General features: G+C 32.0%; 3 protein-coding genes and 1 pseudogene across 3 annotated transcripts; 3 read left to right on the top strand and 1 right to left on the bottom strand.

Moving 5' to 3' along the window:
• Positions 1-31,666: 31,666 nt before the first annotated feature.
• On the bottom strand, positions 31,667-32,278 carry LOC100854609 (putative invertase inhibitor; annotated as a pseudogene).
• A 4,265-nt stretch (positions 32,279-36,543) lies between these two features.
• LOC104882698 (uncharacterized) lies at positions 36,544-37,486 on the top strand. The gene has a single exon (XM_010666902.3). The coding sequence runs from the start codon at positions 36,754-36,756 to the stop codon at positions 37,309-37,311; it is 558 nt and encodes a 185-aa protein (XP_010665204.1). The 5' UTR covers positions 36,544-36,753; the 3' UTR covers positions 37,312-37,486.
• Positions 37,487-40,855: 3,369 nt separating this feature from the next.
• LOC104882702 (uncharacterized) lies at positions 40,856-43,745 on the top strand. The gene is made up of 8 exons (XM_010666917.2): positions 40,856-40,936; positions 41,112-41,310; positions 41,870-41,943; positions 42,299-42,382; positions 42,676-43,025; positions 43,143-43,213; positions 43,286-43,412; positions 43,721-43,745. Exons 1-8 carry the CDS (start codon positions 40,856-40,858, stop codon positions 43,743-43,745), a joined length of 1,011 nt encoding a protein of 336 aa, XP_010665219.2.
• Positions 43,746-54,192: 10,447 nt separating this feature from the next.
• On the top strand, positions 54,193-55,272 carry LOC100266309 (uncharacterized). Its single transcript, XM_002263015.5, has one exon. The coding sequence runs from the start codon at positions 54,440-54,442 to the stop codon at positions 55,037-55,039; it is 600 nt and encodes a 199-aa protein (XP_002263051.1). The 5' UTR covers positions 54,193-54,439; the 3' UTR covers positions 55,040-55,272.
• Positions 55,273-72,089: the final 16,817 nt, after the last annotated feature.

The raw sequence follows: 72,089 nt of genomic DNA, 5'->3' as shown, positions 1-72,089 counted from the left end.
TTTATCTCTTATCATTTTAAAATAATAATATTCATTTTAAAAATATTATTACATTATAATTTTTTAAAGTAGTACTATTGATTTTAATAAAAAAAATATAATTTTATTTAATATTTATTTTAAAAAGTCGATGATTTGGAAGATCTGTTTCTAATACTCATGAATGTAAAATCGTGTCTTTTTCTCAAAAATAAGTAAATAAATATTATTAATGTATTATGAATAGTGTCATTTTAAAAATATAATTCTTGATTATTTAATAAAAATATTGTTATATATCATAACTTTTTAAAATTTATTATTTATTTTTAATTTGAAGAAATAAAATTTTAATATTTATTTTTAAAAAATACCCAATGATATGCTATGGCCTTATAATAAAGTTTATTTTTATTTTCAATTCAAATTATTATTTTTTTAAAAAAATCTAAAACTAAAATCATTGCCACGCCACCCAAGTGAGGTGGAGAAACATAGATGCATGATGGAAGTAATAACTTGGTGGTAACAGGATGCAAGTATTGAAATATTATACTAATTTTAAAAAATTATTCACTCATAAAACAATTAATATGTGAATAAAATAAAAAAATTGAATCCATTTTCATTTAGATTTTTATTTTAATATGTATAGAAATTCAATCTAATAAAATTAATTCTCAATAGTTATTTTTTTATATAAAAAGTCAAGTGATCCCCTTATCTCTTAATTTATTGGACAAACACAAACGCATTTTGATTAAGCAAGTTTGAGGAGATAGGTGGATTTGGGCCGTCTTAAATTTATATTTGAGCCCAGAATATGACTCCAAGCTCAGTCCAGCCCAAATAGAACACATCTTATTGGGTCTGAATTGGGGCCTATTGAGTTGACCTGGGCCAACCCAATTCAATTCAATGGGGGGCAATTTGGTACCATCATCACTAGTATACAATTGCTGGTTTTATTTTAGTATTCACTCCGTTTTTTTGTTTTCTCAATCCCAATTCACTAGCCAACTTTTCATAGTCGTAATTGACATTAAACTAGGTTTAATTTATAATTAAATATAATTAGTCTTAAACTAATTCCAATCTCTAGTTAAATTGGGTAATTTTTACATGAAAATTTATATTGTAATTTATATTATCGGGTATTATAGTAAATGCTCTTAAATAACTAAATTCATGTCAAGATTTAATTATGTCATACCATTAATAAGACACATACCAAAAAAGGGATAAAAACTCGCCAACATATACATATTTTGTCAAAAACAAATTTCTTAGATGGATTTCTCCTTTTCTAGGTAAATTGTTCCATAATCTATATGGATTTATTTTGTTTGCTTTTGTTGCTTTGTAACTAGATTTGATAGAAAAACAAATTTTTAAAGACTTTGGGTATCTCTAGTTGTTGGATTTTTTATGAGACTTTAGTCGATCCTCTAAAATATTTTACTATGGATCAAATATTAGAAACATCATTATTGTTATTCTTATTTTGGGTTTAAGATCATTTCTTCATGACACAACTAAGGAACCTTCTCCTATAAGAGAGAAAAGAAAATGAAAAAAAAAAACAAATTCTAAAGAAGACCACTAGTGTTTTTGGGTATATTCATTAATGCCCTACAAATAATTGTACATAGTAAGAAAAAAGCATGATAAAAAAAACTATAAGATATACATATTTTTCTTATGTTAGTGCAAATGCAAGACAATAATAATATTGTATTAATATTTTTTTTGTCTTAATAGGCCAAATATGGATAGACAATATTTATTTAAAAACAAATATTTAGATACAACCATAAACAATCACATAAGATTCATTGTTTGGATAGTGGGGAATCCTTTGAATAACTATGAATAGAAAAGGAAGAATACATAAACTTGCATAAAACCGTTTTTAAAAACAATTTTCTACTATTAATCAATATATATTCATGATAGAGACAAGCTAAAAAAAAAAAAGTCAAGTAATAGTTTTCAAGGATAACCCAAATGTATATAAATGGTAATAACTTTCAAGGATATCCCAATCGAGGGGAAATTGAGAAGACCTTGTAATAAGTCAATGTGACTTATGAGACACGACTTTGTGCATGTCTAAGTTAGTAAGTGGTTATTATGCTTTATGGTAAAGATAAAAACTTTAGGATTGCAATACTATGGAGACCAAGTCAAATTAAATATTTCTTCATTTTAAGTCATAAACAAACTTGTACTTGGAACAACATATATGTAGACAAAAACCAAAAACAAAGGTCAAGTATAATAGCTTCCAAGAATAACCCAATTGAGGAGAAATTGAGAAGACTTCGTAATAAGCTAATGTGACTTATGAGACACGATTTTGTGCATATCCAAGTTAGTGAGTGACAATTATGTTTTGTAGAAAAGATGAAAGCTCTAGAATTGTTATGTCATGGAGACCAAGTCAAATTATATATATATATATATATATATATATATATATTAACATGAAGGAAAGGGACAAAAGGATGGATTGATTAAAAGTCTTTGATTGGTTTATGTTGTCAATATGCATGGTACTAAATCAAAATATATATGGCATTTTAAATTATAAACACAATACTAAAAATGAACTAAATTTTATTTTTGTAATTCTTTAAAAAAAGTTGATGAAATAAGACTTTTTATTTATTTTTATTTTTTAAAAATAAAAACTTTTATATAAAAAGAACAAGCTTTTATAAATTAAGCTTATATCATTGAAAATTATTTTTAATATAATTCTTTAATTTGTTTAATCAATTATTAAAAATCATTACATTTTTGTGTAAACTTGAACCTAAATTTACTAGTTATATAATTTGCAATTTCTTAAATCTCAAGAACTTCTTGAACTAGAAATAGATTTTCTCAATGACAATTTGTTCTTGTACGAACACAAGAAGAAACTGGGGATTTTTTTTTTTTAAATATATGATTGAAAATAATTATTTAAAAAATAAGTAAGGTATTTTTTATTAATTATTATTTTTATATATTCAACTTGTATTTTCAAAAGATGAATTCACTTTTTATACTCTAAATTTGTTTTTGTTTTTTTTTAAAATGAGTTTGCTTTCAAGATGATTGTCATTTTTACATTGAATTAAGCAGAATATTTTTTAAACAATTATACTACTAATGCAAAGAGCCCACGAAAATGGCTAGTACCCATTGTGACAATTATGAGGCATAAAGTTGATATGTCACCAAATCACATTACTCACCATAAAATTGAGACCAATGATCGATTAAGCTTAAAATAAAGTGTGTAAAAAAACAAATAATATATGTCTAAACCTAGGAATGATAATTTGAACACAATATTGTCATTTCCTTAGTCCTGCAGATTAGTTAGAAAAAGGAGGAAGATTCTATGAAAGAAACCCTAATTAATTTGTTCAACTTCCAAACCTGACCATGGAAGAAAATATCGGTAATCACGGATATATCGGTACTTCGATTTTACGGATATATCGGATATATCGGAGATATATCGGCGGATATTTTGGAAGAAAAAATCGATAGGCTTAAAATTGTTAAAAACTCATGGAAATGTAAAGAAAACTTCATAATAATATAATTAGAAGTATAATAGACATTTTAAAGTTGTTTTGTAGAAAAAATTGATATACATATGATATAATTTGCGATATTAAATGTAATTATATCATGTCGATCTATAAGAAATGTTAATTTTGTAATTGTTCTCATTATAAAGTCACATAAAATACTTCATTTCATTAAATAGCAATAATTCGTACACATTACATTACAATGTCCCTTTAATACCAAAATGAGGATCGATGTGGTTCAATGGGATTGATAGATGAAGGAACGACGTCTTGCTGTTGGAGACAATATTGGTACCAACTCAATGAGCCTCGATAATATTGGTTAAAAATTCTAACATGCCATGCATATATCTCTTGAGTCCTGCCCACTGCCTCTACATGGATAGGATACTCAAAGTTCACCCATGTGTTAATGCCCAATCCTCATTCCATCTGATATGGAACTTGGTAAGACATTTGTCTAGAAGGTGAATAACGCGACATACCATACTCTTCATCTGTTGAACTTGAAGGTTGACCATAACTCATCACATGAGGAGGGTAGACATTAGTCTCATTCGAGGAGTCACTAAATTGAGTTCCTATACTCATAGATTCAAAACTCCCTGAAAGTAACTCCTCATTATATGGTTCCATCATTCGTTCTCTTCCTCTATATGGCTTCCCAATAGCTCCTATGCCTGGACCAGCTCTTCTAGAGCCATGGTCTTCATCCTGTGTGCAGTGTGTGAAAGTATTTTCACAAGTGAATTGGCTAACTGGATATTGACTATGTTGACGTTCATTAATATCTCCTCCCGCATTATCACCTCCATCATCAGTTCCACCTCTTGAACCATCGTAACCAGAAGCAGAAGTACCTGCAGCACTAGGTCTACTACTATGGCCAGCACTTGTGGAGTCAATCTCTTGGTGGGAATCATCAGTATCTTTGCTAAAACTTTCAGAGTGAACTTCTTCAGACAACACACGTTCAACATTAACTCCAAATTCTCGAGCATGAGCAGCAATTCATGGATCGGGATATCCAACTTCGTCATCCAAGTGTATAGGTCTCACCCATTGGAACAACTGATTATCTTCTTCTTCACCCACCTCGGCTGAAATGTCAAGAAGATCAAGATAATCTTTTTCAGCAACTCGATCATTTTCTGCCTCCATATCGCGTAACTTTAGCCTCATATTATAGTAACAAAAAACTAATTACTCCAATCGAGAGTAAGCCAAACGATTTCGTTGCTTTGTGTGGATGAGAGCAAACGTGCTCCAATTTCTCTCACAGGCAGTAGATGACGCGGTTTGTGAAAGAACTTTGATGGCTAACTTTCTCAATGTAGGTGTTTGATTCCCATACATAAACCACCATTCAGCTGCAACCAATTTGATAATCATATAAATACTTATGTGGTGAATTTACAATAATGATAATCAATTTTTTCCTACAAAGACTCACCGGGCACCATGGTTGACCTTGCTGCAATTGTCGCTCGATCACCGAATCCTCTTTTTGCATCTCGAAAAAGCACAAGCTATGTATTCAACATTTAATTTGTTAATATCATATTTGTTAGTAAACGTTCAAATAAATTGATGAATGAAATTATTGTTTTATAGACAAATAACAATTTTTTATTTACCTCATTTCCAAATTGACCAAGTGATTCAGTAGTTGGATCTAATTTTGCAAAAACATCATGGACCGCTTGAAGTAGTTCCGGATCACTACCAACTCCACGCCTATATTGAAATCTTGGATTCAAGAAGTATGCTACAATAAAATTAAGTAGAGTTAGTATTTTTTTAAACAAAATTAAATACAGAGTAAAAACTTATAAAGATATATAGTACTTAAGTACCTGCTGCATGAAGTGGATGTTTTAGTGTTTTCTCCCAACGATCTTGTATTATTTTGAACATCCAATCTCCAGCTCCTTGACGCGTAAGGTTCGTTTTCATCACGTGCATAAGCTCATACACAAATGGCATTGTGGGAACAACTTCAGAATCCATAAGTCGAAGCACCACGTATAATGGCTCATATAATGAAACTATATTTGTCATTCTGTCCCAATACGCATGGTCAAACAATAATTGCTCCAACTCTCGTCCATGTTTTGTTCGACTCAGCTTGTGTTGTGCCCAATCATCACTCATAAACAATTTTTTCAAATCGACCCTTTTTTTAAGAAGACTATCAAGAGCAATATAATTGGTAGCAAACCTTGTAGCTCCTGGTCGAACAATGTCTCCACCACAATACAGTCTCATTTGTGCTAGTAACCAACCATGATTGTAAATGAAGTTAGTTATCTTGCGAGCATTGTTTATCACCTCGATAACACTGGGTCTTTTACCAATGTCTTCAAAGATTAAGTCGATGCAGTGCGCCGCACACGGAGTCCAGTATAAGTTATACTTCTTCATCAATTGTTTCCCTGCTTTCATGAACGCCGACCCATTATCTGTGACAATTTGGACCACGTTTTCTTTACCGACTTCTTTGATAACAGTCTTCAATAGGTCGTATATATACTTGTGGTCTTTGATATAGTTCGATGCACCAACTGACTTAAGGAAGACCATGCTCCCTTTAGAATAAACCATGAAATTAATAATACTTAATTTCGTGGGCCCTGTCCATCCATCTGACATTATTGTGCACCCATATGTCTTCCATTTTTCTCTTTGTTGGTTCACATAAGCTTCCATGTCTCTGTACTCCATTTCCAAGTACTTGTTCTTTATGTCAAATGGAGATGGAGGTTCGATTCCCATTCCTGCACTTCATATAAAAAAAAATGTAAAACATGTCACAAAAGACTATACTTACTAAAAGTGTAACACAATATAACATTTAAAAAATTAGTAATTACCAGCTTGTTGTGCACCAATAATCATATTCTTGAAGTGATGAGACTTTGCTTTTACGGGTGCGACGCTCTCATAAATGAAGAATTTGCTAATTAAGCGTCCCATCGTTTCTTTAATTGCACCACCCTTGAATGTATCTTTGATATTTTTTTGTTTTGCTGCAGAAGACTTGTAAAGTGAAGGGGCAATAGGGGTGATTGTTGCGAATGTCGCATACTATGTGATTTTCGCATCATCGACGGTAATCCAGTAGACTGTGAAGACTCCCCCGTTTTGCGTTTGCTTCCTACAATATTGTCATATTGTTCACGTTCCCATTCTGATGCTTTCGAGGCACGAACTGCAGATCGATATGCATCTCGCTCATCTGGGTGCATATCTGTCGGATACATAGACACATCTTCATTCTCAACATCTTCATCATCATCATCTTCTTCTACCAAATGTGTATGATGAGTCCCCATTGTGCCACGTAATTGAGCACGAATTTCTTCAATATCTGCATTTTTCTTTGCTTTTGCTTTTGTTTTGTCATGCACTAGGAATCGTATCTCTTCTTTCACTTCGGGCGGCACTCTCGGACACTTTTTGGTGTTGTTATGCGGGTCTTTTTGCATTAAATGAAACTTGAATCGCGTGATGCCTCCACTTTTCATCACCAACCCACAGAAATTACAAATTGTTCCATTTCGGTTACCCTCAATCGGTAAACAATACTTCCAAGCCGGATCTCGCCCTGGCAGGGCAGAACCACCTTCACTAGCCATGCTAAATCTATTGCAATAAAAATACACTTGAATGTGATTTCAATGTAAACAAAAATCAAGTCAATATTTAAATTTAAATATATGAGAAATGTACAAAATAATGATAAAGAATGAGCATAGTTGATATTCCATATATTTAATTAAACTAATTAAATAATTTAGCTAAGTTAATTTTTTGAATCTAAATCTAATTCTATGAAAAATTTACTAAATTAAAAATTAATCATAATTGGATATGAAACTAAATCATGATAATCATAAAAATTGAACATATTTAATATTCCATATATAGTAGTTCATGTTAATTAAACTAATTAAATAATTTAGCTAAGTTAATTTTTTGAATTTAAATCTAATTTTATGAAAAATTTACTAAATTAAAAATTAATCATAATTGGATATGAAACTAAATCATGATAATCTTAAAAATGGAACATATTTAATATTCCATATATAGTAGTTCATATTAATTAAACTAATTAAATAATTTAGCTAAGTTAATTTTTTAAATCTAGATCTAATTCTATGATAAATTTACTAAATTAAAAACTAATCATAATTGCATATGAAAAAAAATCCCAATAATCATAAAAATGAACATATTTCATATTCAAAATATACTAGTTCATGTTAATTAAATTAATTAAATAATTTAGCATGTTAATTAAATTAATTAAATGTGAAACTAAATCACAAATAATCATCTAAAATAAACATATCAATTTATAATTAAATAATCAAATTAACCTAAGTCAATTCAATAAAAATATACAAATTAATTACTATTGAATATAAAAATAACATTAAATCATCCATATTAATTATAATTGCAAACAAAATTAATTACAATTTAAAATAAACATACCTTCAAATTGGAGTAATGAGAGAGCAAATGAAGAATGAAAGCAACAATGGGTGAAATTGATGGAAAAATGGCAATTTATAGAAGAAATTTGGGCCAAAATAGCTGTTGGAACACCAATTTACTGTTGAAATTCAAATCTGGCCGTTGGATCATAAACTGGGACAAATCTGGCCGTTGGATCACATTATTAACGTTGGAATCGCATCTGGGCCATTGGATCAACGCGGGGGAAATCTAAGCCGTCAGATCGCGCTGGAGAGAGGAGCGAAAAATCGGCAAAAAATCGGCGATTTATTGGCGATTTCCCGCGGCCACAGGCGATTTTATGAAAAAATCGCCGATTTATTGAGATTCGGCGATATATCGCCGATTTATCGCCGATTAATTGGCGATTTTTGGCGAAATTTCCTCCTTCGATTTTTCTCCTCCATATGCCGTGTCGCCGCCGTCCGATACAAGATATATCGGCGATATTTCGCTGATATTTCGCGATTTTTTCCTCCATGAACCTGACACCCACTTCATAGCTCTGTGCACCTTAATTTAAGTCACACCAATAATTCATCTACTAGACCAAAAGTAACTGCCCTTTTTTTTTTTCCCTTATTCTTCTCTCAATATTTTCTAAGTATAAAACAAATTAAAAAAAAATGCTAATTATCTGCTTTCTTTGTTGACTGGACTGGGCTGGCAGGTAGGCTCTCTTACATGGAGTTGCCCTAGTCTTCAAGTCTGGTTATTGTTATGCCCAAAAAGTCCCACAGAACCCCTATATAAATTGCCTCCTTATTGGAACGAAGAAGACAACCCAAGATCCCCAAGGAATCAGTAGAGAGAAGAAGATTTGGGGTTTGGGAAATGGAGGCTTTTTCAGTTGTTAAGGTGCTCATATAGCTTTGGTGGGTGTTCTTGGACTAGGTGGACATGTTCCTTCATCAATTAGTAATCTAAAGTCTTTAGACTATGTTTGGTTCTTGGAAAATTTGAAAGAAAATGAGGGGGAGAGAAAATAGAGAGGAAAAGTGGAAGGAAAAAAAAATGAAGGAAAATAAAAAATAGATTCAAAATTAATAAATTATTTTTATATGTTTTTTCAAACTCATTTTACTTAGTTTCCTCTATTATATAAAGATTAAATAATTTTAAAATATATAAATTTTTAAATAATTTTAATTATATTTAATTTTCTTTAAAAAAGAATTTTTGCCTACTTGCAAACTCCTTGATAGTATAGTTAGTCCATTGACACTTAACAGTCAAAGTCAAGATACATGTCTTATCAAATCATTTATTTTAAACTACATTTTACCCGATCAACTTAAAAAATAATTAATATTACTTTAATTTATAAATGATCTAATTGGCTGAGTTTTAAGAAATAGATTACGATAGCCATAAAAATTATAATTGAACTCCAATATTATAATAAACATCCTAATACAACACATGGTCATGAACAATTTGTTTGTTTTTTCTTTTTAAATTGAGTTGGAAGTTTTAACTTTCTCTATTTCAACCAAAAGACAAACTATTAGGATTAAATATGTCTAGTCATCATATATGAAAAATGTTTATATAATTTGATTTTGTTTGTTTGGTGGGATTGACATGTGAGATATCAAATTTAAAATCTGATTTATGAAAAAAAAATTATTTTTATTTAAACCAAAAGGCTAATGTATCATTTTGGTCTTTCTATAATGAGGAATTTTAACACGAAAAGTCTTCGTTGGTCCCCTATTTGAGTTGGAAATTTCCAAGAAGTTTTTCGTAGAGAAGAAGAGTAAGATGAAGTTACAGTGAATCATTTTCATATCAATTGAAAAACTCTTTTGATTTCTTTGGGAAGAATGATGTCTAAACTCCTCCTTTGTTTAGTTTTCTTCATCTCATGCTCTCGACCTCTTCCCTCGTCTTTCTCTAATTCCACCAAACCGTGCTCTCATCACCAAACCCTTGCTCTGCTCTAGCTTAAGCAATCATTTCCTATCAACAATTACAATTCTTCGAATTGTTATAGCTATGGTGTCACGTCTTATCCCAAAACAGAGTCTTGGAAGAAGGGCAATGATTGCTGCTCATGGGATGGGGTCACATGTGATAAGGTGATAGGCTATGTAATTGGGTTAGACCTCAATTGCAGCTAGCTCTTTGGCATCATCCATTCCAATAGTATCCTCTTCTTCTTTCCTCACATGCAAAGGATCAATCTTGCTTCCAATGACTTTAATGGGTCCTCTTTTTTAGCTAGGTTTGGCCGCTTCTCAACCTTGATGCATCTTGGTTTCACTTGGTCTGTCTGGGAATTATCGAGCACAATTTGCCCCGCATGGCTTCAATTCTCTGGTTCAAAATTTAACCAAGTTACAGAAGCTTCACCCCTTAGGAATATTCATCCCTTCTGTTTTTCTTGTTTCCTTGCCAAATCAGTCTTCTTTAATATCATTAAATCTCTCTTCGTGTGGATTACATGGGAGATTTCCTGGCCATGACATTCATCTTCCAAAACTCGAGGTTCTCAACTTATGGGGAAATTATGACCTCTTTGGAAACTTCCCATGATTCATTGAGAACAATTCCCTTACGGAGTTAGATTTATCATCCACAAATTTCAGTGGAGTGCTTCTAGCTTCAATTTCCAATCTAAAATCTTTAAAGACTTTGGATCTCAAATTTTCCGAATTCTCAGGTCCATTCCTACTTGGCTAGAGAACCTTACACATATCACTTTCTTGCACCTCGATGGGAGTCATTTTAGTGGTAAAATTCCAAATGTTTTTAACAACCTTAGAAATTTTATTTCATTATGGCTTAAGCAACAATTTATGTGGGAAACTTCCACCATCAATTGGAAATCTAACAAACCTACGGGAATTAAATTTCTCTAATAACTTTAACTTATTCAATGGGACAATACCATCTTGGTTGTATACTCTACCATGGTTAATGCAATTAGATCTCAGTCATAACAAACTCACTGATCATATTGGTGAATTCCAATTTGATTCATTAGAGGTGATTGATTTGAGCATGAATGAGTTACATGGGTCAATTCCAAGTTCAATATTTAAGCTTGTAAACCTTAGATATCTTTATCTTTCTTCAAATAACTTAAGTGGCGTTTTGGAGAGAAGCAACTTTGGAAAACTTAGAAACCTCACTAGGGTTGATCTCTCAAACAACATGCTCTCATTGACAATGTCTGACAATTCCAAGTCCATGTTACCCTACATTGAGAGTCTAGACCTTTCAAGCAATAAGATTAGTGGAATATGGACATGGAATATGAGAAAGGATACATTGCACTACTTGAATCTCTCTTATAACTCAATTAGTGGGCTTAAGATGTTTCCATGGGAAAATTTATATATTCTAGATCTTCATTCCAACTTGCTACAAGGACCACTTCCAACTCCTTCAAATTCTACATTTTTCTTTTCAGTCTCCCATAACAAATTAAGTGGAGAAATCTCATCATTAATTTGCAAAGAGAGTTCCATGGGAATTCTTTATTTGTCTAATAACAACTTGAGTGACATGCTTCCTCATTGTTTGGGGGATTTTAGCAAAGATCTCTTTGTTTTGAATTTATGAAAGAATTGATTTCATGGCACCATTCCTCGAACGTTTTTAAAGGGCAATGCTATAAGGAATCTTAACTTCAACTATAATCGATTAGATGACCTAGTACCTCGATCTTTGATCATTTGTAACTTGAAGTTCTAAACCTTAGGAATAATAAGATAAATGATACATTTCCCCATTGGTTGGAAACTCTTCCAGAGTTGTAAGTTCTTGTTTTATGCTCTAATAGTTTCCATGGTCAAATAGGGTTTTCCAAAATCAAATCCCCATTCATGAGTCTAAGAATCATTGATCTTGTTCACAATGATTTCAAGGGTGACTTGCCTAAAATGTATTTGAGAAGTTTGAAAGCAACAATGAATGTAGATGAAGGTAACATGACAAGAAAATATATGGGGAGAAGTTATTATCAAGATTTTATGATGGTGACAATAAAAGGATTGGAGATTGAATTTGTGAAAATATCAACTACTTTCACAACAATTGATTTTTCACGCAATAAATTCCAATGAGAGATTCCAAAGTCTATTGTAAATCTTAATTCACTGCGAGAGTTCAATTTGTCTCATGACAACCTTACAGGACATATCCCATCATCTTTTAGGAATTTGAAGTTGCTTAAATCATTGGACCTTTCTTCAAACAAGCTCCTTGTAAGAATTCCTCAAGAATTAACAAGTTTGACATTTCTTGAAGTTTTGAATCTTTTCAAAAACCGTCTCACTAGATTTATACCTCGAGGCAATCAATTTGAGACATTTGGAAATGATTCATGTGGCTGGAACTTAAGGCTATGTGGATTTCCATTATCGAAGAAATGCTCAATTGAAGAAACACTAGTGCCTATAAAAGAAGTGGATGCAGAGTTTGAAAGTGGATTTGATTGAAAAATCATTTGGGTGTCTTGTTTTCTTAATTGGGAAACTTGAATGGTTGGTAGCGATGGTCGAAGAGAACATTCATAAGAAGATCAAAAGGTGTAAAAGAAGCACTTGTATGAGAGGAACAAGAAGAAAATAGCATGCTCCAATCACATTGTATTCTATGTTACATATTACAAATGATTTATACATTTGTCAGTAGATAATCTAATTTAAAGTATAATATTATTTGTAAAATTAAAGTAATGTTTTTTTTTCTTTTTTTTTCTTTTTTCTTTTAGAGGTAATGCAATAGTTATTGGATTCAATATTTTTCTAATCAAGAGAATAACTTAAAATTTAAAGAACAATTTCTATATCATAGGAATTAACCAAACACTAATGAATAAAATATTAAAGACTTAGTAGGAATTTGGATATACCTCAATTTTTTTTTTCTTTTAAAAAAACAAATTTTTTATATAAATTCTTATACAACAAGTAGGGACTAACATTATATGTTTTCAACACTATTATTTAATTTAAAAAAAAATTGAAGGACACAAATTTCTTAAAATTTTAAAAAATCTCTTAGAAAAATATTAGATAAATTTTCTCTCTTGCTAGTTTATAAAAAAAAATAAAAAAAATAAATAAAAAACAGAAAAAAAATTCTTTCCAAACACCTCTTTTTCCAATAATTCCTACTTTATTATTACATAAGGACAGAACAATAATTTGTTTATATTAAATATGTATAAATATATTATTTTCAACTAGGATTTTATTTGTTTTCTATATTATCTCTTACCATTTTATAATATTAATATTCATTTTAGAAATATTAATATACATTATAATTTTTTAAAGCAATACTATTGATTTTAATTTAAAAAAATCTAAATTCTAATATTCATTTTTAAAAGTCTATGATTCGGGAAATTTTGTTTCTAATATTCATGAATTTATACTTGTGTCATTTTTTCTCAAAATAAATAAATAAATGTTATTAATTTATTATTAATAGTGTGATTTTTAAAATATAATGCTTGATTATTTAATAAAAATATTGTTATGCATCATAATTTTTTAAAATTTATTATTTATTTTTAGTTCGAAGAAATAAGATTTTAATATTTATTTTGAAAAAATACCCAATGATGTGCTATGGCTTTACAATAAAATTTCTTTCTATTTTTATTTTTATTTTTATTTTCTATTTAAATAATTATTCAAAAAATCTGGAGCTAAAATCATTGTCGGCCTAGGCCACCCAAGTGAGTGGGGCAACACACAAACGCATTTGGATTGAACAAGTCTGAGGAGATAGGTGGATCTGGGCCATCTCAAATTTAGATTTGGGCGTAGAACATGACTCAAAGCTCAGTCCAGCCCATACTGCACACATCTTGGATCTAAATTTGGGCCTATTGAGTTTACCTGGGCCAACCCATGCTCCTCTTGTCAAGAACCAAGGGGCTTTTATTAGTTGATTAAGTGAAGGTATTCATGCAAACCACATAAAAAAATTTTGTGTTAAAACTTAACCATAAACTTGAAATGTGTTCATGATTATTGTAATTATGTTATGGATTTCATCCAAATTATATTATTTAATATCTAACTTCTTTGTTGGATTTCGTTGGGGGTATGTTTAGTTTTAGAAAAGTATTAACAAATGGAAAAAAAGACAAAGAAAATGATTTGCTTATACTTGATTTATGATGAAAATATAAAAAAAATAAAATAAAATAAAATATTATTAAATCAATTTAAAACTTATATATTTTTAAATTATTTAATTTTTATGCAGATAAAAAAATAAATAAAATGAGATCGAAGAAATATATTGTGGACCTCGCATTTTGCTTGATGCGTTTCTACTCGATGGCGAACTCACTATTAATTTTTATTTATGAAAAAAATTTATTTGGAGTCACGACTTATTTTTGTTTTATTTTTTAAAGGGAAAAACAAAATAAAAAATAAAACTCTAAGTATGATTCTTTATTTGAAAAAAATGGTATGTGAAAACAAATATAGGTTCGAGGGTCAGGTTACTTATTAGGAAAGTACGATAAAGATCGTAACACTCCTGAAAATGGATCTCTACTAAATAAGATGAAGCAAGCATGTCAATTAACTAGAAGATCAATGGATACCAAAATGATCATAAATTAAAAGCAAGTCATGATAACGAATAAATAAACAAAGTGAGAGTGAGAACATACCTTGGCAGCAAGTAATAAAGCGTTATCATGAAATAGAGTTAGTGTACAATAATGAAAACAAAATATATTGCATGTGTCACTAAACAAAGCAACAAACCATTAATGGCAAAGATTGCACTTCATTCAAATTATTATTTTTTTTAAAAGAAAACATCACAGATGTTGGGCCCCTACCAAAACCCAATTTATTTTTGTATAAATTAATTCCATAAATTCCTTTATTTGGAATTATAAAATTTAATTCATGCTTATTTTAAAACATTTAAAAAATCAAGGAAAAATGTGAAAGATTCCTTGCCAAAGAGAAAATGGTCGTAAGTCTCATTGAAAATGGGATTTTTGTAGTCCTAAAAATCTAAGGAATGATGAAAAGTTATGAAAGCAAAATTATTTGAGAACTGGATTTTCGAAAATTATCTAAAAAACTGAAATTTGAAAATCAAATTTTGAAAGCCAAATACAAAGAATTAAGAAGATGACACTTGGCCTTTGGGTGGTGCACTGGAGGGTGACCATGCATGGCCATGCAGAAGTGCTGCTCGAGGTGCAACTGGGATTGCTCTGCTGGTGGTGAGTGGTGTTGTTGGATGATGCTTTGAGATTAGCTTTTTGGAGAGTTGGGGGAACCACTTAAGGAAGACAGAATTGAAATCTGGCAAGAAAGCTTCTTCGAGTCATTTTTCTGATGTTATTTAGCTTGCTTTCTCATCCGTGAGTTGATTATGCTTCTAATCTAAAACCCATGCACTGCCTTTGCTCACACCATCTTCCGAAAACTAGATTTCCGAAAACCATTTGCACCTAGTTCAACTGATTATGCATGACATCTGTTTAACTTAGTGCCTTCAGAAAGCAGCTAGCTTAGCATGTTACACAACTACTTCTTGGGGAGGTGCTCAATTAGTTACAACAACAAGGATGGTTTCCCAAATATTTTGGGGAGTCATGAAGGGATTTCCCATCAATTAACTCGCCATCTTCCATCAAAGTCATCACACATTCAGTAGCATGGTCATTAAAGATACTTATGGTGAACATTAGTGTCAAGTTGCTTGTCGTCTTTGGTGAATGCAACAAACTTGCCATTGGAAGACTGTTGAAACTAGGCTAGAGCATGAACCTTACTAATTAGACTCACCAAATTGCGCACCTTGGCATGTCAGCGTGGACTCATTCTGGGGTTGCTATGATTATCTTGAAGTTTATTTCTAGTAATTGGCCGCAAGGCTATGCAAAAATTGGGTGGCTGAAGGGAATGCAAATATGGATGTTCAGTGCATGGAGTCTCGAATAAAATTCCTTGATGCTCATAACCAATTCTAATCCATGTAGAAGATTCCACAATTTGCTCTCATTTAGCGTTTTTCTTCCCGGAGTTCCATGGAATTCTCATTGTCATGTCCATGCTCATCATTTTCCTCATTCTCATGATCAGGATCCCCCGCTTCAATGGATCATTCAAAGCTGTTATATTCAAATAGTGCAATATCAAAAACGGCCAAAGTGTCTCATTTAGATGGCAACATCCCAACTCCATCTTCAGGTATCTCTTATAATACAAAGGTTTCCTTCCTAGAAAAACGCTTAATGATCCAGATTTTCCTGCCTCTTTCCCATACAAGTAACAGTTCTCTGCACATTCTTGACATATAAATATTTCTTGCCATTGACGGAAATCTCCATGCAGTTGTAGGCTTGGAAAATGGGGTGTCCAAAGGGGCCATGCATGCGTTGAAGTGGTCATGCATGCGGTTTGCATGCACATGGGAAAGAAGTTTATTGGGGAGCGAATGGTGGAATGAGTGGAGGAGGTAGTGAGAAAAGTGGGTTTGGTGGTGGAATGAATGGAGAATGTAGAGAGAGAAGTGGGTTTAGTGGGTATGAAAGACAGGTATTAAGGGTTTGTGTGGGATCAGCTGCTAGTAATGGGTATGATAAATGGGGATATGAATGGTGTAGGATGGGAAAGTGGTGAATATGAAGAAGAGAATAAGTTGAAGGTGGTGGGCAAATAAGAAGTGAACGGTGACTCGAATTTAGAGAGAGCTTGGAGGCAAACTGGAAAATTGGAAGGGAATTGGCCACGTGCTCATGCATAATGACCACATGCGCATGGAATTCATGGCTAGACAGAGATTTGAGACTTTGATGAAGGATCAACTTCACTATTTTTGTTTTAGGCTCATTACCTACAGAATAGGCAGGTCTACCATCATAAAGGTTTTGGGTAAAGGCTTGTCTCAAATTCTCCGCATGGCCTACTTCAACTGTAACGTGAGTCATATGCAATCTTCTTGGAGCAGGTCACTCTGTTCACGACTATCGAGTTGGAATGCTATATGAGGGTGAGTCTTTAAGGCATGATACATCCTTAAGCAAAAATTCTCTTCTCATCGGACGCTCTATGGATTTCATCATTGTATTGAAGTCTGCGTGTGATGCATGCATAGCAAGCCATTTATGCTCCATCAACTTGAAGACGATGCGATGAAGGAGGTCAAATACAAACCTGCTTGTTGAAAGAAACTTCAAGAAAATTGTTGCTACCATTGCTCGTGATTTGATTACTTCTAGACCAAATATCTTAATAAGCATGAAAGTGGCATTAACACCAGCTCCAGTAAAAGGATATGTTCCCACGACTCAAATAAGTTCCAAATAACGAAACCAAACCCATAAGTTGATCTTCAAAAGTTGTGTTCAGGGAACGAAGGCCTCGAGGTGTTTTGTCATAACCCAAATTTTGGCCCATGACCCTAGGTCAAAGGTTTGACCCTTAGGGTTACTCCTAATCCATGTTGGTAGTTAACCAAAACGCTCTGATTTTTTTTTTTCAGCGTATAAATCACACCAGAGTTCCCATCAACTAACAATCCAAACTATCAATATACCAATCACTACTCAAGAGCAACAAGATATAATAATTATCATTAAAGTCTAGAAATAAAAGTTCACAGTTGAGCAAATTAATCAAAATAAAGTCTCATTACAAATACATAGTTCACAATTTGCGAATACAAGTTCCAATATAGCTAACATAACAAATACACTGCACCCACTAGGCCGCTCCAAAACCTCCTAGGGCATCCTGAAATCCTCTCTACCCCACCTGTGGATCCTTAGGAGTGACATCTGCATCTAAAAAGATGTAAAAAGGAAGAGATGAGCATTCCACATTGCTCAGTAGGGTGCCTAACACCCAAGGGGTTAATGGGGATTACTAAGTTTCAAATGAACACAAAAGAATCATTTCATTAACATTGATCACCCACATTTTTAATATCTTTTTTTTTTTCCAACGTATAAATCACACCAGAGTTCCCATCAACTAACAATCCAAACTATCAATATACCAATCACTACTCAAGAGCAACAAGATATAATAATTATCATTAAAGTCTAGAAATAAAAGTTCACAGTTGAGCAAATTAATCAAAATAAAGTCTCATTACAAATACATAGTTCACAATTTGCGAATACAAGTTCCAATATAGCTAACATAACAAATACACTGTACCCACTAGGCCGCTCCAAAACCTCCTAGGGCATCCTGAAATCCTCTCTATCCCACCTGTGGATCCTTAGGAGTGACATCTGCATCTAAAAAGATGTAAAAAGGAAGAGATGAGCATTTCACATTGCTCAGTAGGGTGCCTAACACCCAAGGGGTTAATGGGGATTACTAAGTTTCAAATGAACACAAAAGAATCATTTCATTAACATTGATCACCCACATTTTTAATATCTATAATTATAACAATTCCACAATTTTCAACAATTAAATAAAATGCATATGGACATGTGACACACAGTCATACAATGCATTATCATTATCGGGCTTTCACCGAAGGATACATGTCCGTACCTAAATACACTCCTCATTCAAAGTTTTCCCGAGGTAAACTTTTAGGTATTTCACCCTAGGGATCTCACTCCCTTCTTAATTTGCCTCACACGGGCCTTTACTTTTCATTACTATTTTATTTTATTTTTCTTTTTTTTTCCATTTCATGCACTTTTCATAATTTTTATCATTCCTTCACATAACCATGATGCAAATGAAATGCCATGAGGTTAATTACCCTCATTCACAAGTATCACCAATATTACATAAAATTTCAACTAGTCCAAATATCATTGAAATTACAATCATAACACAACTCCATAATTTTTCAACAATTCCAATAATTCCAATAATTAAATATAATTATTTTTCCATAATAAAATTACCAAAAATATTCCAATAATTCTTAAAAAAATTTACATATCAACAAATTGTAAATTATACCACAATTTAATTTATTCTTAACAATCCTATTAATTTTAACCCAAATGCAATTGTTTATTAACCAAAAAATATTCTTGTCATCACCAAAATTCCAAAAATATTCCCAAGTCTTCTAATAAAATTTTTCGTATCACAAATATTACCTATTTAACTCCTAACAACAAGATCTATAATTTTTTCCAAGAAAAAAAAACATTTAATTAAAGTTTTAGGGTTAAGTTTCCCTACCACACTACAAATCGGACCGTTGAAACCAAAATCAGCCACCATAGAAACGTTCCTCGCATCGAGTAGAACTCTTCCTCAAAATTTCACGCAAAACGAAGCTCGTTTGGCTACCCAAACAGCCAACCAAAGAATTGGTGGAAATTTTTCTCCCTTGCAACCGCCGAGACCCCCTTCTTCCACTTCCCTCTTTCTTTTCTCCTTTCCTTTTTTAATTCCTCATTCCTTTTTTTTTTTTTTTTTTAAGCCTCCAGCCACAAGTGGCCCACGACCGAATCACTAACAAGCCTTTGATTTTTTTTTCTTTTGTTTTGTTTCTTTTTCAATTCATTTCCATTTCACTTTATTTTCATTTTTTTTAACAACACGCAAAATAATTTATTAAACACCATCCCAAAATTTTAATTTTTTCAAATTTATTATTAAGCAAATTAATTTAATTTTTACTTAATTAATTCTAATTAATTTTTATTTATTTTATTTTTTATTTTTCATTTTTCATTTTCGTTTTTCGTTTCCGAAAATTTTCAATTTTTTATGATCCTAATAAATTTTCTACTATATAGTTGACGTGGCACAAAGATTTCATCTCGCTTAATTGACCAACAAAATATTTCGAATTCTGCCAATCCAAAATTAACATGTGTTCTCCAATCACTTTTTTTTTTTTTTTTTTTTACTTTTCAACCACCACTCAAAAGAAGACTTTTCAAACTAGAAATTCTAACGTGGCCCAAAAAAACCCAGTCATTACATGTTTTCACATGATTGATAACGCCCACAAGCACCATATGAGTATCAATAATTGTCACTGCCTTGATTTTCATGCTGCTGAAAGCAAAAATAATGATTCTCTTGTCGATGAAAGTGAGAAGGTAGTCATAATAGCCACTAAAGAATCTGTGACAATTGACTTACAATCATCAAAGAATGTTCACTGATCCGGGAAGCTTAGATTTTACCATGAATGATAGCAGGTGGTTACGTATCTCAACTTTGTCCCATAGGCAATTCTCTGAACACAATTCCTTGCTTTCCTATTTGATTTTGGACTCTTTAATTCCATATTGCGGGATTCAAAGTTGTTTGTAAGCTTGGCGATTCTTTAATCCACAACTCCTATGTTCCACTTGATCCTATGATCGATATTCACAAGTTTGGACCACACTTCTGTATTGAATGTAGGGCGTCAAGTCACTTGCATGTGCAAACCAGTGGGGCAATCAACTTTGAGGTTCTAGTTAAGTTGTTGAGAGCCAGCATCTCCAACACCAACTATTGAGCCACTGAACCTTCTTTCTAGAGCCTCATCACCATTAAATTCTCTAAGTCGTCTGTCACCTGTGGTTGCCATGGTTTGGGTTCTGACTCAGGTGGAGTTGAATCAACAACAACTAGGGCAGGCTCACAGGGTTTTATAGCAACATGTAGCTCCTTCAAGTATACTCACTCAGGTTGACTTAGAAAACTGTAGCCATCAATGACATCGACCATGAACAGAACCTCATGACTCTCTTATTTGATGAGTAGAACGCAACGAAGAGTTGAGTAGAAGACATGTGCTAGTGGAGATGAGTGGTGATGACTCTCGAAGACCATGGTGCTGGGTAAAATAATAGACATTCTTTTACAAGACCGGACAATATTAGGATGTAGCGGAAGCTCCAGTAGAGCTTCAATCTCCGACTTCTCCACAAATTACCAACAAGTTTCAGAATTTTCCATTATTCTGTGAACCAAAACCATTACGTCAAAGGTCCATAGCTAGATGAACCGCTCATTACTGATGCCTTCCACAATTGATTCTATTAAACCAAACCAACAACAATGACCATCATTTTCTTCATCTTCAGAATCCATTTCCATTGCAGCGATTCACGTAGTTTTATAGGCACCTTGGAATTTCCAACTGTATGCAAAGTGGCTCGCATGGGGTCCTCTCAAAAGCACCCGAACCAAGACGGTTGGTCTAAATGAGACACTTAGCACCCCAAGCACACCAAAACAGAAAACACAAAAGAGAGTAAAAATAGAAACATAGCATACACAAATGAAACCAAAACTGTTAAACTTAGCTCCCTTTCACGAGTGTCAATGAGCCAGATATGGCTGGAATAAAAAGGAAGCAAGAACATAATCTTTAATAATCAGATTCAGTGATGGGTTTATATTCAAGTTTTCATAAATAGAGAGATGCACAAATTATTCACAAACAGAGCCAGATGAGTCATACAAAAACCAGACCCTAAATACGTAAGAGTGATATCGAATTCTACAAACGTGCATAGTATCTAATGTCCGCATTCAAGCATCAAAATGAACCCAAAATCAGTAGGAGATAAGATAGAACATGGTGAAATGGGAAAATATGAAGCATATTGTAATCATACCTAGACAAAAACCAGCGAGCTACTCCTCTACTCATCTTCTCTTGTTGTTCTCTTTTTCTTCTGTTACCTTTGCTACTCCAGACGCTCTTTTCTCCTCTCAACCTTCTTGCTCAGACAATCTGCAACTTTCCCTTAAAACAGCCACACCAGAAAATCTCTCCTCTCTAACTCTCTCAAAAGCTCAGTTGAAATCTCTATATACTCTCATTTCTCTTAAACATGGATTTTTCCATACTCTTCTCAATCCTTTCTGCTTTCTCTCGACACTCTCTACCTCTTATCCATTTTCGTTCTCACTCCCTTTTCATCCTTAAAAAAAATAAAATAAAATAAAAATTCCCCCATCCATCTTTTTCTTCAGCTTTGTTTCTTACTCACCCCTCCCCAACGGCTTGCATAATAATCTTTCCACGTGTTGCCCTACCATTCGCTTTCATTCTCTATCTCCTTAACCAACCCAAAAAAGGGAAAAAAAAACTAATTTTTTTTAATATCCCCCAACTGTTGGTCTCTTATTTCACTCTATTGAGAATGTCTTTACCCTCCGGTCCAAAATATGGGTCTACACATATAAAAACAATTTTTAAAATTTAAATTTATTTTTTATTTATTTCCTTTTATTTTCTCTTCGTCACATTTTCATCAAAATTTTCATAAACCAAACTTAGGGTAAATTGTCATGAAAATTTTGTTTGATGTCAGTAATACTCTTAACTGTAAAATTGATCATCATCACTTTCCCATTCCTTTCTTGGCCTTTTCCAAGGCATCCAAACATTAAAAATTATTTTCTTAATTTTTTTCTTTTCTTAATAAGCTTGTGCAATGGCCTTCTTTCAAGAAATTTCTTACCATGGTCTAAATTATCAGGAATAATGTGAAATGCCTTCAAATTTCCTCTATTTATTGAACTTTCAGTAGTGACTTGCCTTTAAAGAAATTTTAATCCAAGTTCTAAATTTGCAAAAATGATGTGAAGTAGTTTCTTGGAAATTTTAAAATTTGGTGAACATTGTTTGAATCATACAATATAAATTTGGTGAATCATAGAGGCTATGAATCCATTTTGACTCTATAGCTCATGCTAGTAATGTGGAAGAGAGGAATTCACTCCTTATTCTCCAAGAACCACAACCCATATGCAAGACCTATCTAAGTTACGGGGAAGAGTAAGACATCTTTACTACAACCACAAATATGATCCGGGAAAACCTTCAAAATTGTGGGGACAATGGAGAACTCGCCCTTCAAAATTGAGAAGAAAAAAAAATGGAAATGGTGGATGTGAATGAAATAAATTTAAATTTTTCATAAGTTTTTAACTAATTTTCTTTTTTATTTGATTTTTGTTATTATTTTTTACAATAAATCAATTAAGATAATTGGAGACGAATTCCTTATTATATTTTATCTATTTGACTAGGATATTACAAGAAATCATTCTTCTCATAACTTTTTTTAAGCAGAATGTTGGAAGAAAATGAGATAACAATACTATGTCTTAAAAAAAAAACAATTATATACTAGTTTATACAAAAACCAAGAGTGAAAATTGGGTAAGGCATAAAATTTAGTGGATGAAAAGAAAAATGAATGACATAAAAATAGATAAATCAAAACATACAAATTTCTCAAAACTTCAAAATATTATAGCACTTGTCCTAGCAAAATATAAAGGCATAGTAATGGAGGAAAAAAAAAAAGAAAAAAATAATAAAGTAAAAAAGAGAAGAAAAAAAAAAAGTCCCAAGGGGATAAGGTAGGAAAGGTAATAGAGGTTGGCATCCATAAAAAAAGGTATATAAGATATTAACTTTTAAATTTGCATGTCCTAAAAAAAACAAGTCTTTGCTAATTTTTCATTCTACTTGGTATACTTTATTTTCCTTTCTATAGGTAATAAATAACTTGAACTTTAAAAATGGAGGACAAGACCATAATAGAGTTAATATGAAAAGGATCTTGTGAATTTTCTTTGTCATAAGGGAGGGACCATCTAAATTGCTTTGTTCTAAAACAAACACTAAATTAACTATGTATATTCTTTTCATAGTGTTGTCATTTTCTTGACTCATAGAAATCAAAGTCAAGTGACATATCTCATCAAATCATTTATTTTGAACTACACTTTAGCTAATCAATTTGAAAAAATTAGCATCACCTTGATCTATTTATGATATAATTGGGGGAGTTTGAGAAGTAGATTATGATGGTCATAAAGACTATAACATAAATTAAGGTTATGTTTGTTTGTAGGGCTAAAAAGTGAGATATAATTTTAAAATTATATATTTGCATATTTGGATATAGGTAGAACAAGAGAAGGGTGTAAATAAGCCATTGGTCTAGCATTTTTAATCTCCCATACATTTAAAAATAGATTTGTCTAATAAATTACTACATTGATGAATAAAGGAAAAATGTTTTGTTGATGAAATTTTAAAAGGCTTGGTTTTTTATAGAAAAAAAATGTTTTATTGAAGCCAAGTTTCTTTCATTTTATTTTCTTTTGTAATGTTTTTAATTTCTTTATCATTTTTGAATATGCATGATGTTGGGACATCTATCATAATATACCTAATAAAAGATTTATTTTTTTTCAAGTTTTTGGAACAAGTTTAAGAATTGATGTAAATAATTGGCTTGAGATTGGAACAGGAGTAACTCATACTAAACTCTTCCAATGGTCATTCCTAAATTAATAAATTGGAGTATCAAGATCAAAAGGGAGCTTTAACTACCACCCTCCTCAACAACCATCATTTGGAGTATCAAAAGATCGAGATTGAGTCATCAAGTGAAGATTGTGGGTTTACGAGACTTCCGACTAGTTCAATTCGCATCTTCGTTGAAAGGAATTGATTTGAGAACATTCAAATCAAAGTGAAAGTTTTTATTGCACACATCTAGATCCTTTAATTGTTTAAAATGTTTTTTTTTTTTTGCTTTCGTTGCTTAGGATCTAGAGGCTTAGGAAAAGTTTCATGCACCTAACTTGAGCCTTGTGTATGGAACGAAGAGATCCAAGATTCCCTACAATAGGTACCTAAATATAGTGAGATCTTCCCTACAATAGGTACCTAAATGACTAGACATCATAAAAAATTATGATGATCCCAATTTTGTTTGTTTGTTTGTTTTTTTTTTTCAAAAAAAAAAAAAAAGTACAAAATCATTGGTCTAAGTAGAAAGAAGTAATTCAAATAAAGCAAAGTAAACTCGTTATAAAAATAAGAAATAGTAGTTCTTGAAGTCTAACTGTGGACCCCGCATTTCGGCTCATGCGTTTCCCACTTGAATGGCGAGCTCGATTTTTATTTGAAAAATTGATTTTATTTATTGTTTGAAAATGACTTGGAGTCGCCACTTATTTTTGTTTCATTTTTAAAGGGTAAACAAAATAAGAAAGAAAAACCCTAAGTGTGACTCCTTGTTTTGGAAAAGGTGGTCTGTGAAAAACCGGATCGGGTTCAGGGGTCAGGTTACTTATCGGGAAGGTACGGTAAAAATCGTAGCACTCCTCTAAGTCCCTAAAGTCGAGTCTCTACTAATAAAATGAAGCAATCATGACAATGGACGAGAAAGTCGATGGATATTCACCTAAATCATGCACAATATGAGAATCAAAACACGCAATAGAGATTGACTAGAATGGGAGTGGATGCGTACCTCGGCCACGAGCCACAATGCGCTATCAAGAAACGGGATTAGTACACAATTAATGAATACAAAATATCATGCATATCGGAGTGCAAAACGAAGATCAAGCAAAATACATTAAGTACAACAGTTGACAATCAAAAGGGATCAAATGTAGGGCCCTCACCAAAACCCAATTTATTATTCATGAACTAGTCCCCCAAATTTCGTGTTTTAGAATTATGAAGAATTCATTATTGCTTATGTAAAATCAAGAAGATCAGAAGATTATTTAGGAACCGAAATGGAAATAAAACTATTTGAGCGAAAACTGGAATTTTGGAATTTGTTTGAAAATCGGGATCTCGGGAATTAAGTTTAAGAGTTGGAATTTCAGGGATTAAATTAAAAAGAAATTAGAATTTTGGGAATTGGAAATTAAGTTTGGAAGTTGGAATTTTAAAGAATTGTTTAAGATGGGATTTCAGAATAAATAAATAAAATAATAATAATTAAATAGATTAATACGAATATTGAGATTTTTGGGATTAGAAATTAAAATCGGAAGTCAGAAATTTTAATGAATTGATTAAAAATGGAGTTTTAAAATAAATGAATGAAATATTAGTGATTAAATAAACTAAAGTGAGTATGGGAATTTACGGAATTTAATTCGAAAATCGGAAGTTTTAAAGAATAGATTAAAAATGGAGTTTTAAAATAATTAAAGTGAGTATAGGAATTTTCGGAATTTGGAATTTGGTTTAAAAATCGAAATTTTGAGAAATTATTTAAAGGTTGAATTTTAAAAATAAGAAAATAAATAAATAAATAAATAAAATAATGATGATTAAATAAATTGATGTGAGGATTAAAACTTCGGAAATTGGAATTTAATTTAGAAAACGGAATTTTGAAAGGTTAAATAAATAAATAAAATAACGATGATTAAATACGTTGATGTGAAAATTAAAATTTCGGAGATTGGAATTTTAAATTTAGAAATCGAAATTTTGAAAGATTAAAAAAATTCAAAAATTGGAATTAAAATTTTATTGAGGAATTAATGCTTTTAGGAAGATAAATCATGCAAATTGAAAACAAAAGGGCTAATTTGAGGTGGGTATGGGCTTGGAATGGGCATGGGCCAACTTAAAATGGGTGAACAAAACAAGGGGCCTTTCATCAATGTAAATGGGCTTAAGGGGAAGGACGTCCATGGGCCTTGGGCTTGGTGTACCAACCCAAGCCCAAATCCAAAGCTAACAGGGGCGGGCTCAAAAACCCATCTCAAACCCAAGCCCAAAACTTCATCTTCCTCCAACTTGCTTCTCCACCCGAATACCATCCTGAGAGAGAGACTACACCACCGGCGGCAAGATGGAGAGAGGAGTCGTGGCGGCGGTTCAGCGGCAACCAAAAGGTGCAGCCGTCAAGGTGGCTGGTGCGAGTGCTCGCCTGGTCGGGGCGGGTGGTGGCGGCTGGTGAGGTTAGCTGCTACAAATGGGTGTGATAGAAAAAGGAGATGGGTATGAGGGGTGTTTCAGAAAAGCAGGTAGTGGTGCGGGCATGAGATATGCGGAATGAGTGGGTAGGGGTGGATAAAGGACATGAGGATACATAGAAAGAATGGGTTTTGGGCGGTATGTTTATATGAACACATGCATGAGGGTGTGGGTCGAGAGAGATGGAGATATCCATGCATGCTCCAAGTTCCACATACAGGGAAGGACAGAGAATATATGTATGATTCTGATGCTCTCATATGCATAAATATCCTTAAGTGAAAATCATAAAAAAAACGAGAGAGTAGCAGAAAAGTTGCATCCAAACGGTGAATAAAAGCTAAAGACATCAAGGAAATTGCATGAAGAACAATGCAACAAGAAAATGTTAACAGAAGATCCACAATATTCGCACCTGGAAGAGCTCTCTCCTAGCGGAAACCAATCCGAAAAATGCATGAGTCCCCCCCCCCCCTCCTCTTTCTCTACTCCGTTTCTCCAGCTGAAGAGTCTCCCTCTAGCCCCGTTTCTCCCGCTGAAGAGTCTCCCTCTAGCCCCGTTTCTATCTTCCTTGGCAAGTCTCTCTACCTGCTTTCCCGTCCCATCTCCTCATAAAAAAAAACCTGCCCATCTCGTCCTATCGCCGCCCTGTTTTGGCTGCCACCCCCAGCTCATTCTCGGGTTCTGAAGAAGAGAAAGAAAAAAATAAAAGCAAAAGAAAAGGAAATAAAATAATAATCTAAAAAAAAAAAAAAAACTGTTGCCGCTGAGGGGGTCTACACTAACACATGAAGACGTAAAAATGAGAGGACCTAAAATCTAATACTTAAAGACATAAAATGAGTATTTGTATTTAAGTGTCATGAAGGAAAAAAGAAAAAATGATCATGAGATATTAAACATTATATATTTACATTATGAAGTTTCAGATAGAAACCATGTATTAAGTCTCTATAATAACTTAATTATTTAATAGTCTAATTGGAAGGACTTCATACATGTTTTTTAAGTGTTACTATAACTTGTTTATATGAATCCATAAACAATGATATATGTATGTGTAAATCCCTCAAGGATTCCATGTGTAAGTCTCCGTAATAACTCAATTATTTAATAGACTTGGAACAACTTCATACATGTTTTCTAAGTGAAGTTACAACTTGTCTATATATGGATTCATAAACAATGATATATGTGTTAAGATTAAGCCTTGAAAAACATAACATGATGTAACAAATTAAGATTCATTTATAAATTAATTTATTTATATTTCTTAGTTTCCCTTGAATATCTCATTTGTGTTGATTGATTATTTGAGCATACAGCCCCACTAATTGATTAATTTATTAACATGTATTAATTTATAAATTCGAACTATTAGGAACCTGATATTAGTAAATTAATGAGGAGGCTAAAATGTTAGATATTTATTTTGGTAATTTTAATAAATTTTATTTTGAACTAGCCTATGATTAATTTATATGGTGACGGTCTTCAAATAATTTAAGTTATTTGCATGCATTAAAAAAAGAAAATAAAAAATTTCAAAAACCAAATAATTTTCCATAACAAATTAATTTTTAGGGATTAAAATTAATTTTTGCCACAAACTTTATTTTGCAATTAGTGATCTTTCATTTTGAAATTAGTTTCATGATTAAAAGTGATGTCTAGCCAATAATTTATTTCATCAGCATGTTTAGTCATAAATTTATTTTCATGCATAAAAAGTAATTTTTTTGTCATAAACTATTTTTCCTAGCAAAAAGTTATTTTTGTCATAAATTGTTTTTTATGGTTAAAAATAAATTTTTATTGCAAAATTTATTTTTATAATTACTAATAATTAGACACGAACACTACAAAAAAAATTTTGTACCCAAAATCTTCTTGTCATAAAATATGTTTTTTTGCTACAACATGGCTAAAACCTGTATTTGTTGTAGTGTTTTTGTTGTAGTTTTGGAAGGCGGGCTAGGGCTTTTGAGATCAGTTGCCGTGGGGTGCAGATCTTTGGGATTGTTGCAGAGGGTTTCTAGGAGGATAGGGTTTTTGAGATCGGTGGCAGTAGGGTGCAAATATTTAGGAAGGGGCAAACTGAGATTGGGGCTTTTGTTTCCTTGTAATCCACGATGAAACGGCTATTACTACAATCGGTAGGTGACAACGACGAGCATGATGATAGCAAGACCCACTCTAACACCATGACAACAAGTGGGCTACGTCGACGACGGAGCTGAGCATTGAAGGAGCGAAACTGAAAACGAAATGGGATTGGGAAGTTGCGATAAATCGAGAGCTGACCAACTGAAACAATGTTGTTTCAATAGCAACAGTGGCAAAACAAAGTCGCTTTGGCCCGCAAGTGATTCATGACCAATTCAACCCTCAAACAGTTGAAATGTTCAAATCCGACCAGAGAGTCAACCGGTCTACTCGGTCCCCTTTCCGGCGGACTGCAAGTGTAATTTGGGCCTGGGTCCTGAGTTGCACTGAGCTTGCATGTTATACAACTTACATAGCTCTTCTTCTTTTTTTTTTTCTTTTTTTGATAATAGCATTTTACTATAAAAGTATACATATGATCTGGGATCACCACTTAATGATTCATTAAAAGAAATTTTCAATGTTTTTTTTTTTTACTGGGAAATGAAAAACAGTTAGCCCACGTGGTTGCTAGGAATCACAAGCTTGTGTTAATGTACAGTTCATCTGTGAATGGCGTTGATTGGTGGGTTTCAAGGTACTGGCTATCGCCAGGTAAAGCTTGAACTCTTTTTTATATCAACCTTTTGCTAAAAGATTTGACTGGACAACTGCAGGAATCAAGGCGTACATATCGAAGGGGAAATCATTAATCCATACCCTTATACCTATTCAAAAGCAGCAGATACATACTTTCAAAGCTACAAGCCAAACATAATAAGCAAGCAAAGGAGAATGAGAATCAGAGAGTAGCAGGAGAGGAATTGGTTTGGGAATCAGCGGCGGTGGAGGAGCTGGTAGTCTGGTCACCGAGTTTGACACCTGGCCAATCACGGCAGAGACAGTGTTGGCCTTTCTGGACACGTTCATAAACGGAGGGAACATGCCTTCCGCAGCCACCCCATGTGGTCTTCCCACAAGTAGAGCACTTCACCTCGTAGCACATCTTCCTCCTCCACAATTTCTTCAATTTTTGAAGGTATTGCTTTACGATGATCGGATGGGAATCCTATCATTTATAGTCCCCAATGTCCTCGCGTTATAAGTATTTTTAGCCCATTGTTATGGTATTGGAGCACTAACGACGTGCCGTAGAAACGGAGGCCAGTGTTGCTGTTCCAGTAAACGGCAACGACGGGGTCCTGCCTCTACAAGCCACCAGGTGGCGTCCTGCCATTGTGAAGCCAACCCAATTGTGAAATTAGATAAGCTTTCGAGACACGTTGGTTCTGCATTTTATGGCAAAATTCTACGATCTTCGTTGACTACGGTCAACGTTGGTAAGTGGGTTTATTCACTGGTTTCAACTTTAGGTGAGTGGAAATGGACAACACGAAGAGAAAAGGGGTCCCCTCATAAATTCATAATGGGCTGGACTGTGTCACTCCTCCAATGCCCAACTTGAACTTAAGCCTATGTTCCCCCAATGAGAGACATTCCCCCATGATCTACTCTGGTTTTTCTCTTCAATTATCAAACATCCTTTTGCAGTCCCTAATCAACCACTCAATTTCCCATTCATCTATCCTTCTTTATTTTCCCTCTTCTCTTTTCCAATTTCCATATTCTGGCTTGTTTGGTCAATCTCCAATCAGAACACGTGATGATCGTTGGCTTGTTTGGTCATTTTCTTTGTGCAAAAATCAAGCCACAACAAATAGAAATTAACTATCAAAATTCAGTATAATTATTAGGGATTAAAGAAAGACGCATGACATGGCATATATATGCTCGTGTGGCATAATCACTCATTGGTTATTACATAGCCTTGGGGATGGAATAGGTGTAAATTGATGTCCAGGTTCTTACTTTAATAATTATACTAGTTGTTATCTCTTGTTAAGAAAAATAAGGTAATAACTAACAAATGATATTTTTTGTAATAACTAATAATCTTATGCATTCATTTCCTCAGCATTGACCCAATTTACGATACTATCGAAGTGAAATGAAGGATCTAAAGAAGAATGGAGGTTACACTATATTAGTAATAAATAAATCCTTTGTATGTAAAAAAACTCGAGATATTTTGGAGATAAACACCAATTGCAAGGTTTGAGACGACCTAAAAAGCACTTGATTATAATCAATTTTGTCGACCTACTTGGGTATTGAGCATTTACCTGAAAGAACTTTAGTTCTTTCAACGAACAGTTGCAATTCCAGCCATTAATCAAGAAGTGATGGGAACGATGGAAACCTGTAACTAAAGAAGATTCTATTAAAAATGAATCCTAATGATTCATTGAATAGGATGACAGAACAAACCAAATATTAATTCATTTGTTCTAAAAGATCATGAACTAACCTTACAATTGAAATAAATATTGAAAGAGTAGATGTTTACCCACAAAAGCTTTATTTTACCAATAATGATAGTATAAGAATTAATATATTATATAGTAATTGTAAACTATTTTTTTTTTCTTTTTGAATATAACATTTATGCCCCGTAAAAATGTCCAAATGATGGATATTTTTGGAAATGAAACATCCTCATAGAAAATGATCTCTAGTATTCCTAGTGAAAAACGTTCACATGATGAAACTGTTGGAACAAACTAATGAGACAAACAAATAATTTGGCAGTAAAACTAAGATAATCATATTGGAGAATATGATTATCTATAGATATGAAATTTATTCTATGAACTTCACTGGCAAATGAAACATTGCATCAACATAAAGTCACCTCTCAAGTATGGTACCAAAAGCCAGATCCATTGCGCACAATTGGAAGAAACTATCATCCTCCGTCAATGGAGATGCTTCACCCTTCTTCTCCATGAAGCCCTCCTCACAAGTATCTGAAGCAGAGCTGAACCCTTGCTTAGCATCAGAGTAGTGCATGTCTGGTCTTAAAAAGATCAAGCGCAGCCCTTAATGTATCGATAGCATCCGAGTAAAGCTCCAAGCAATCTTTAAGGCAAGCCTTGGAGTATGGATCAAACCTTATGTCCTCCAAGAGGTTGAAAATATAGGATTGCAAGTAGGTTGCATTGGATATGGTTTGCATAACAGAGATGGCTCCAAGTTCCTCGAGCCTCGCTGTTGGACTCTTGGGATCGGATTCGAGGCTGGCGACGCAGAAGTTGTAGTTCAATTTTGGATCACTGTGTGCAAGTTTCTGGCAGGCTTGATGGACGGGATCAGAGGATAGTGAAGAATAGAAGAATAACGAGAGAAGACAAAGATATGGGTAGATTAAAGGCTTTGGGTGCTTCATTTTATTTGTCCTTCCACAATTTCGTTTGAAGTGGTTGAACATCAGCGGAGAACTTCCGGCAAAGCCTACTTGTATAACAAGGTATGGATGGATATATTAACGAAATGTGTATTAATTTTGGATTTTACGTATGACTTTTGTTCTATTTAATGTATACTGCTTTTCGAAAAGTCTTAAGTTTGTTTCAACGGATGCATGCTTCCTTCTTCATGAGATGTTGTTCAAATCCGACTACACGTCAAGATCATTTATCACATACAAAGATAAGACTGTTTAATAAAACAGTTGATTGTAAAATGTTTTTCTACATGCAAATAGTTTTCTATCAATCAATGAAATAATAAAATGGATGATAAGAGTGATATTTCATTTTAAATCTCCCAATAATAAAATATATTAAGAATGAAAATATCGGTTTTTATAAATACATAGTAGTTAGATTTTTTTTTTTTTGATATATTACGATATATTAAAAAATATCAATGAAAATTTTGATAAAAAATATTAATGATAAAAAAAAAAGCCTATATACATATTTAAATTGTTTTAAAAAATTTGTAAACGGTTAATATTAAAAATATAATCTATTTAATTTGGATATATTAAAGGATAAAAAAGGAAAAAAAATATATATATATATATATATATATATACTAAGGTTCTCCACCTTGCCTTGTGAGTGAACTCTAAAGAATCTTTTATGGGTTAAGAATCTTTTGTGGGTTTACGGAAAGAGTAATCCCATATCGTAAGCGGAAGTGAAAAAAAATATGAAGTATTTAATTGGCAACACCTATAGCCCCATCACAAGCCATAGCTGGGTTGGGCGTGGATGGCCTTGGACTCCTAGGCCCATTTCTTAGGGCTTAGATGTTGGCCCATGTCTCGGGGCTTAAATCTTTTCATGTCCGACCCATTCTGACAACTCGACATTTCAAACATACCTTGTAGCTGGTACTTGAGGAAGAAGAATAAGTTAGAATCGTATACATGAAGTCCTCGGCTTCTTGCTTGAATGAGTCAAAATCTAATCATGCCTTCAATTGAGTAAGAGTTTCTTAAAATTTTATTAAAATATTTACAAGCCTTTTAAATTATGAAAATCATTTTGTGACTTAAATATTGCCCCCTTTAATATAATTAAATTTCTAACTCTGCCACTCTTTATCATTAATTATCAATCAAAACTCCATGTAAAACGAAGTTTAACACACAAAATGCTTAGGGCCTGTTTCGTAATTGCCTTCGAAAATAAGTATAATATTTTATTTTTAATCAATGTACAAATTTGGATAATTATTTTTTTAAAACAACCATTAGAAAATAAGTATAAATAATAAAAAACATTATTTAAAAGCATCATATTTTTTATTCTTAAAAAAAATAGTTTTTTATTCTTAAAAACAAAAAATAATTTTTTTTTTATCAAACATGTTTTCCTTTTTGTTTTTTTTTTTAATTTTAGAAAATAAAAAATTATTCATCAAACAGACCCTTAATTTCCTTATCATTTGTAATTAATTTTATATCCATTATTTCTTAACATTTTTTTACTTATGATTTTAAGTATTGATTTATTTATTTATGCTTCGCATAATATATTTATATACCCTATTGAGTATACGAAAGCTCTCATACATGTTTGCTTGGAAAAATGTATAACATCCAAATCACGTAAGAGAAAATAAAATAAAGTAGATAATACAAAATATTATGTGGTCTAGTGTAATGATTACCTCCATTCACTAGAAAGAGACATCAAATTAATTAATAAACTTCAAGAACACATATTTCAAACTCTCCCAACATTCTTTTACCTAAAATTCAATATATTTCTTGTTTATCTCTCTTCACTTTTTTGTCACTATTTCTTTTTCTATCTCCTATGTAAATCTATTATAATAACCCAAAAATCAATTTCCCAATTTCTCCATCTTCAGAATAATAATTGTTTTTAACCTTATAAACATACAATCCAATGACAAATTTTGTTTACTAGACTAAAAGTGGGATCCAAAAATAATGATTATATACCAAATATATAAATCCAATTTAATTCAAGGAATGGTTGATTGAAGTCAAATAATAACAAAAACAAACCTTATTTTCGCTCTAACTTTCTCTCCATATGTTGTTTGATTAAATTGAATGAGAGATTTTTGTTACTAGAGGTGAGCCATGAACAAAAAAAATGCATTTGAAAAGGAAGAAACTAAGAAAGAAAGAGAAAAAATAATGATAAAATTAGGAAAAAAGAAGAAACAAATCCTCAAATCTAAAATTAGATTGAACAGTGTTGATGGTTTGATATTTACTAGATTAGAACAACAAAAGACACCCAAATTTAGCTACATAATCTTTATAAACATTCATCTTCCACTACCCAACTAACACATAAATTGTGTATATAATCCTAGTGTAGAGAGAGGATCTTACCAGAGACTCGTCAAAATCTGAATTTTTTTTGTTGTTGTGGCAAGAAACCAAGTGGGAACTAGGTGAGAGTTACTGACAATGGAAATTTTGGTTAGATGAATAGGCAATGAAACTCATGGAGAGAAATAGAGAACAATTTGAATTGTGTTTGGAGCCTTTGAAATTCACTTTATTGTGGTTTCTCTCAGGTGGAGTTGTCAAAAGTGCCGGAGAATGAAGGAACTTGTTGCCCTCATGAGAGGGATCTGATATTTAGAGAAGTGATCTCTAGACACTTATTGTAGAAGATTTTGGGTTAACTTTTATACTGCCCATATGGCGGCGATCAAGTCTACGTGGCTTGAAGAGTCTATATCTATGGGTTAAACTCATCTACACCTATAGCATTCTTTTGGTAGCTACTTATGGACCATTGCAACTATAAAACCATGAAATGACAATGCATTCCTTACCTTTAGGTGCGGTTGGAATGGAAGTGAAGCCATATATGATCTTTAGTGGAGGATTTTATGTCCCCTCCTAAAACTATGTCAGCATATCTATCTATTCTAATGGTGAAAAGACATGTGATCATGATATCTGTGGCCTAATAATTCCTTAAGTAGAATTTATGGCCTAATAATTCTTTAAGTAAAAAAAAAAAGTTAATCTTTTTCATAACTTATAGCTATGAAAAATTGGATTCTTATATTCATAACTTCAAGTTATGAATAAGGATAGTAATATATAGTTTCTAGCTACATATAATAACATTTTTTTTTTTATATATATAGCCTTCAACTGTCCATAACTTCTAGTTATAAATAATGGTAATTGCATAACATCTATATATATATAATATAATATTTTTTATATAGTTTCTGACTATGTGACTTTTAACATTTATTTTACATAACTTCATGTTATGAACAATTAAAAATTTAATCAAATAACATACGACGATACAAAGAAAATTATACTATGACATACCTTCTCATAACCCTTGATGTATAAGTCTTGAAAAATTAGATGATGTCTCAAGCTTTCGTTAGAGCTTTGTGCTGATATTTCGTTATAGAAAAATAAAATTGAAAAAGTAGAATGAATTTTGATTATAGGTCTCCCATTTTATAAAAAGTCATAAAGAGATATACATCATCATAGATAATTAATTATCCACAAGTTCCCAAGATGTGACAAATTATCATATTTTATAATAAATTTTAATTTTTTTAATTATTAAATCAACAAGTCATTGGTGAAAATTTGTAATAAAGTGAAAGTATGCCGTGATGTCTAAGAGTTCTTGGATTTTTCATCAGAAATTAATGAAGAAGTCCATGTGATGACAAGTACCTGGGTATTAACACCAATTTTTTATGATATGTTAGGGTGATGTTACCCAAATTAATGCTTCACAACAGTTTTTGCATTCATTTTAAATAAAAAAATCGAACAAAAAATTATGGGAAACTAACTTATTGAGATTGACATCGTTTTTTAACTTTTAAAAAAGTTTAAAGGTCAAATTAGTGCATGAGTGAATGTATGGGTAAATTTTGTAACTTGTCAAATTGATACATGAGTCAAAGCATGAGAATAAATTTGGTTGAAAGGAAAGAGCAAAAGGAAGGTTTGAATGATATGATATCCACAAGAAATCAATTCCATGGAATCATTGAAGTCATCCAACTACTACCTTGCTACCTTGTGTTGCCAGAATACCTCCATGGAAATGGCTGTGGGAGGTGTCAATGTAGGGCTACCCTCTCCTCTTCTTTTCACGTCTCTCTTTTAATTCTTATCATCAAGTTCGTGGTCCACTGGCTTAATTATTTTCTGATATTTCCTCCCTCTCCTGCTTACATTCTTGGCGATTTATTATTTGGAGAGGAAATTTCCACACGCATATGAAACAAGGGCTATGTTTGCCTTTTCAAGGGATGATAATGTTCCATCCCATATGGTGCATAGTAAACATCATTGATAGTGATAGATATGACTCGATGAAACCATAGATATTTTATATATGGGTAGAACGAAGCCTAACACAAGCTGGCCTCCAACCCCAAATGCCAGAGCCTCTCGGGTCTTGCTGATCACAGCGCAATGGAGCCCTCTGAGACTTTGAATGGTCATGCTCGGATTGTCTTCTCAAGGAGACATTCTTCATTTCCAATCCCTAAAGGACGTTCATATGCCCAAACTAGATTCTTGGCCTCTCCAGCATCGTCATTATCATCTCCTTTTTCATCTCCTGGCATTGATTCACGCATCCCTTTTTCTTGGGAAAAAATACCCGGAGTTCCCAAGAAACAAGCTCCCAAGAAAGAGGGTCATTCTCCAAGATTCCTCCCACTGCCTCCGCCAACTACTCCAGCATCCTCGAAGATCAGATTCGACCATGTAAAGATGAAGAACCCTGGTACTAAAAGCTTCCAAATGGATCCTTTTCTCGTTGCACTTGTTGAGTGCTCCAAGGATGATGATTATGAAGAAACGATTGTGGGTTATGTTGGTCCAAAGATAACAAGGAGTTTGAGCGACAGGTTTGGATTTGTCAAACTTTCTGCTTCCTGCAAGAGCACTTCTTGCTTGGTTTCAGAATCAATAGTTCCTAGCCCAAGGAGAAGCAATTATAATACAAGGAATAGCCTCTTTAGATGAAGATTGAAGAGGCCGATTGCTATACATAAGCATATTTACATTGTTGCAATACTACATACTATTATCCTCAATTGTTCCTTGTTTATACGTACATAAATGTCAAGAAGCATATACGTTGCTCTTCATGTATATAACTTAATTTCCAGTATTAATATAAGCAGCCGGTGGTCATGAATTTGCTTGTTTTGTTTTGTTTTGTTTTGTTAATCGAGTTTCATGCTTGTTTTTGGATGATACTTGATGATGATCAAGTACATTTTACATAATGCTTGGAAAATGCCTTCATATGCTCATGATTCATTCTAATTCTACAAATTCAAGGGGAAATATCATTGTGGACTATGTCAACTTTAAGAAAATCCCATTGTATTCCAGAAGCTTGTAGAATTGGTCGTGACAAACCCCAATCTATTGCTTCTTCTACACCAATAATGCATACTCTCTCAACTCGTTCTAAAAAAATAGGATTACGTGCAATAAGTTTTTAATATTCAACAACCCCATTAAAAAATAATCATTAAAATTCAAACATTTATCTATCCATCCATGTAATAGATTCCAAAAATTTGAAGAGTTATAATTAGAAATTTTCCATTGTATGCGGCAATGGAAACAAACAAAGCGACAATAAGAACAAGAGTGAACTACATCACCATAGAGAAAACAAAAATAAAAACTTTTGATAATAATGGGATTATGTCATGGATATGAGAATGGTTTTTTGTTCCTATTCTTATTATTGTTAAATAATTTGAATATTCTAATAAATAAAAAATAAACTGAATTTCCGATTTTCCGTTCCAAAATATTTCAAGATAATTGTATAAAAAGTTATAATAAGAAAATTGCTAATTTGTACATTGAATATTCTAGAAAAGGAGTTTGAAATTAAGTTTATCATGGAAGCTTTGAATAGTTCGGAACCCACCGGTATTTAAAGAGTATTAAAAGGCCCTTTCTCGATCTATGAAGGGGTTTAACAAGTCAAAGCCGCCTACTAAAAGGCCTCTACTTTGTAAATGCAAGTAGTAAATGGAGGCATTAATATAAGATTTTTGACATTCCTATAGGAGGCCTCTCACAACTTGTATAAAGTTCATGAAGCCTATGAAAGGCCTCTCACACCTTATATGAAAAGACACATCCCCAACAAGAAGTTGATCTCTAATTCTTTCTTTGATTTTCTTTCTTGTAAATGCAAGTATTGGAGGTCACCAGTTAAAATCCTCTTGTGTTAAAATATTATAAATATAAGTCCCTTAGGCTATGTTTGGTTCCCAAAAAATTTGAAGGAAAATGCAAGGGAAATAAAATACAAAGGAAAAGTAGAAAGAAAATAAAAAAATAGATTAAAAGTTGATAAATTATTTTTTTTGTTATTTCAAACTCATTTTATTTATTTTAACTCATTAATATAAAGATTAAATAATTTAAAAATATATAAGTTTTTAATTAGTTTTAATTATATTTGATTTTCTTTTATATTTTTCATATGACAACCAAACATAAAAAAATCATTTTCCTTTACATTTTTTTTCTTTCCTTAGTATTTTCCGGGAACCAAACATAACCTTAATATAAATAAGACTTTTTCCAAGCCTATAAGAGGCCTCTCACACCTTGTATAAAAGGACACACCAAGCAAGAAGTTCATGAAGTCAATGAAAGGCCTCTCACACCTTGTATATACAAAAAGACACTCCAAAGAAGAATTTGATGAAGTCTGTGAAAGGCCTCTCGCAACTTATAAAAAAAAAGGACGCCTCCCGAAGAAGTTCTTTGACTCTTTCTTTCATTCCCTTCTCCTTAAGGTAGTGTGCATTTTATGCATTCTCAATTTGTAATTATTTTATTTTTTGTGGCGTACGTTGGTGGGGTGCCTGTGAAATCCAGACTCTCACTCCACCAAGGCTTCATTTTGATTCACATTCAAATTTCTTTAATATGGTAGACATGGTCATCATGGTCATTTTCTCAATGTGAATTACCACTTCAAATTGTAAATGGAGTTATTTAGTTAGGTTTTTTTGCTATGAACATGAATATTTGTCAAATCAATCTTGATTAGGAAAAATCTAAACATAAAAAATATGGAAATATTAATAGTTGAATTTTATATAAAAAAATAATAAATATAAAAAATATCAAATTAAAATTAATGGAAACTCATCAAAATAAAATAAAAAGTGAAAAAAAAATACATATATTAAAGTTGTTTTATCAAAACAAACTATATAAATGTGATAAATTTTTTTGGTAATGATGTTTACAACTTGAAAACATATTCCATATAAAAATGAGCATCTATTTAATTTTAATTTATTCACTCATATAAAAGAAAATGATGGTATATTTATAATTATTTTTTATTTAAAAATATTTATAATTTTATTTATAAAATTAAATTTTTATGCATGTTCCCAACCCTAGACTAAGGTGGCATTAGGATTTTCCTATTGAATTTCAAATATTTGAATTTAACTTAAACATAATAGGCAAAATATTGTTAAGTTTTAAGTTTATTCATATGGGAATAGTACGAAGTGTTACTGTAGACCCCCATTTGGGGCCTTTCATGCAGCTGCTCATTTTGCCACGTGGAAGAGCCTTGCTCAACCACGTGTCTTCTTTTGAGAGGACAGTGCAGAATCATATGTTGCTTTTGAAGTGCCAATGGAAGGTTGACAAGTGGCACGAGGATCTGCAGGCCGTTGTCTTGAGGAGCGTCTTCTGTTATTAGTGGCGTAGTGGAGGCTGGCAGCAGGGGAGGTACCTGGGCTGCTGGAGGGTGTCTGAGAGCAGGCCGTTATAGATATTTTTAGGGAGGGAGTTTTTTTTTAGAGAGCTTCGGAGGGATCTCTGGAGCTGGAGGGAAGCTTTCAGGGAGTTGCTGGACTGGTTTGGAGGATATTCTGAAGCATTGTATCTTTCCTGGGAGATTCAGAGTATTTGAAGCTGAACGGGAGCTTACCATAGAAGGACATTCTCAGGTATGGATGCCAAAGAGGTATTGTTTGTTTTAGGATTCCTATTACTGCTGCCCGTTTTCTATTGATATTTGAGAGTTTGCTGGTTTGCTTGAGGGTGGATAATGATTGAGATATGATTTCTGAACTCATGTTTGATGCTGTCCTTTTTAATATGCCATGTTTCTACTGTGAAATCTTTCATAATCATGCCAATGGATGTATTTGATGTGTCTATTCTCACCTAATCGGAAGGCTCACTGATGACCCATGAGTGAAGCCTCATTTGAGGATGTTTTAGTATTCTTCTTTTTTTTTTTCTTTTTTTCACGCTCTGTCTCTATTGTTTCTTCTCCGTGGTGGTTGCCTTTTGTCCTTGAGTCTTGTTCAATGCATGGACTGCGAGAGAAGGGGAGAATCCAGGACTGACTGTGCAGCTTGAGCTAGGGGGTACCACCAGAGTTACGGTGTCCATAGTTGCATTATTTCCTCTGGCAATGGCTGCTGCCACATGATTAGGTGCAATCCCATTTTTCTTTGTCGAGATTGATCCCCAGTGGGCTAGAATATGCAATGGAATGGCTGCTGGTGTGATGTTGGCTGCCCTCTTTGATCTTGTACAGGAAGGGCAGGAGCATGGTATTGGAAATTGGGTCATGGTTGGCATTTTCATTTGGCTTTGGTAGCAATCACCCTCAGCCTAATGAGGATGCTGTGACCTGTGTTGAGTGGGGAATAAGTTCTGGAAGTTGTTCTTTTGTTTCATCCTGGAAGGATCAAACATGCTTTAAAAATAACACCAATTGGGTTTATGCTTGCACAAAACCCTTGCAGGAAAAAGGTTCTGAAAGTGGTGCTCTTACTCCATCTTATAAGGAGCAAACATGGGGCGTTGAAAATAATGGGAACGAGTTCTCTATTGGCACAATGGATAAGCTCAAATTTGATGAAATAAACAACTCTAGGAATAGTGAGCTAATCATTACTTCTGGCTACATGAGCAACACTGGAGTAGTTATGGATGTTGTGACAAGTGTTCAGAAGCAAAGAGGATTAATGCTAAATATGGCGTGTTGTCCAATGATCAATGCTTAACTATTTTGGAGATGGCTTGGTCCAGAAAGTGCCAAAGTGCAGTCATGGATGTTTTCATGTGGCGAATGAGGGTTTGATACAAGCCTTATAAGCATTATAGCAGTCAGTTGATAACCCCAAGGTAGTGATCTCGGTATTGGGCACAAGCATTAGAAACAGTCCAGATCAAGTCTCACCCGTGGTAGAAGAAATTGCGCCCTGATCTAGTTCATTCGAAATCTGAGGAAGGAAAAGAGTATGCTGTCCGTCTGCTCGGGTAATTGATGCACATCAAACTCTCGGTAAGCCATTGGCAAGATCCATATAAGTTTTAAAGCTTGAAGGTGCACTTTGTAACAGCCAGACAAGTGTTCGATTTTCTCATTCACCTCAGCAGCCAAAGCTTCAACAGCAGCAGCCTGGCATGCTGCCTGAATTGCCTGGGCTTATGGGACTTCCCCCAATGACAGCAACTAATTAGCTTTCCATTGCTAGCAGTTTGCTGACTGGTGCTGCAGGAGCAGGGCAATCTGGGATTACTGATGATGTTCCATCTTGCTTCACCTCACCATCCACTAACTACTGCCCAAATGTAATTCAACCAATCTTGAATGGAAGCTCGAACCCCGTATTGGATGATAAGTGAGAAATGGGGTCGAATAATACTGAGATCTTTGAAAGGACAACTACAGGATGAAATGGGGTCACTGGCTGGAGATGTTTTCGTGATTGGAGAAACATGATTCCGATACGTGGTGACAGCAGTCACAGGCTGCTTTTGACAAATTCGATGTGGTTATGGGTTCATAATCCCAGAGGATCCTTCCTACTCTAGAAGATGAGATGAGGGTGGAGATCGTGATGATAACCCTAGGGTGACTCCTGAAATCACCAGGGATTTTTGTTTATTGGCTAGCATGATGGCTGCTAACTTATACTATTCTCAGATAGAAGATCTTATGTTTGCTGTCTATGTGGTGATGCAACGACGTGTTCGTTCAGATGAACTTCTCAAATCTTCAAGGAAAGATGTAAAACATTGTATAGAGTTTTGGGAACACATTCCTCCACGTGAACCTTGACATGTTATCCTTGGCGACGCGAAGAATAAACTGTATAAAGTGAAGTGAAAGCAATGGCATGATATGTCTATCTTAGAGTTGAGGATTTTGTCAGCAGGATGGTAAACCACTTAGCTCAGAAGTTCAAGAGGAATGTTTGAAGAAAGACGCTCAAGCAGTGGGCTCACATCAATACCAGATTGGCAAGTCGTTGCAGAATTTTGGAAGTTGAGGAAGTGCAATTTATTGCTAATGTTCCCCAGAAATCTGCTCTTTCATTGGGTAGCATCTTCACCAGGCTGATCAACAGGAACACAACAATTCCCATTAAGAAGAGTCAAGTGTTCTCAATAGCAGCTGACAATCACACACAGGTTGGTATCAAGGTACTACAAGGTGAGCGAGAGATGGCATCTGATAACAAGCTCCTTGGTGAGTTTGAGCTTATGGGCATCCCACCAGCTCCCAGGGACATGTCTCAGATTGAAGTCACATTTGATATTGACGCTAATGGAATTGTCACTGTGTCCGCCAAAGACAAGGCCCAGCGAAGGAACAACAAATCACGATCCGCTCATCTGGTGGCCTTTCAGAAGATGAGATTGAGAAGATGGTTTTAAAGAAGCCGAGTTGCATGCCCAGAAAGATCAGGAGAGAAGAGCTCTGATAGATATTAGAAACAGTGCAGACACCACCATCTATAGTGTAGAAAAATCTTGGGTGAATACAGGGACAAGATCCCAAGTGATGTTGCAACTGAGATCGAGTCAGCAGTTGCTGAATTGAGGAAGGCAATGTCAGGTGATAATATTGAAGAAATCAAGGCAAATTGATGCTGTTAACCGGGTTTTTGCATTTGAGCTCACAAAGCAGTTCTCGCCCGTGCCTTTGCTGAAATCCTACTTGAAGAAGACAAGAAAAGCTCATTCGCCACCCTGAAATCAAGCCCAAGCCCAGTAAGAGCTGGACTCAGTGGTGGACCGAGGCAGGCTTGTAACTGGTCTGGACCTGCCCCAACCCAATCATCTCCAAACCATAGTCACGACTCTTTCACTTGGACTCACCCCCCACATGCCCCCAGTTGCATGGCCACCTTTTGGCATGCAACCTTTGGATCCTATGGCACTCTTATGTTTTTTTATTCTTTGATTTTGAAAATAATTTTCCCTAATCCCATTCCTCAAATAATTTTTTTTCAGTTCAGTTTTTCTTAAAAAAATAATTTCAATTCTTCCACATTTCATCCTTAGAGTTTTTAGATACCAAAATCCCATTTTCTATAAAATTTGGCTGTCATTTTCTTTTCAGCAAGCCACTTTCGAATGTTCTTTGATTTTCAAAATGTTTTAAAATAATTGTGAATTTATTTTCGTAATTCTTAATTATAGAATTTACGAAATTAATTCATTAAAAATAAACGGGCTTTGGTGGGGGCCCCACATACTTGACTTCATGATTGATTTATTTGTCATACATGATTAATTTACTCCTTGATATGCGCTTAATTATATCTGTTCATTGTTCACTAACCGTGTTTCATGATAGCGTATTCGTGATTGCCGCCCAAGTACGCATCTATTCATATTTTCCTCATTCTTTATACATGCTCTGCTTCTCATATTGTGCATGATCAATTCGAGTATTCATTGATTGTCATGTCAATTTCATCTCATTAGTAGAGACCCGACTTTAGGGACTTAGAGGGGTGCTACGGTCTTTACCGTATCTTCCCGATAAGTAACCTGACCCCCGAACCCGATCCGGTTTTTCACAGACTACCTTTTCCAAAATAAGGAGTCACACTTAGGGTTTTTATTTCTTATTTTGTTTACCCTTTAAAAAATAAAACAAAAATAAGTGGCGACTCCAAGTCAGTTTTTAATGAATAAAAATCAATTTTTCAAAAATAAGAAAATCGAGCTCGCCATTCGAGTGGGAAACACATTGAGCACGAAATGTGGGATCCACAGTTACCTTATTTATTTTTATTGACTTCTCACTATTACTAAGTTTTAAGTGTCATATTTTTATATATTAAAAACATATCAAATTTTCCAATTAAATTTATTTACTTTTTCCAAAAAAAAAAAAAAAGAATTTCTATATATTTTTTATTTTATATAATTTTAAAAAAATAATTTACCATATTTTTAATACCCCATAATTATTAGTCTATTGTTTCATATAATGAAAATAAAATATTTGAAAACTAATCATTTGGGGAAAAAAAAAACAATAGTAATGTAACATATTTCCAAATATCCTAAAATAATAAAATTTATAACAAGAGTAAAAAAAAAATTATAATCACAATTTATAATTAATTAAGAAATTAGTAATGTAATATTAACTAGAGCTAGTAATTAGGTTTAGTCTTTAAGGAAGTATAATAATTTTTTTAGATTAAATTTAATTAGTTACATATTGATTTTAATGTCTTGTATTTAAAATGTGTTTAATTGATAAAATTAATTTATTAATTTTCAAATTTTCGATTTAGCATAATGTTATTGGAATTGATAGTAATTGATTTATTTTGATTTTGTTGTAATTTAAATTGCTTAACTTTGAGAAATTATAGTAAATTTATTTTTAACTTAAATTTTATGATTTTAAGGAATCGATGGAAAAAAAAAAGGAAAAAAAAAAAAAAATTAACGCCCACGTGTTGAATCTCAGTTTCAGTTTTGAAAGTTTGAAGATTTACTATTTTGAATTTATTTCTCATCCAAATTAGTGATTCTTATGTTGTTGGTTTCACCTTCGTAACGATTTGTTAGAAAATTTTGAATTTAAATTTTCTTATTAAATAAGAGCAAAAATGGTTAAAAGCAAAACCTATCTTGGTTATATTTTATTTTCTTTTTTTGGCAACTTTTTCAATTTAAGATAAATTGAATTGTCTCTTAATTTGTATGAAGTTAGGGTAGTTTGATGTATTTTTAAGTCAAAATTTATAACAACCCTTTAGAAATGAATTTGATTTTATTTTGAGTGAGACATTGGGTTTGAGTGTTGTAAAAGTTAATATGGAAAAGAAAAAGTTGGGTCTATTTCGTAATTATTTTTAAAAATTTATTCTGAAAAATAGTTTTTAAAAATTTTCTTTTGATTTTTACAGAACAAAAATCTATTTGAAAACTTAAAATATTTTTAATTTGTTTTTAATATTTTTAAATATTTTTTAAAAATAATTTTTATATCTAGTATTTTATTCTATATATTTGTATAATTATTTCTTAAAACAACTCTAAGATAATAATAGAAAACAACTAAAAAATATTATCTAGAAATACTTTACTTTTTATTCTTAAGAACAAAAACAAAAAATAGTTTTTTATTATCAAACGTGTTTTCTATATTTTTTGTTCGAAAAAACAAAAAAATTATTCTGAAAAACAGTTCCCAAACATGTCTTACTTTTTATTATAATAAAAGTAAAAAGAAGATCACATTATCTATTAAAAATTATTATAAGTAAAAATGAAAAGTTAAAACCAAATAACTCTAAAATATTTTTAGTTTGAAAGTAACTTAATTTTTAACTCAAAAATGTTTGAAGTTCTAAGACAACTTAGAGAGTGTTCGGTGGATCAATTTAATGACTTAATATGATTTAATACTTTAATTTATGTCATGAAGTAGATTAAGTATATTTGGTAAAATAATTTAATATTACAACTTAAAGTTATTTTTAACTTTAAATATTTAGTTAAAATAGTTAATTTATTTTTAATCTCAAATCATTTTTACTTCATTTATCATGTTACTGAAAATATATTTTAGAATTATGACTTCAAATGCATTATTTATTTTTATAATAAATATTTTATGATTATTTTATATAATTGCAATACTTTAAATATAGATGTTTTATAAATAAATTTATTGTGTAAAATTAATAAGAATAAGTATGAGTTAAAATCAATAAAATAAATATTAGTTAAAATTAGTGAGGGTAAATGTGTCAATTTGATGATTTAGAATAAACTTCAAGTGACTATACCAAACAATCGTAATACTTAAAGTAAAAAATAAATAATAAGATTTAAGTTAAAAACTTAAAAATAATTTAATTTAAGTCAACTTAAACTATTAAGTAATAAGCATTAAGTTTTACCAAATATCTTCTAAATTTAATACTTGAAGTTCAAAAAACAAACATATCCTAAGACATTTTAAAGAAATTAATGGATATCAGCATATCAAAATTATCATAAAAACATATATGAATGTAGTGAACACCTCATTAGCTCAAAAAAAAAAAAATCATGATTTCCGTATTTTCAATCCTTGTTCTTCTTGTTCTCACCTGTGGTATTTTCTCCAACATGTCTCCTCCACTAGCACAAGACCTTCTGCTCAAAGAGTCTAGAGGTAAAAAAGAAGCTTGAGTAGTCTAAAGGTCTCGTCCACCCAAGATCTTCTACCCAAGAACTTGAATCACAATCTTGAAACTCCAAAGTGTGAGATTTAGAAGGGTGAATGCCTTGGCTCTCTTTCCATCTCTCTAAAGGTGGAAAATAACTATCAAAAAGCCTTGGAAACTCCAACTCCTAAGGGGATATTTATAGGGCTCTTAAATTGAGCTTAAGTGACTTGAACCCACCAAGGCTTGGGTCACTTAATCTAGCCCAAAATAGGTCTTAATTGATTAATTAATTACATAGGGTTATATATTAAATCAATTAACTCAATCTAAAGACCTTGTTCATTATTCCTTGTGCAATCTTATGTAATTACCAAAACACTCTTATGCACAAGAGTGAACCTAGAGCCAATCCAATCTTCATAAATTATGTCATCATGGTACATGAGCTCATAGTATGGACCACTATGACCCACAGGAGTACTCAATCCCTCATAATCCAATTTTGAAGTTAATTCAACATTTCACTAAAGATAATCAACTACACTTTAATACCCTATGTAAATAACAATGAGATGAAGCTCAAATCTGTGACCTACTATTCACTTCATATAAACTCCCTATGAATTAATGTTTGTAATCTAATAAGATTGTGTTATAACCTATCAAGATTACATTTATAATTCTTAAGTTACAAATCCCACTTATTATGTGATCAATTGACATACTCTTAACTCCAAAGAGCATATGTCAAATATCCACTAAAGGAAATGCGATGGTTATAGTCTTCTAAATCACATATCCTTTGGATCACCTAAGAGGACACATTGTCTCAATCCTATGAGATATCATGGTACTTTTATTGAAAATACTTGTTGCCACCAACCTCCATTAATAGTGACACAATTCATTAGGATATATGACCACCTTATGGTCTCACCCATAGGTCAAAGTCTTTTATAAACTTTGACACAAACTCAATATTCTCTCAAGGTTGAAATCCATGCAATATAGTAACTTAGTGAATCATAACAATTGATAACCTTACATCATGATTCACCGTACGTCCTGTTTAATGTGCATCACATATACTAGTGCACTCACCATAAGAAAATCATCTCGACAACCAAGATAAGTCATCCATTTAATTAGAAGGTAGTGTAATATAATCTTAGATGAATTGCTCAAATCTATGAACCGACTATGGACTACTCATCACTTTGTAAGGAGCTCATGACTTGAATCTTCTTTACAACTCTTAATGCACCTAAGTCATATACAATGCTAGTGATGTAGGATGTTTATATTCAAATAACTTACTAATGTAAAATAATAATAAATGGGAAACTAAGAAACCTAAAGAAATAAATTTATAAATAAATCTCCATTTGTTTCATCATGTCATGATTTTTAAGGCTCAATCCCAATAATTAAGAGTCCAATACCCTTTTTTATGCATAGATTCCTTGTTGATTGTTACTATTCACTTGTAAGGGAAAGAGGAAACTGTTGCTCATGTGATTGATTCTCGGTGAACTTGTTTTTCATTAAAAACTATCTCATTTTCTATAGTCATTGTAGGATTCCCCTATCATCTAGTGCATGGAATTCTCCTCTTTCTTTTCTTTTTTTTTTCTTTTTTTTTTTGGTTTTGGGTGGTTTTTATTTTCTTTAAAAATGGAAAAGAAGTTGTTGGAAAAGAAAATTGGAAGAAATTTTCATTGATTTTTCTAAAATTAGTTAGGCTGTGGGAATTAAAATTTTAGAGGTTAAATATAGCAGATTGATAGGAAATTAAAAGCTCATGGTCACAAGCTCAAATTTACTTTGGGTTCACAATCAAATAAGGATTAAGGTCCACTATGGATTTTGTTTCCTAATTGTTTAATTAGTAATGAGTATGCCCAAGTCTTGTGATTTGTCATGTGTGAATTTATATGACAATCAAGATAGAAATTTGGATTTAAAATTTCATTTGATTATTTCTTTTGCCTTGTAAGAATGCCTAGTGTTAAATTATTACTAAAGTAACTACGATCCTTTCACAAACATGAGGATATGAAATGTCTAGGGTCTTGAAATGACAGCTTGATTCATTTGTCAATTTATAGAATTTAACATGTTAGAAGATACCCTACACAGAGTATATACTTGAGATGAAACACTTTTGATGTTTTGCTATGCATTGTATTGGAGATACATGTTATAATCTATTGTGTGTGTTTTCTTAATTGTTGGTTCCTGAATGTATATGCCTTAATTTCTAATGCTAAACAAGGGATGTAGCTTTGTTGCATTGAGTTTAACTTTACCAAACAATAACTTAGATTCACATGTTTGTTATAGCAAGACGCACAAGAAGTTTTATAATTTTGTTACATTTATAATGTGTAACCCATACACAATACTATACTCACCACGAGAAACTCATCTTGATAACCAAGATAGGAAGTAGTGCACTACAACCTTTAATAATTGACTAAGTCCATGAACCGGCTATGAACTAGTCATTTAGTTGCAAAGAACGCATGATTTGGATCTTCCACGCAACTCTAATTGTACCCTAATCATATACAATGCAAAAGATGTAGGCAAAAATGGTCATAAGGTGTGATGCATGGAATAAGGGTAAATTAAAGTGCAACTAGAATTTTATGAAATAAATAATAAACTCTAAATTTATTACATATTGTCAGGCTTTTAAGGGCTCTATCCTAACACCCATATGGATTCTTAACTAATTAAAACCTAAGGAGTAACTTTAAGTGACCCAAGCTCAAGATGGGCTCAAATCACTTAAACCCATAGGTAAGTCTATATAAACCCCTGGGGATTAAGGGTTAGACAGACAAATCATTCCATTCTTACAATGAGAGAGAGCCCTAGTCTTCATCCTTGTTGAGAAAGAAGTCCATTCTTCTTTAGAGCAAGCTCTAGGAAAAAACCAATAGGTGGATGATCATGAGGTATTAAAGTTTTTTAAACCCTTAGATATAAAATTTTAATCTTAAATGCTTTTGGTGTGCTTATATGTAGATCATAGGAAGAATAGATGCATGCACCATGATTCATGGCTTGGACTAGATTTATTTAAGGTATTCCAACAAAACATGCTTCTAAGAGTTAGGTGATAGATTTATCTTGTCAAATGAGAAAAATTCCAAACAATAGAATAATAAGGGTTACCAAAGTTTGTTGCCTTAACTACTTTAAAGAACCACTCTTGCAACAAGTAAGTCACCTAATATTCTTAAGACTCTACAAAAACACCTAATAATAAGAAATCACAACTTAAGTGATAATCATAGGCCTTTGAACTTAAATATTTACTAAATTCCAAATTTGAGTGTTGATGAGCTTATAGAGTGAACAACACGGTAAAAAGAGATGAAATATCCAAATCATATAGATATCAAGGCAAACCAAAGTCTCAAGGTTTTTACAAACCTAGAAAGTAAGGTTGGAAACATGTGAAAAGATGAAAAATTCAAGGAAGAATGGTCATATCAAAATACAAGACTTAATTCGATACAAGCAACTCAAATCAATATACTCAAGTTAAATTCAAAATTTAGAAATAGATGAAAGGAAGATACTAACAAAACTGACAAATTCAGCACAAGTATCAATTTTTCCTATAGAAAAAATTGATACCTTTCAAGGCTTATGAAAAGTAGCCAAACACTTAGAAATCAATAATGAGGAGCCTTTATAAAAAAAATTAGATAAAGGACTATGCAAGTCAAGCCTTAATGCCTAGTATCAATTCCATTCTAATATCCTTTTAAACACATCACAATGTCAGGAAGTTGTGGTATCTATATTTCAATACCACATCAATAACATACCATCATATCGATTTTGCACATCAAGAATTTATGTAAAAAGTTTCTATACACATCAATATTGCATTGAAAATTTTGAAACTTGCCTTTAGTTTTTTTTCTTAGACTTGCTTCCATGAAAATGATACTTGTAGGAAGCAATGTTGCTTAGTCAGGGTGTGTTGTAGGTCTAACCAAATGAGGAACGCAATAATGAGTAGAAGTTTTCGATACCATGTCAGCAAATCAATACTAGGATCATTTACAAAAATGTTATTTTGTTCTCAAAGCCTTTGTTCATTGGACTTCCATGTTTATTTTTTGGTATTTTGTTGATATTTTTAAGGTTAAGTAGTTGACAGAAAGTGATGTCTTTTTTTTTTCTTTTTCTTTTTCCGAGACAAATATATATAAGCGGTTGATTATTGAAGACAATCTTTATTCAATACGTTTTCATTATTCTCTTTCAATTAATGTTGTGTGTTAGATTGAGAATGAGCAACTAAAAGCTTGGTTGTCTAGAAGAAGAAGATTTTCTAAGGGAGAACTACAAGGGAATGCATCCATGATGTGGTAATAATAAATCTTTTTTTTAAGAACAAAAAACTATTTTTTGTTTTCTTATTGTCAAACATGTTTTCTTTTTCTTTTTTTCTTTTTTTTTTTTTTTTGGATTCTAAAGAATAGAAAATTGTTTTTGAAAATAATTACCACACAGAACCTAACTTTCTAATAAATCTATCAAGGCAAGATTTGTTTACCACCTACTGGACTAAGTGAATGCTTCCTCTAGAAATGGTTGATTCATTAAGATCCAATTTGATTATTCATATGCAAAACCCTAGTATTAGTATTTAAGAGTACTAAATGACTTAACTAGATTGAGAAACGAATACTTGAAAGTGAAATATCAAATGAAAATCTAGATGATATTCGCCTTAAGATTCAAATTTAGTGGTAAAGCCAAAATCTATATAGTTTTAATACATTAAAAAAAATCTTTCATTTAATTTAAATATGTTTTTCTTAAGGAAAAGCTTTTAAAAATACCATATTCTTAATTTAATGGGATTTTAATTTAGTTTATATAAAAGTAGGTTAATTATCTTATGTCATTACATCTCTAAATTGTGGGGTCAACCAAATTGCAATTACTTATAGTTTTTTTTTTTTTGGAAAGCAAAAGCATAACCTTGATCACTAAAAATCAATGTTTTTTTTTTTTTTTTTACTGAAAAAACCTAGCATCAAATAAGGAATTAAGCATTCCCTATAGCCTCAATGGATAAAAATGGTTCTTCTGATGGAAGTACATAATCCTCACTAATGAAGGGATTTTAAAGGATTGTCTGATATAGATGAGAGATTACCATTACCTTGAAAGTGTGAAGAATTAGAAAAGAAGGAAAGTAAAAAAGAAAAAATGAATATTAAACTCAAACCCATCTTTATAAGGGTAAGAGATAATCATCTTATCAAAAACACCTCAAGGAGATGAAAAAATTTATTGCCTCAAAAAATAAGTGTTCACCTTCACTTTGATTTTTCCACTCATTCACTAAAATAACCTAGAAAATAGGAGGAAAATATAAGGACATAGAAATCCTTTGCCATGTGGCAAAATAAAAAGAGTGAAGCACTACTCCTTATACCATCTACCAAGATGCTACGTACTATGGGACCCATCACATTACAATCCAATAATATGGTTAGAGTATTGTGATCATCACATCATAGAAATGATTATTCCTATGTAAGGGATGACACCACTCATGGAATTCGACCACCTATGTGTAGTACACAACTCCTCATGAAGAACAACTCTCATACTAACCAAAGAGGAAAATGTTGCGATATATCGGCGATATATTGTGTATCAGGAGTGGGCAACACGATATTTCATGAGAAATCCCCCAAACTCGACGATATCTTGCGATATATCGCATAGTCAACGCGCGGTCAAACGTGCTACACTAAAGTCAATGTGCTACAGTGCCCTGAAAATTGTTGTTTGGTTTGGGGTTCAAGCCACTAACCATCCAGGCAAACTCACCTTTGTTATATAATATGCATTAAACATATATATATATATATATATATATATATATATATATACTTAAACTGATTATATAAAGAAAATATTAAAAGAATATTTTAAAGAGCAAATTAATTATAATTAATTTATGATTAAATGCAAAATTTCCTTTTAATTGATTACCAAAAATATAAAAATTATATAATTTTCTTCATAATGTTTTTAATATCATTAATAACTAATTAAATATTAAAAAATTATACATATATCATAATTTATTTTATATTATTTAATACAATTGAATTAAATGGATCATAATTTTAATATTAATATATATTTTAAAGTTAGACATATTACAATCAAATATCATAATATTAGATGTAATTTAATAATAAATGTAAACTTATAAATTCATATTTGTATCGATACATACGATATTATTATCAAATATAATAAATCATATTATACATATATCAAATTATTTAATAAAACAACTTTAAAATATCAATATACTTCTAATTACATTTTTATGAAGTTTTTCTTATATTTTTATAAATTTTGATCAATTTTAGGTTTATCGATATTTTTTTTCAAAATATCCGTCAATATATCCGATATATTCGTAAAATTGAAGTACCAATATATTTATAATTACCGATATTTTCATCTTTGATACTAACTACATAATGGTCACGAACCTCAAATTAATCACACAATGACCAAAACTTTAAAGGTCATTCCATAATCATTACATAGGAATCAAAACCTTAAAAATCGATATAGAAGAAATCATTTAAAAGAACACAAAACATATGTCCCTTTTTATTGTCTTCCCATAATTGATCCACTAAGAAGCAACTATAAAAGAAGGCACAATTTTAGAACAAGATACACAAACAATTTCATGTTTCATCTGTTGCCCTTTAGTTCATTCTATGACAAACTTAACTATCATAGAGGGTTCGTGTGGGAACAATTATGCTGGTATTGCATTTCTTTCTAAATATTAGATGATTAACAAAATTTCAAAAAACTAATTTTATAAATCTAAAGAATTACTTGAAATAAATTTTGAATAACACTAGTCAAATAATTTTTATAAAAAATATTTTTTTATTGTTATATAACATATTACTTAAACTATTAAAAGTATTTGTTTGGTGTATATTCAAATACTATCTAGATATACATCTGTAAAAAGCTTTTTTAATAGAAATATCCCTAATAAAAATATTAGAGATTAAAAATTCTTGTATCATATCATAATGATCTCAATATTGGAAGAAACTTATATTATTTATCATTTTCATGATCCAAAATTGAATTTATAGAAATCATCAACATTCTTTATAATATACATGGAATTCAAATGGGTGTGGGTTTCAATCTTCAATGGTGACCCGCCGGATGAGGCCCAAGACGATAATTGCCACGCTCGGAATATATGGATAGTGGATATATAACACGGTGTTTGATTCGGGTCGAGTCTCCATCTAACAATCCACCCACTGCCTATGAGCCATAGAGCCTGTCCATATCAAAAAATTGAATGTTAGCTGCCTGAAAGCAACCACGCCCCACCACTCTCAATTTTCTATTTCCCATTTTGCCCCCACTTCCCGTCAATGCCATGGGGTCGTTTTGTTAGTTAATATTATTTATTTCCTTCCTCTTTTTGTTTTTTTTTTTTCACTTCCAACTTGAGTTCATCCGTATATAAATTGGTACCCAAGAACAAAAGAAAAACCCAAGTGAAACTACACCCATTCCTCTATGCTTTTCTTCTTCTTCTAAAAGCCATGGATTCCTCAACCAAAATTGTACCCAATGAAAGAGACACCAAGTTTCCGGCAACAAATCAACTGTCCTCTCGCCGATCCCAGTCCTTCTCTTCACTCTCATCCTGTTCCTCATCTCTTGAATCCTCTTTTTCCGGCGATTCCCCGACTAGTCCTGTCACTCCTGCACGATTTTCCGGCATTCCATTTTCTTGGGAAAAAATACCCGGAATTCCCAAGAAACAAGCATCTCGGAAGAAGGAGAACTCCCCTCTGAGTCTTCTCCCGCTGCCTCCTTCCACCACTCCGACTCCCTCCAAGAGATTCAACCATCAAGATCAGGAAACCAGCACGATCCGGAAGAAGAACAACATAAGCGAGAGCTTCAGAAGGGATCCATTTTTCGCTGCATTTGTAGAGTGCTGCAAGGAAGATGAAGATCAAGAAACATCGCCCAATATTTGGAAAAGCAGTAAGGTGCCAAGAAATCTAAGTGACAGGCTGGGATTGATCAACATTTACACATCTTGCAAGAGGACATGCACTGTATCAGAGTCCATAACATTGGTCCCAAGGTCAGCCAGAAGCTCCTACCATATACTAAACCGGCGATCAGGCTGAAAGAATGGGTTTTAATTAGATAAGTATTTATGTGTTTGTTTGATGAGAAAAATTATTTAAATTTGGGATATCGTCTCTTGTGCCTTAATGTTTAATTTTCCTCTAAGTTGCATGGTCAGTGAGGAGGACAGATTATTGTAAGTTCCCCAATCACGTAACTTAATTTGCTTGATGTGTATTAAGATATATAATTCAAGTTGTTTTGAATATGATATATAGATGTGGTTCTCCTCTGGATTCCATGTGATGACTAATTGCATGAGTGATGAATGAAGTCAAGGTTACATCTCCATCATGTAGGACAAATGAAGATGAATTATCGATTTTGATTCTTTTGTTTTTTTTTATACATAAGAGTCTGACATTTCACTGGGGAAAGGACCAATGTGTGTGGAGGGTTGTTGAGCTACCTTGATTCTTGCTTCAAGATATTGATGCTCTTTGTCTTTTGGCCACTCTCTTCTTAAGGCTAAGGGCATTTGAAGCCATGGAATTTGCTCTTTAATCACAGAAAGGCAAAAAGATAATATCTTCCACTAAGTGGGGATTCCTTTTTCTATTCTGCCTTTTCTTGTGGGTTGGGAGGGTATGTCTCCTTGGTCAAAAAACCTCAAAAGCTGAGACTTGTCCATCTCAAGACTATTTTATGTAAATGAAATGAGAAAAGATGTAAGGAAATTTTTTAAAAAAAATCCTTGTATTTTTATTCATCATTTGACCAAAAATATTGACAAAATGAATCATATATTTGATTTTCAGGCCTAATTTATTGTTTATATTATTTAAAGTAAATGTTTTTTGCGATCAAAATTGAGATGTGGTTGAAAGTATGAAGATAGTTTTATAATTTATTCAATAAAATATGAATAATTATTGGCATATATATATATAACTTAAGTTATTTCTAATGGGGTCCATTTAAAAAGCAATTTCGAGAAGCTATCAATTACACTTCCAAAGCATACATTTACTTAGAAAAATTTGAAGAAGATGGAATCAAAGTAGTTGAAATCAACATTTTGTTGATTTTTGGGGCTCTTGGGTCAACATGTAAACAGGTGGTTACTCTTGGAAAGACTTGATAATATGAAGGCAATTATAAAAAGAAGGCACATGGTGATGGTGATGGTTTTGGACAAAAGGACAGGCAATAAGACATAAATAATGCAAAATACAAGCTGTATTGGTTTTTAATTACTTAAATTTAGTAAGGTTTTTGTAGCTCTACTCTCTACAAATTGAATGCATTATCTCATACCGAATATATGGTGGCCCCAAGAGAGGACACCTGGGACCCAATTGCACCATGCCTCCTCTCTCTCTCTCTCTCTCTCTCTCTCTCTCTCTATCTCTATCTCTATCTCTCTCTCTCTATCTCTATCTCTATCTCTCTCTCTCTCTCTCTCTCTATCTCTCTCTCTCTATCTCTATCTCTATCTCTATCTCTCTCTCTCTCTCTCTCTCTCTCTCTCTCTATCTCTATCTCTCTATCTCTATCTCTAGCTCTCTCTCTCTCTCTCTCTCTCTCTCTCTCTCTATCTCTCTCTCTCTCTCTCTCTCTCTCTCTCTCTATCTATCTATCTCGATGTATACATCTATACTCAAGTGAATAATTGGTTTCTGCCTTGGTGTTCTATTCGTCAACACATTTTTAGATCTAAGAAATGAAAATAAATAAATAAAATGGGTGAAAATCAGGTGGAGATTTCACCAATAGTTTGTAACTTGAATTAAAAAATAAAAAATAAAAAGTGAAAGAAAGCGAAGAGAAGAGTGAGAGGGTATTGTATAGGGTTGAAAAACTTGGGTTTTACTTTTCCTCCATTATTGAATGCGTGGTACTCATGCTTTGCTGCAAAGTTTCTATTCATTGGCGTCAGTGGGGGTGTTGACTTGTAGATTTGGATGCTCAACTTGGTCCTTCGAATAAGGGAAAAAAAATACGCGGCCGACGAGGCTCGAGAATAACTTATCTTAAATGATTTTTGACCCAGTACACTGTCTTTTAGAAATATTTTTGAAAATATAATAATAATAATAATAAAATTATATCTAAATATATGAACTGGTGTCTTCAAAAGATCAGCTATATGCCTAGTAATTTATAGTTCTTCAATTGTTATGAATTTGAAATTAATTTTATAATTATTTTGAATTTACTGGATTAAATATTTGAGCATTAAATTTGTATCACTTTAAGGAGGCTCTGAGAGAGGTTTTCCACAAGGACTATGTTATAGTATGTATTTGGGTGAGGGGGCTTTCAAACCCATTTGTAATCAAGGATGTGGGCCTTAATTAATAAATCGTCTATTTGAAAAAATGACTAGCAACGAATTCATGATGTTTGTGGGAGTTCCCATTCCTACCACATGTTGCCTTTGTGTATGCCTTGGATCTCATGAGCTCACCATTTTTTTGATTTCCTAACCTTATGTTTGGTTATAAAAAAATTTGAAAGGAAATATTATGAAGAGAAAATAGAAAAGAAAATAATAAATGAAGAAAAATAAAAATAGTTTTAAAATCATTAAATTATTTTCAAATATTTTTTAAACTTATTTTATTTTTTTTCTATTATAAAGATTAAATAATTTTAAAATACATAAATTTTAATTAATTTTAATCTATTTAAATTTTATTCATATTTTTCGTAATAAAAACAAATATTAGAAAACTATTCTTTTAATATTTTTTCTTTTTTTAATATTTTTTAAAAACTAAACACAACCTAAATAAATATTTTAATTTTATTAATATTTCTAGTACGGAATGTTACAAATTCAATTGTGATGTCTTGTCTTATCAGACAAAATTTATTTTTCTTCTCTCATAAAAGAGACTTATACCTAATTCATAAATTCATTCCTTAATTTCATAACTTTTTAATATTTTTAAACTCCAAATTTGAAATTGACTTTTCTTTTGTCCCTAATAGAAGAGACGTAAACCTAATTCATAAATTAATTTCTTTGATTGTCACGTTTCTTAAAATTCATAATAAAAATACAAATAAAGGAATTAGAAGACAAGAATAGTCGGTGACATAAATTGTATTTGACATTGAAAGACAGTCTTGAGTAACAAGTCATGATAAATGAGGCACTACACAGACTCTCGCCCTCATGCTTGCATGTGCAGACCTCCTACCAATCCTTTTCCTTTGTGTATTTTAGTATGGGAAGAAAGTCACCGACAAAAACCTCAAACCAATCCATGTTTCAAGTGTTTGGGTAAGGGAGTGAGAAGCTCATCTTCTTCTTTCTAGCTTTTGTGTTGGGGATATATGATGAAAGTTATAGTGGGGGTTTCTCTTTATGTTCATTTTTTATAGCCTAGAGTGTAAAAAGAAGGGGTCGGTATGATTAAAATGAGGTCCACAAAAGACTAGGCGTGGGGGTGGGGGTGGGGGTGGGGGTGGTGTTCACTTCTTCACATCATATATATATTCAATCCAAAACATTAAGGAAATGAATAAAAATCAAGTCAAAAAGTCACATTATTATGGGCTGCCCTAGTGATATCTCAATGTGTACGGCGGGTTACATTAAGAAACAAAAGAGAATAACAATAATGGACTGCTAGCTAGCTGTTTCTTCTTGTAATTCTCCCATTTTAATATGCCACGTGCAAGGTTGTATAATTGAAGATCAGATCTTCTCATAAATGGTTGTCGAAGAATAAGGCTCTTTTGATGGGGGAGAATGGCAATCTTTGAGAGTTGTGGCAAATTATATATAATGCCATGTACTATTTTGATTTTTTTTCCCCAAAATGAATATATTTGAATTTAAATAAGTAGAGCATAACATTATTATGAGTTTTAAAGTCTTTTTTTTTTTTTATTGATGATTGAATAACATCTAAGTGTCAATTTTTTTTATTAGCGTCTGAATATTATTAAGTGTTAAATATATTTGTTTTTATGGATGGTGTAATATATACTGTAAGCATATTTGTGTATTGGTAATTTCGAGTAAAAATTTCTATCGTGATCCTTGACTCATACTCGTCAAATCCTCCCTTAGACACTTGTCTCTTTCAAATTGTCCGTGTTTAAAGATGGTTAGAGGAGATGGTAAGTGCTTTTGAGGTTATTTGATGATAACAAACATTTATCAACCATGCTTTAAACTTTTATCATTTTATTGAAAAATGGAATGGTTACTTAAGGAGTGAAACATACTGTTAAATATTTGGATTGATTTTTTATCAATCAAACTTAAGGGTCACAGTCTCTGTTGTACTCAATTCTTTTTATTTTTCTCTAATCGATTAAGCTTCGATCACATCTACATCCCTTCAAATTTTTCCAAGTCATTCTCAATCGTTGGATGGGTTTTAAAACCCAAATACTTAAGCCTTCTTTCTAGAAGTGCAAAAGACTATTGTAAGAGTGAGAAACCCTGTTTTGAGCTTTGAGTTTTCTTACTAAATTAGGGAGAGTGTTTGCCTAAAGAGAAAATCACTTGGGTTTGAGTTGAAAATCAATTTTTGAGCGAGAAATTTTCATTCCAAATGGGTGGATTCATTATGTTATTCATCCTTACTCTCATACTTATCATTTTAGGGTAAAAAACAAATTGTTTCTTGTGTGGATTCAAGAAAAAGTCGAGATCAAGCTTGGTGTGGACTTCAAGTATGCTTCAAAAGAAGAAAGTGGGTAACAAAGTTTGAAGGTTCTAGGTAAGTGGTTCAAGAGATGATTAAAGATTTAGGCTAGGTAAATTCTTGTACTCGGTTAATTTTCTTCACAATTGATGTTTTGATCGCTTGAGACCCTTGGTTTTTTTTTTTTTTTTTTAATCTCTTTGAAGGTTTTCTATGTTAAAATTTTGGTGTCAATATCTCTCTATCTCTCTCTCATTTTTTAATTCTCACACTTTTTAAAGTTGTGAGAGCTCTTTTGAGCCCAAAGCGGACAATATCTATGTGGTTTAGTGCAGGTCATTACAACCTCCTAATTGGAGGGATGACTAATCTTAGCCATTAGGATGGTTTTCTCATGGAAAGTGCACTAATGTATATGGTTACACATTAGACAATCCCTACAATGAGTCATGACTTAAAGCTATCAAATAGTCATGGTTTCATCAAGTTGCTTCATTGTGTTGTCTCTCAACCTTGAGAGAATACTAAGTTGGTGCTAAAGTTAGCAATGACTTTGGCCTACAAGTGAGATGGTAAGTTAATCGGATATTCCTTATGGATTGGGTCACTATTGATGGAAGTTGGTAGCAATAAGTATTCTCAATAGAGATACCATAATTGAGATAGAGTGTCCATTTGGGTGATCCTAAGGAGGTGTGTTCATGTAAACCATGGTCATATTAGTTCCTTAAATGAAACTTAGCATAAGCTCTTTGTGAGTTAAGACATGTCAATTGAATATACAATAAGAGGATTAGTAACTCAATGATAGTAGAGCTAGTCTTAAAAATTTTATAATTTTCACCTTATTAAACTATAAACGCCAGTTCATTGGGAGACTAAATGTAATGGATAGTAATAGACCTAAGCACTTAGTGTCTTTATACTGAAATGTTGAATCAACTTCAAAATTGGATTCTAAGGAAAGCCAGTACTTTCCTATGGGTCCCAATAGTTCCCGTTCGAGCTCATATTTGTTGATGGCATGGTTTGTGAGGGTTAGATTGACTTTAGATTCATTTTTGTGCATAATGACATTTTGGTAATTATGCAAGGTTGCACATGGGTAGGTGAATAAAGGTCTCTAGATTGAGCTAATTGATTGATTATGGACCCTCTTAAGCAATTCAAACCCATTTTTAGCTATATTAAGTGACTCAAACTCTTAATAAGCTCGTCACTTAAGCTCATTAGGGAACCTTATAAATACCCCCTTAGGGGTTAGGGTTTCCATAACTTTTCTATAAAGTTGTCTTCTACCTCCAAAGAGAAAGAGAGTTATAGCCTCCACTCTCTCTTCCCTCCTACTGGAAGTGTGTCAAGATCAAGGAAATACGACTGGATAAAAGAGCATGGGCTTACTAGACTTCCAAGGACAACAATTTGATTCTTCAATACTTGAAATATAAGGTTTGAGAACATTCGAACCTAAAGGTTAGTACTTTAATCCTAAATATCAATTTTTGTAAAAATTGATGTTTCTTCTGTTGCTTAGATCTAAAATGCCAACAATTGGCATCAGAGCATAATACTATATGCATGCTTAGATCTTATTTTAAGGTGTGCTAACCTTATTTTGCAGCTTAATATTATCTGATGGCCAAGGGATGCATGTATGTTTCTTTTTTATTATTATATGTATTGATTAAATGGGATAATTGTTTTACTTCTTTGTTTCTTCACGGATTCAATTGTAAGCTTCATTAAAGGAGCATAGGTTTTTAATTTTTTTTCTTATAAAGTTTTAATCTTTTCCATAAATTGGATGTACACTCCATTATAGGAGCATAGGATTAAATTTTATGATGTAAAGTTAAAAATTTATCATATCATTTATGAAGGTCTAGAAGAAAAGAATCTCTCAATAATGTCAATAAAGATTTAATCTTTGTTGGAGCATCATCTATGAAGTATCAAGGAGTTTATGGTTGTGGAAAAGGATGAATTTTTCCATTGAATAATAATAATTAAAAAAAATGAAACTAGAACTTTATTAATAAATAATAAATTCTAAATTTTGTTACATAATGCATGCTTTAAAGGATTCTATCTTAATAACTACTATGGTAATAGTTTACCTGAAAGCATTTCCTTAGGATCACCCAAGGAAACACACAATCTTAATGTCCATGAGACATCATGATGTCTCTATTGAGAATATTTGTTGTTACTAGCTTCCATCAACAGTGGCTCAATCTATAGGGAATATATGAATACCTTAAGGTCTTATTCATAAGTCAAAGTCATTATAAACTTTGACACAAACTCAATATTTTCTCATGATCAAGAGACCATACAGTACAGTAGTTTGATAAAGCAATGACTACTCAATAGTCGTCTTACTCACTATACAAGTATTTTGTTTATTGGAATTGAGCCCTACAAAGCATAACATGATATAACAAATTAAGATTCATTTATAAATTTATTTATTCATGTTTCTTGGTTTCCCTTTTATCCCACATGCATTAATTTTTTATTTGAGTGTACACGCCTACATCACTTGCAATGTACATGAGTTGGGGTGTATTAAAAGTTGTATAAAAAATCCAAGTCATAGGTTCCTTACAGAGTGATGAGTAGTCCAAAGTTAATTCATGGATTTAGGCAATTCATCTGAGACAATAGTGCATTACCTCCTAATTGGAGGGAGGACTTTTCTTGGTCACCGAGATAGTTTTTTCATAGTAACTGCACTAGTGAATTTGATGTATACTGGATGGAACCTATGATGAATCATTGTATAAGGTTATTAGTTGTCATGATTCATTAAACTACTATACTGTATGGACTCTCAACCTTGAGAGGGTATTAAGTCTATGCCAAAATTAATAGAAGGTTTTAACCTATGATGAGACCCTAAAGTGATCACATATTCCTATGGATTGAGTAACTATTTATAGAGGCTAGTAGTAATAGGTATTCTCAATAGAGGCATCATGATATTTCATAGGTTTGAGACAATATGTCCCCTTGGATTATCCAAAGGGTATGTCATTTAGAAAACTATAATCATATCATTTCTTTTAGTGAAAATTTGACATGCTCCTTAGAATTAGAGTATGTCAATTGATCATATAATAAACATGATCTATAACTCAATGATTAAAGAGGTAATCTTAATAAGTAATAGCATTACCTTGTTAGATTACAAATATTAATTTATAGGGAGTCTGCATGTAGTGAATAATATATCACGGACTTGGGCTTTGTCTCATTGTTATTTGCATAGGTTGTTAGAGTGTAATTGATTCTTTATAGTGGAATATTGAATAAACTTCATAATTGGATCCTAAGTGAGCCAATACTCCTATGGGTCCTAGTGGTCCACACTCAAGCTCAAATACCTTGACAACATGATTTATGAGTGTTGGATTAGCTCTAAGTTCACTTTTGCTTATAAAAGTGTTTTGATAATTACGTGAGATTGTATAGGGGTTAGTGAACAAGGCTTTTGGATTGAATAAATTGATTACTTAGATGACCCTATGATCAATTAGGACTCATCTTAAGTTAGATTAAGTGACTCAAACTCTTGGTGAGTTAAAGTCACTTAAGCCAAGTTAGGGAACCATATAAATATCCTCTTAGGAGTTAGGATTATCAATTAGTCATCTTTCATCTCCAAAGACAAAAGAGTTGTAGCTTCCTTCCTTCCAAAGACACACTTTTGAAATGCCAAAATCAAGTTAAAGTGATCGGGAAGAAGATCTTGAGTATACAAGGCCTCTTAATACTTTAGGCTTTAACTTTAATTTGATTTGATGAGAACATCTAAATTGAGGTATTGTATTATATTTCACTTTAATCTAGATCCATTTCATAAATACATGCTTTGCTTTCGTTGCGTGGGATCTAAACCCCATGCATCCAACCGTTCAGGTATAGGAAACCTAGCGATTCATGTCACATCGTTCCATCCTCACACTAGGGTGTCAATTTCAGGTGGGAAGAGTATTCAAAATGACAATTTAATAATATTAATTAATATTATTATACATTTATTAAAGCAATACTTGTATTTTAAAATTTTAATAGTTAAAATATATTTTAACTATAGAAATATGTTTTCAATCATGTGGGCTTTAGCCCATACCGTGGGAGAAGTTTGTCTCACAAATATAGAATTCTTGCTTTCAAGAGCTATTTATATTATTTAATTTTTATAAATCTTAAAAATGTATAGTAATTCTAATTCTTTTTGTTACTAAAATTATGAATTTTAGTAATTTTAATTATATTTTTTTCGTATTAAAAAATATATTAGTGAAGATATGAAAGTAGTGAGAAAGAGAGCATATCATTATGGGATAATACAATACAACTTAACAACTTAAAGTAATTTAATAACTTAATTTAAATACTTAGCAAATTAAGTATATTTGGTAAAATAATTTAATGGTATAACTTAAAATAAAAAATAATTTTAAGTAATAAGTAAAAATAATTAACTTATTCTTAAATTCGCATCTTAATTTTATCTTTTTACCCTCATTTGTCATATTTATCTCTACAATCTCTTTTGTCATTCTACAACCTCCATTGTTTTTTGACCTCTTTTACCCTAATCATAATTTATAAGGATAAATATGTCAATTTGATTATTTAGAATAAATTTTAAATTAATTTTATCAAACAACTTTAATACTTAAACTAAAAATTAAATAATAAGTTTTAACTCAATAACTTAAATATAATTTAATTTAAAATCAATTAAATTTATTAAGTAATAAGTACTGAGTTTTATCAAACACCTCACTAAGGTTTTAATTGTTATTAAAAAATTAGAGAGAAAAAAATAAAAATTAATAAATTAATTTTGCATACTTTTATATAGAGATTTAGTTTTTAAACAAAAATTAAATAATTTTAAAAATATATAAATTTTTAACTAATTTAAATCATATATATATATATATATATATATATATATATATATATATATATATATGAATAAATTTTTCTTTTTTCTTTATCTTTTTTAACTTTTATATTATATACCATAAATGATAATGATTGGAGTGGATCCATCATGGATATTCTTGAATGGTCCTAATGACTGAAACAGAAGTTGTGAATAAAATAAAACAATTATGAATGATTGTGCTCCCAGCTGCCCCACAGTGTCTCTCATTTCATCCATGTAGGTGTACAATAATTCACAAGCTCTTCCCACATCTATCTTCCTCTGCATCAAATTTGTAATGATGAGTAAGAAGGAAAAACAAAGAGTGAACACTCTGGCAGCCAGCAACTGATTCAGATGTTAAAAAGAGTGAAACATAATATTAGATGCATGGGACCCTTAAGCTCCTCTTCTTGCTTAGGGGGAAAGGAAGCATGACCATTTTCCTCTTCTTCACACAACCCTTTGCTCAGAAGCTGGACCTCCTTCACTCTCATTTCCTTCTCCGACAACAAAAGGGAGAAAAAAAGGAGAAAAAAAAAAACCTAAACATGGATATGTTTGGGCTACATTTGGTTAAAAAAGTTAAAATAAAAAAATAAAAAAATAGATTTAAAATTAATATATCCTATTTTAAATTCATTTTACTGGAATCAAATAATACTTAAGAAAGGCAAATAACCCTCTTGAAATTTTGAAAAAACTATTAATGGTAGTGGGATATGATCCCACGAACTCAGATTTTGAAGAGACTAGCTCCCTAATCACTAAGCTACTTAAATAATTATATTTGATTTTTTTTATATTTTTTATAATAAAATCAGACACCCATGAGAAATTTATTTTTTTTAAATATTTTTTAAAATACTTTTGGAACTAAACATAGTATTAGTCAAATGCAACAATTTTTCTATAAAAAAAATATTTTTTAAAAAATATTATTATTTTTTTAATGTACATACATGTACTATATTTTATAAAAGTTATAAAAATATGAAAAATGGCAACAAGGACGGATTCCCCAAATAAAGACCTTTGACTCCATCCAAAAAATAACCAAGGCCACCAGCTCTCTACCAGTCCACTATGTCTTTTCTCCATCGCCACCCAAAGAAAAGATTCCCCAACAATTTAAAAAATGCACACCGCTGTCTTCTATTGCGAGGAAAGAAAAATATAATTAATAATTCGAAACTATTCAAAACCTTTATTTTGTGTTTCCACACTTTATTTTATATGCTACTTAACCTTAAAAAATAGTTCAACCTGCTTACATTCATTGACTTTCATACTAAAAAATATTTGAAGATAGGTTTCTTTTTTGAACTTATACAGGGAAGAATAGGAAGCTTTCCTTGAACTTACCTTGAACTTATGTAGGAAAGAACAAGAAACTTCCTTTGAGCTTACCTTAAAGTTATATAGGGAAGAAAAGGAAGCTTCTCTTGAGCTTATATAGGGAACAGGAAGCATGTGAAGAGCCCAAGTCCATAACAATAAGTTCTCATGGTATATTTATATACAACATAATTATTTATAACAAATGTATAATTTAAATGCATTGGATAGACATTCTTCTTTTTCAAAAAAAAATATAAAAAAATTATAAAAAAAATTAATTTTTATTTATTTTAAATAATTTTTAAAAACTTTTCAAATTTTAAAATAAAGTTTTATTATATATATATATATATATATATATATATATATATATATATATATATATATATATATATATATATATATATATTCTAAGTTCATTACTTGCTTTATTTGATTACCATCTTTATTTTATATATATATACTTTTAAGAATAAAATTTTATTGAAGATTCAAATATAAAAATAAATAAAATAAAATAAGACAACTTTCTAAGTTCATTAATTTCTCTTAAAAGTATTTATTATCATATATTATTCATATTTTCAATTATTCATCAAAATAATATTAAAAGTTTATGAAAATACCTCAAATTTATTCTAAAAAAGTAAATATCTTCAAGTTTAATTCCAAAAGATTTAATAAAAAGTTTTTAAGATATGTTTTTAAACTTTGAAAAACAGTTACCAAAATTGATCATGTTCTTTTTATTTATTTATTTTTCTCAAACGATAACATTGCCACAACTCAAGGGAAATTTTTAATAATAGATTGGCTTTCATATGAGCTAGTAATCTAATTATCATCTTCCCAACTGCAAAGTGGAAAAAAAAAATTGACCACTTATAAATAGCTACATATCATAAAAATAAACAATACAAAATAAGTGAAACAAAATAAAATTTGTCACTTAACAATAAATTTATTAAGTGAATTAATTGCAATACATGTCACATGGCTCTACACAAAAGGAAGAACAAATTATCTTCATATTAAATAAAGAAATAAATAAGAATTTTAGTGATTAAAATATAATTATTAAAATAAATAAAAATGGTGAATTCAATTAGTTAAAAGAAAAAATTAAATTAAATTAAATTTTATTAAAAATAAATTAGAAAAAACCAAATATACTTTAAGAGTCAAAACTATTTATATATGTCTCAGAATCCCCTTAAATGTTAAATTTAATTAAGAAATAATATAACAAGGAATATAAAAAACTATCCAAATGTGTCTCTCTTAGCCCCCTATAAATAGAGAGATGTCCTTGACTCTTCAAATCACATTGGAGGATTTCGGAGGACTTTGACACAGAAGAGTTAGAGAAATCTCACGTTGAAGGTTTAAGAAGTACTTCAAAACCTTCGAAGATTCAAAGATCAAGTTCAAAGATGCAAAAATCGAGTTCAAAGCTTTGAAGATCAAATTCAAGGTGTCATCAATTCAAGATCAAGCATTTGTGGCCTTGGTTAACATAAGTTATGCCAAAGCCTAAGCTCAACCCAACACACGCAAAGTCTAGCCTAAGTTGAAGAGAAGTTTAAGCTCAAGCATGGCTTAAGACACACTAAAGTCCAAGTTGAAAACAAGTCTGAGTCCAAACTCTCAACCCTTAAGAGGGTTCATATAGGGCTCTTTATGATCATAAGTGACTTGAGCCGAAATGGAGCTTGGATCACCTAATCTAGTCTACCTAATTAATCAATTATCTATAATGGACTCCAATTAATTAATTGGCATAATCTAGAAAGTCAATTCATAAGATCTAGTGCAACTTTATATTACCAAAACACCTTTATGCAGACTTATAAACTAGAAACTCAAATCTCTCAAATAAAAAATGGTTCCATGAATTAAGAGTTTGAGCGAGGAACATTATGACCCATAGGAAAATATTGACTCTCTCATAATCCAATTTTGAAGTTGACTCGAAACTCCACTAAAGAGAATCAACTACACTTTAATATCCTATAAAATTAAGAGTTAAAGTTCAGGTCTGTAACCTACTATTCATTGCATGTAAACTCCTACTAAATTGGTGTCTATAATCTAACAAAGTAGTGCTATCAACCCATCAAGTTTACCTCTTCAATACCTAAATTATAGATTCTCCTATTATGTGATCAACTAACATACTCTAATTCCTAAAAAGTATATATCAAAGTCCACTTATAGAATTACTACAACCAAAGATTTCATTATCACATGTTCTTTGGATCACCCAAGATGACACATTGGCTCAATCTCATAAGATATCATGATATCTCTGTTGAGAATACCTTTTACCATTAACCTCCATCAATAATAACCAAATTCATAGGGAAATTTGACCATATTAAAAACTTAAGAGAACTTTGACACTTGAGAAGAGTTAAAGAAAGCTCACCTTGAATATTTAAGAAGTTATTTAAAGCCTTCAAAAATTCAAAGGCCAAGTTCAAAGATTCAAAAACGAAGTCCAAAATTCAAGGAGTTTTCAATTCAAGATCAAACATTTGTGCTCTTAGTGAACATGAGTTATGCTAAAATCTAAGCTTGACCTAATACATGCGAAAGTCCAACCCAAGTTAAAGATGAGCCAAATTTCAAGCTTGACTCAAGACACCCCAAAATATAAGCCCAGGTTGAAGATAAGTTAAAGTTTAAGCCTGACCTAAGAAACGTTAAAGTTCAAGCTCAAGTTGAAGACAAGCCAAACTTTAAGATTGCTCCAAGACAAGCCAAAATCTAAGCCCAATTGTAAGGACACACTAAAGTCCATGCCTAAGCCAAGACACGCTAAGCTTCAAAGAAAGTCAAGAACCAAGTCAAGTTTCTTATTAAAAGAGTCAAAAGAATACTAAGATATTGTATCCCATTCTAAAATTAATAAATTTTTAGTTTGACTACTAGTGTTTTCTTTAAGAAAAGTTTGTATATAAATTGTTGAAAGACTTGGTGGAATAATTTCTACCCCTCCTTTCTTTTTTACAAGTCAGAAATCTCTACATAGGGTCCAAGAAAAGTTCTAACACTATAACTTGAAGCAAAATAAAAGTAGCTTCCTAACAACAAACTTGAGAAGTAGGAGCTTCCCAACAACAAACTCAAATTGCTTCTTCTCTTAATGAAAGTACATATCATAAAGTGATTTCTCTTAAGAATCTAGTCATCTCAATGGCCTCATTAAGGTAAATAAGAAGGACATGGTTAAGTAAGTGATACCACAAATAACCATCTCTCAAGGAACATCTTCAAACCATTTGTATTTGTTCGATCAAGAAGACAAGTAAGACATCAAATCTATGTATAAATCTTCATGTGGATCTTCATAAGGGACCCTTGCAACATTAAATAATATTGGAATATGATTCATGATAGTTGAAGCATATTCTTTTGTAGAGAAAGTTGTAAGATTGACCGAAGCTATTGAAAAACTTGCAAAACACAATCAATAGTAAGATGTCAAGATCAATGCACTTTTTGCTAAGCTTAGTCTCCTAATAGGATCAATAAAAAATACCAAACATCCATATCAAGATACATCTCAAGACACCCTTTGAATTTGCTCTAAAAAAAAAGGTCACTAAAAACATCTAAGTTCCTTCAAATAAGTTTGTTCTTATAAATCAACCAACAAACTTCATCTTAAAGATAATAAAAGAAACATTGAATGGTAGATTATATCATTCTTTCACATATGTAAAAATGTATACACAAATAATTAAGTTAATGCATATGTTGATAGGTTATCAACCACCAAAATTTTAATGTTTTAATGGGAAAGAAAACCCAAAAAAACAAATTGCCCAACATGGCATATTTGTGGAACAAAGAGAGATCTTCTAGTCAAGTAATTTACTTTGCCTACTAAGATGCTAGCTTCTACAACTTTTTGAATTCCAACTGCTCCCTCTCTTGGTATAAAAATTGTTACTTCTTTTTCCCTAGATACTATTATAGTTTGTTCCTCAAACTTCACCAATTCTGTCGTTAACTATAGAGATGAGTTCTTCCACTGCACACCCAACTACCTCTTCATTGGAGCGAAAAATGGACTATGTCATCTCTTGTTTGCATTTGATCATGGATCATTTGCACATTTTCATTCCACCTTTCAAGGAGATGCTTTCTAAGGAGATTCCTTATAGTACTTGTCCATTCATAAAGGTTTTGATTACTAATACTCCTATTATAAAGATTTCAACCAAGAAACCTAATGATAATATTGCTATGGTTCCTAGCTAAGATTGTTGTCTTATCTCAAGCTGATGCTAATATGGAGACTAAGCATATTGTTCATGTTGATACTATAAGGAAATCCTAGATTACTATACTCTCTTTCCCAAGACTGGTTTGGGTGCATGCAGTACATCTAGATATATATATATATCTAGAGATCAATGTCATACCTAAAATTTAGATATTCCCATATTAGATTTTGTCATTAAAGCAAAGAATCCAAACTATAGTAGACATCGTAGATCTCGTGAACTCATTGATCTTTCGCCACAATGGCTCTCTCTTCGAATCTTAGCACTAAAGGGATGGAAACCTCTATGAGGTTGATAGTTAGAGTTCTCCCTCTCTAAGTGAATAAGAAGATTATCAAAAGACTAAAGTCTTAGCCTTAAAAAGGGGTATTTATAAGTTTCTCATGAGCTTAAATGACTTGAGTCCACCATAGGTTTAGGTCAATTAAACTAGCCCACATAAGTCTTAATTAATTAATTAACTAACCTAATTAGATTTCAATTAATCAATTAGTCTAATCTTAAGGGACCTTTCACAAGATCCTATGCAACTTTACATATTTACCAAAATATCCTTATGCACACAAGTAAACTAGAAAATCAAGCTTCATAAATCGTTCCATCAAGGAGTACGACCTCAAGAGGAGACTACTAGGACCTATAGGAAAATAGTAGCTCTCTCATAATCTAATTTTCAAGTTGACTAAACATCCTACTACAGAGAGTAAACTACACTCCAGTTTCTTCTGTATATTACAAGGAGACATAAGTACTCAAGTCCATGACCTATTATCCAAAGTATGCAAACTCCCTATGAATTGATGTTTGTAATCTAAGAATGCATGTGTTTATCAACCTCTCAAGATTACCTCTCAAATCTTTAAGTTACAGATCTTCCTATTATGTGATCAAAAAACATATTCTAACTCACAAAAAGCATATGTTAAATTCTACTATAGGAATTGTTGCGACCACAAATTTCATGGTCACGTATCCTTAAGATCACCCAAGAGGATATACTATCTCAATTTTATGAGATATCATAGTGTCTTTATTGAGAATAGTTATTAAAGTGTTGAATCAACATTAGAATTGGATTCTAAAGGATAACACTACTTTGTTAGATTATAGACACCAATTCAGGTGTCTGCATGCAATGGATGGTAGGGCATGGACCTGAGCTACGCTCATTGTAATTTCATAAAATACTATAGTGCAATTGATTCTCTTTAGTGAAGTATTGAATCAACATTAGAATTGGATTCTAAATGATTCAACATTTTCCTATGGGTCCTATGGTTCCCACTCAAGCTCCTAATTCATAGAGGCACACTTATTTTGAGGGATTTGGGCTTTTTGGTTCATAGGTGTGCATAAGGCCATTTTGATAATTAATTAATTAGATGGGTTAATGAGTTAACAGGCTAATTAATTAATTGGGACCTAGTTGAGTTAGATTAGATGACTCAAGCCCAATTAGGGTTCAAATCACTTAAGCCCACGAGGAGCCCTATAAATACCCCTATTAAGGGTTAGAGTTTTGATTTTTTCCTATCATCTTCCAAAAAGAGCCTCCAAAGAGAAACCCTAGCCACCCTTTAGAGAGAAAATAACACACTTTTCTTGTGCCCAACTATATATGAGGAGAGTTCGGGTGGAAGACTAGTGGGTTGACAAAACCTACGATGTCTTCTATGGATTCAAATTCTTCTTCAATGATTTCTATGGACTACAATTGATCTAGAAACATCTAAATTTAGGTATGAGTTGTTTTCTTCTCTAGATTATTGTTCTATATGGATTTTATTACCATTGTTTTTGCTAGAATATTTTCTAGAGAAGCCTAAGGTGGATTGTATGCTCCCTGTATGATCCAATG

This window comes from Vitis vinifera, chromosome 18, assembly GCF_030704535.1.
Source record: "Vitis vinifera cultivar Pinot Noir 40024 chromosome 18, ASM3070453v1".
NCBI lineage: Eukaryota > Viridiplantae > Streptophyta > Magnoliopsida > Vitales > Vitaceae > Vitis > Vitis vinifera.
This window is presented reverse-complemented; position numbering and strand designations above follow the sequence as displayed.

What these genes read in the sequence shown, in the direction of transcription:
- LOC104882698 (XM_010666902.3), top strand. Translation starts at nt 36,754, where the DNA reads ATGGAGCCCTCTGAGACTTTGAATGGTCATGCTCGGATTGTCTTCTCA.
- LOC104882702 (XM_010666917.2), top strand. Translation starts at nt 40,856, where the DNA reads ATGGCTGCTGGTGTGATGTTGGCTGCCCTCTTTGATCTTGTACAGGAA. An exon ending in GTATTGGAAATTGGGTCATG is followed by an intron (nt 40,937 to 41,111) that starts GTTGGCATTTTC and finishes AAACCCTTGCAG; the next exon opens with GAAAAAGGTTCTGAAAGTGG. An exon ending in ATTGAGGAAGGCAATGTCAG is followed by an intron (nt 43,214 to 43,285) that starts GTGATAATATTG and finishes CTCACAAAGCAG; the next exon opens with TTCTCGCCCGTGCCTTTGCT.
- LOC100266309 (XM_002263015.5), top strand. Translation starts at nt 54,440, where the DNA reads ATGGATTCCTCAACCAAAATTGTACCCAATGAAAGAGACACCAAGTTT.